We start from the raw sequence: 72,089 nt of genomic DNA on the forward strand, positions 1-72,089 counted from the left end.
GTAGAGTAGAGTGGAGTGGCATAGAGTGGAGTAGAGTGTCAAAGTGGAATAAAGTGTTATAGAGTGGAGTGGCATAGAGTGTTGTGGAGTGGTTTAGAGCAGAGTAGCTTGGATTAGAGGGTGTTGTACACAGTGGAGTAGAGTGTTGTAGAGTGGCACAGAGCGCAGTGTTGTAGAGTGGAGTAGTGTAGGAGAATGAAAGGGCATAGAGTAGAGTAGAGTGATGTAGAGTAGAGTGGAGTGGCATAGAGTGGAGTAGAGTATCAAAGTGGAATAAAGTGTTATAGAGTGGAGTGGCATAGAGTGTTGTGGAGTGGTTTAGAGCAGAGTAGCTTGGATTAGAGGGTGTTGTACACAGTGGAGTAGAGTGTTGTAGAGTGGCACAGAGCGCAGTGTTGTAGAGTGGAGTAGTGTAGGAGAATGAAAGGGCATAGAGTGGAGTAGAGTGATATAGAGTAGAGTGGAGTGGCATAGAGTGGAGTAGTGAAGTGGAGCAGACTATAGTAATGTGTCACAGAAAGAGTGGAGTAAAGTAGCATGGAGTGGCATGGAGGAGTTGCACAGAGTGTTAGAGTTGAGTAGTGTTGTAGAGAGGCATAGAGTGGCGTAGAGTGTTGTAGAGTGCAGTCGCCAAGAGTGGAGTGTTGCAGAGTAGAGTATAGTGGCGTACAGGGCATTGGTGCAGATTAGATGTGACATAGAGTGCAGTGGAGTAGAGTGAAACTGGCTTTAAGTAAAGTGGATATAGCGCATTGGTGATGAGAGCAATGGCATAGAGTACAGGGTCATAGAATAGAGTTACGTGGATTGCAGTGGCACAGGGTAGATTGCAGTGGTGTACAGTGGACTGATATAGAGTGGAATGGCGTAGAGTGGAAAAGAGTGTTGTGGAGTGCAGTTGTGGCATAGAGTAGATTGTTTCAGAGTACAGTGCAGTGCCATAGAGTAGGATAGAGTGGCTTAGAGTGAATTGGCAAAGATTGTAGTGGTGTACAGTGTATTGGCATAGAGTGCAGTAGGGTGAGGTAGAGTAGAATGGTGCAGAGTAGAGTGCAGTGGCATAGAATGCAACAGTGCAGGGAAGAGGGACATAGAGTCAGTGGCAAAGTGTGCAGTGTTGCAGAGTGAAGTGGCATAGAGTGGAGTGGCATAGAGTGAAGTGGTGTAGAGTGGAGTGATGAAGAGTAGAGTGGTGTGGAGCTGTGTTGAGTTCAGTCGTGTAGAGTGTAGTGGCATAGAGTGCATTGACGTAGAGTGGCATAGAGTAGAGTTGTGCAGAGTAGAGTGCAGTGGCATAGCGTGCAGTGACTTTGAGTAGAGTGGTGTAGAGTTCAGTGGCAAAAAGTGCAGTATTTCAGAGTAGACTGTCATTAAGTGCAGTGGTGTACAGTAGAGTGATGCAGATTTCATTGGCGTGGAGTGCAGTGAAATATGGTGGTGCAGAGTAGAGTGGCATAGAGAGCAGTGGCATAGAGTACAGTTGTGCAGAGTAGAATGGAGTGGCTTAGAGTGTAGTAATATAGAGCAAAATAGTGCAGAGTGTATAGGATTATACTGCAGTGATGTGAAGTGTTACAGAGTAGTATATGGAGCATATAATACTAGAGTGGCGTAGAGTGCAGTCTCACAGAGTAGATTGGCGTTGAGTGCAATGGCATACAGTGCATTGATTTTAAGTAAAGTGGTGGAGAGTGTATTAGTGTAGAGTGCAGTGATGCAGAGTATAGTGTAATGGTACAGAGTGGAGTGCAGTGGCACAGAGTAGAGTGGAGTGGCACAGAGAGTAGTGACACTGAGTACAGTGGCATAGAGTAGATTGGATCAGTGTAGAGTGGACTGGTGCAAGGTAGAGTACGGTGACATAAAGTAGAGTGCCGTAGAATACAGAGTAGATTAGAGTGGCATAGAGTGCACTGGAGTAGAGTGGAGTCGTACAGAGTAGAATGCATTGACGTAGACTGCAGTGGCATAAAATTCAGTGTTGAAGAGTAAAGTCTAAGACAGTGGAGTGGCACAGAGCGGAGTGGTGTAGAGTGCCGTGGGTAAAAAGTGAAGTGGCTTATAGTAGTGTAGTGTAGTGTAGAGTGCATTGGCATAGAGTAGAGAGGCGTAGAGTGAAGTAGCACAGAGTAAAGGGGTGCAGAGTAGAGTGCAGTTATGCAGAGTGGAGTGGACTGGCGTAGTATGAAGTGTTGCAGAGTAGACTGCAGTGATGTGGAATGTTGCAGAGTAGAGAGGAGCGGGGTAAAGTGAAGTATGCATGGTGTGGTAGCGTACTGCCATTTCAGACAACAGATTTGCAGCTTAAATTACCATTATATTTGCACAGGGGATTTTACAGACCAATATCCCCTCTCCCGCTTTACAGTTTTACTAATGAAAGTATACAGCACACAAACGATAATGTGAGGAAATGTCATCACCTATTAAATTGATTTGTTTTGATCAGATTAAATATTTGTTTCCACCACACTTCAGAATTACCAAACAAATGAGCTTCATTTATGTTTTTCTAATTCTGTTATATTCTGAAATACCTGCCCAGTTTATTTACAGACATTTAAATTGTGTTGTGTTCTATGAGAAAAAGAATAACATCATACAGCCATCCTCAAGCACATCCCCAGTAGCCAGAATTATTGTCACATAAATCCACTCACTTTGAAGTCAGAGAAAGAAAAGTAAACACCAATATCGCTGGAAGACCTCTGTTTTTGAATACACATCAAATGGAACAAGATAAGAACAAGATTTAAAGGCTTCTTTATATAAATCCAGTACTGGTTGAAGAATACAGTAAATAGGTTTTGGGCTACGGAAGGGACAAACTCAAGCTGGACAGCCTAAAACAAATAGAGCCAGCAGGCAGAAAGCAAGCAAATGTGAGTTACACGCCACAAGGCCAGTGGTAAGCAATGGGTAGAATATAATCCCAGGGGAAGCTTTCCATATGTTCCCAAGATGTTGTTAGCATGCCAGGCAGCTGCACTGCCTGGCAGACTTCAACCTAAAAATTCAAAGACCACCTTAAGAAATGATGTCACTCCTTTGTCCGCTCCTCTCTGTCCAAGGACTGAATTTGATTACCAGTGTTTTAACAATTGTCTGTGGATCCTTTTGATTCTTCAAGGGGTCTTTGAGAATGTTTATATTACACTAAGTTTAGCCTTGCTAAGGGGTTATGCTACCAGTTAAGCAATATTTAATTTAGAAAGGAATGGGCAAAATTTGACTTTAAGCAGATGCTAAAGTTTACGTAACAAGTTCAAAGATGTAGTTAAAAAATGCCTTCCACACTTCCAGCTAAGATCATTCAGAAAGCACTCTTTTGTTTATGTGCCGACTTATGAATAGTGCAAGGTGCTAGACTGGTAAGCAACTCCAACGTTTAAAAGGATTGGCAAAGGATTGGCAAAGCCCATAGGTGTCTGCCCTATAATGTGAACTCTGAGCTGTTGGCTTTGCTAATGTTTGTTTGTAAAGTATTGTATTTTTGGGATATGGTGGTACTGCACCTGCTGCATATGATGATGATCTTACAGCCCAGTAGGTGTAATAGTTTTGGGTAGGGACCCGACTGAAAAACATATCTCAGCAGTTGGTTTTGTATGAAGAGGACACTGTGTATGTATGAGCAAAGGAACGGGGCGGGGGCAGGGCTGGGCAGGGGGGTTGAAAGAGAAAAATAACATTTACCTCCTCTCTACATCTGCCATCTCTCCTCCGTCATCTCTCCTCCCAGAAAAGGAAGCACATAGGCTCCCTTAAGCCAATCACAACGCTGCTGTGCCCAGCATCGCAGCAGCCTCGTGATTGGTCTGAGTGCTGTAGTTCAATGCTCAGACCGGGACTAGGAGCCTGTGCATGTTCTGCACCCAGGCTGCACAATACAAAGTGTGCATGACTGTTCGGCCATCATGCACACTTAAGTGAATCAACAAATCCCCCTTGGTGGCTGTGACGATAGCCAAGCCCCACCCCAAAACTGGCTTCAGCACGTTAAAATAAAATGATAATAGCAACATGTTATCATTTGCTTTTTCCTCTTTTACACTGCTGAAAAGCAGTGGAGCGATGCTCTTCCGCCTTAGCGGAGGAGCTGCTGCTGCTGCTGGAAGGGCATGAAGGATGGAGTACAATCAGTGTAGACCAGAATCCAACAAGGAGCATAAGCAGCATGTGAATATTGTTAAAAAGTGATTGAATGTGCTGGCAGCTAATGGGAAAAAAGAACGTGAAGGGAGGTTGTGAAGGTTTGTAAATGAATGTATGATGGAGATGGAAGATGGAAGATGGAGATGAATGTATGATAATACAACGCATGCTTTTACAACGCATGCCATAACAACGCATTTATCACAAAGCAAATACCATTACAACGAATATCTTTACTACGAATACCATTACTACACAAAATAAATAGAATTCATTAAAAGTGCCATCACAACGCAAAACAATACTACGCATACCATTACAACACCCAAAAAAATATATATATAAGTGTTGGATAGTGTAGGGGTAATAATTACTATTCTAACTCCAGGGGGTGTAATAGTAGGGTAAGTTTTGGATAGTGTAGGGGTAATAATTACTATCCTAACTCCAGGGGGGGTGTAATAGTAGGATAAGTGTTGGATAGTGTAGGAGTTAAAATTACTATTCTAACTCCAGGGGGGTGTAATAGTAGGGTAAGTGTTGGATAGTGTAGGAGGTAAAATTACTATTCTAACTCCAGGGGGGTGTAATAGTAGGGTAAGTGTTGGATAGTGTAGGGGTAATAATTACTATTCCTACTCCAGGGGGGGGGAGTAATAGTATGGTAATTTGGGGATAGTGTAGGGGTAATAATTACTGTTCTAACTCCAGGGGGGTGTAATAGTATTCAAATTCAAAGTACTTTATTGGGTTTACTTGTGTAAGACCATAAAAGTTCCTTATACAAAATACAGTTCTAACGTAAAGTTAAAATACACATTATATGTTACCCAAGTAAAAACAGTAAGGTGGTTTATACTTCTACAGTTAGAAGGGCAGCAAAAAAGATAACAAAAAAAGAGAAAAGTTAAAACTCTTTAAAAGTCCAAACTTTTTCTGTACTTCATTGAATATTTCAAGAAACTGGCCACTAGTGGTATACTATCAGCGTTTAGCAATTGCAAGCAATATAAAGCGGGACAAGCTTGCACAAAATTTAACCTTTTTAAAATGGATTTTAGATAAAAAGCCCTTGGGAATTCATAATATTTACAAAAAAACATGAAGTGCAGAAAATCCTGTGGAGACAAGTTGTCACAGCCACAGGGTGCTAACACTGTCCCTTTATGACTACCCCTTGGTACTGCTAATAAAAGATGAAAAAGATTAAGCTTAAACCTGGTTAGTAAAAATCGCTCGTATGATGGTAGCGGCCAGAGTAAATATGGTTCCGCTTAGAGTGATGTTTTAAGCATCAGGTGTAAGCGCACACTGGGCTTCATCAGCTCTTTCTCCTCCCTTTCCGCTATCTTACGTAGGGTGAAGGAGTGTTTTATGAGAGCCACATCCTTTCTAGTGATACCTTCTGGTTTTAAAAACAAGTCCAAGCGACCCTCCTTGCTAAAGCTGGATTTTAGGTATTTTATCCAGGGGATTTTGGTCATGCAATCTAATCCCAAAGTCTCTCTTAGGAGGCTATGTGTAAGGCCAAGATGTTTGTTAAGCCAATATTGCAGCCAAAAGGTGAGGGGGCGCAATCACAAGGTGTCACTGATAAAGGGCATGCCGGTTTCTTCATGCACGGACAGGTTTGAGGTCCCCTTTGGGAGACTCAATAGCTGCTTTAAAAAAACTATTTTCAATCACCTGGAGACCCTCAAGGCCTCAGTATCCCCATAAATCGCTCCCGTAGCTGGCTAGCGATATGCTCTTTGCTTGATAGATCTTTAACATGGCCGCCACAGGTCGATTTCCCATTTTGGAGGCAAAACCGAAGAGCGCTGCATTGGCCCTAATGACCTCTCCCCTTTTCTTGTTTAAAAGTGTGGCCCAATTTAACCAATGATCTAAAAGAACTCCCAGATACGAAAAGGATGTACATGTAGGCACCCTAGCTCAGTTGACCTTAAAGGGATACCGTCTTTTAACGCACTGCCCTAATAGGTGTAATAGTAGAGAAAGTGCTGGATAGTGCAGGGTTAATAATTACTATTCTAAGTCCAGGAGGGTGTAGTAGTAGGGTAAGTTTAATATAGTGTAGGGGTAATAATTCCTATTCTAACTCAGGGGAATTATTATATTAAAATATATTAAAATTAAATATAATAATTTAAAAAAATATATAAATTAAATAATTAAATTAAAATTAAATAAATAATATTACCCCTACTTACATGTTAATGGCATGCGTTGTAATAGCATCTACGTTGTAAAGGCATGCGTTGTAATAGCTTGCGTTGTAATGGATCTTGCGTTGTAAAAGATTTGTTGTAATGGTAGTGCGTTGTGAAAGTTGCGTTGTGATGGATGTTTCCCATGGAGACGGGATGGTCTTCCAGAAGGATAACAGTTGTGGTTTGTGGTTGTTTTCAAGCATCACAGGTGAAAAAAGCACAACATGTGTAGTTCGAGATGAAAAGCACATGCGAGAGAGAAATGTGTTGTGGCATCACTGCACCTGCTGCACCAATGCAGGCTACACCCTTGGGATTGAGGAGGAAACTCTAGGGAATGGAGAGAATATGTAGATGGGTGAAATGAAGTAGAAGTGTGTGGATAATAGGTTTGTCTGGGGCACAGTGTCACTGCAATTGTAGCTACGCTGCTACGGGCGGGAAAGAACGGAGAGGTGTGTTGTGGGAGGGGTGCCGTAAAGAAGGGTGACAGATGCTTGTGGTGTGTTATTATAGCACAGGCATGAAAGAGGACGCTTTGCAGTTAACAACGGAGCCAAGTATAAAATGTATGGAATTGAGCAGGTTGGTTAACAATCTAAACTGAAGCATTAACGTGTGGTCAATTGGCACCTGAAGCCACCTTGTGCTGTTGCAACTGCACCTGGTTCATGAATGTAAAGTACTCCGGTGGAAGTGTAGATGCAATGGGCAAGGATGGGAGAGGCGCCATTGAAGATCAGTAAAGGGGTTACTTGTTGTTTCTGAAGGATATGTCCCCCTAGTTTCCAGGTGAGCATGCCAGCAGCTACTACATAGTTAATAGAAAAGTGCAGCGTCATAGCCGGCATGTCATTGGCTGCAGTGTAAGTCAGGAAATGGGCAGCTGTTCTTATGAGAGAGAAGTGAAATAATGCATTCATCCCTGACGGTTTTATTTTTTGGGTACGGTGGCACTGCACCTGCTGCACATCATAATGTTATGGCCCGGTATGTGTAGTTGTGTAGGGCTGGGTCAGGAAAAGAAGACTTGGAGGCATGGTTGGGAGGAGGCAAGAACATACCTCGCTTTGGTGGGTTTGTACGAAAGGGCAAGGCTTAAACAAACATGGGGACATATTACCAAGAAAGGCGTTAAAAATTATCGCCGGTTTAGCGGCAGAAAACTGCTGCTAAAGCGGCGATAATGGGCTTGATAATATGCCCTTGAGAATTCCAATAGAAGTCCATGTTCTGGTGTGAACCTGGGCTTCTATTGGAATTCTCAAGGGCATATTATCAAGCCCATTACCACCGCTTTAGCTGCAGTGTTCTGCCGCTAAACCGGCGATCATTTTAACGCCGTTCTTGATAATATGCCCCATAGTTTGTATCTTTAGAAGAGGCTGAAGGGCCTGAAGTATGGAGTGTAATTGCTACAGAGCAGAATTCCACAAATGCAGAAAGAAAGCTACATGAAGACAGGCAGCCTCTGAGTGACGAAACAACATAAGCACAATCAGTGGTGGCAGAAGGGGTAAAGGGGCATGAAGGAGAGCTGTGGTGCTTTAAAGTGGAACAGGAAGAGGTAGAGGAGCAATCAGGGATGGCATCGCCGAAGCAACATCGTGTGATTCTGGGCAAGTCACTTTTCTCTCCATATCTTAAATTCTACATCTGTCATCCACGTGTTACATGATATGCTATTTAAGGGTCATGTTACAGCCTCGTAATCGGAACATAAGAGGGGCACCAGTGGCTCTTTGTGGAGCTTGAAATCAACTGAAAGCAAAGTAAACACCGAGCTCTGTGGAACACCTCTGTCTTTGAATGCACAGCAAATGTGTTGAGATAAGAACAAGATTTACAGGACTGTTTACAGAAAGGGAGCGCTTGGAAGGATACAGGCATGTAAGGTTTTGGCATCGGACAGATGAAGTGAACCTGAAGAGCCTACGCCAGCAAATGGAAAGCAAGAACATGTAGATTTTCCTATTAAACTATAAATAAAGGTCTTCATTTTAATAAAGACATGATGAGTAGTATGCTTTCAAGTCTTGCTTTAATTTGCATAGCAGCAGTCAAGAACACTGAAAACTACAGATTCCAGAGGCTGAAGGGCCTGAAGTATGGAGTGTAATTGGTACAGAGCAGAATTCCACAAATGCAGAAAGAAAGCTACATGAAGACAGGCAGCCTCTGAGTGATGAAACAATGTAAGCAGAGTCAGTGGTGGCAGAAGGGGTGAAGGGACATGAAGGAGAGCTGTGGTGCTTTAAAGTGGAACAGGAAGAGGCAGAAGAGCAAGGGGTGGCTTAGAGGGCAATAAATGGGCTTCTGGTTGATTACAAGTAGGAGGGCATTAAATATCACAACTTGTGCAGATCATGATGAAATGCACTTGAGAGAGAGACTACTGTCCCGGGCCACTGTACCTGCTGCACTAACAGAAGCTACAACCCAAGACATGCAGGAGTAAAGGTTAAGAATGGGAGTGGGTTATGTAGAAATGTTGTATTCTGGGTTGCATGGGTTTGAGTAGGTGGGGCACTGTGCACTGCACCTGCTTGTCAAATGGAAGCTACGGTCTAGTAAGTGCAGTGTTGGTCAGGGGATGATGGGGCATGGATGTGTTAGTGATGAATGGTGACAGGTAGTGGAGATATCGCTAAAGCTCTAGCTGTATACTTTACAGTTAGCAACGCAGCAAAGTACAAAATGTGTGGAAGTGTGCAGTGAGGTGCACAGTATACGATGCCTCCAGTGCCATCAAGGAAACAGTCTCCTCGGCTCCTGTTTAAAATATAAAATGAATAGTCTGTGTTTAATAGGTCCCTGATTCCTTCAACAGTGTCCTGGTGCCACTGCACCTGCTGCATGAATAGAAGGTACTCTCTGGGAAGTGTGGGTGCAAAGGCCATGGACAGGAGTTGGAGAGCATGTCGGGGGGGCTGTTACATGAGTAATGATGGGGAGTAGTTTTTGTAGGTTAAAACCGAATTACGCATAACATATTTTAACAATCAGGGATGGCATCGCCGATGCAACATCGTGTGATTCTGGGCAAGTCACTTTTCTCTCCATATCTTAAATTCTACATCTGTCATCCACGTGTTACATGATATGCTATTTAAGGGTCATGTTACAGCCTCGTAATCGGAACATAAGAGGGGCACCAGTGGCTCTTTGTGGAGCTTGAAATCAACTGAAAGCAAAGTAAACACCGAGCTCTGTGGAACACCTCTGTCTTTGAATGCACAGCAAATGTGTTGAGATAAGAACAAGATTTACAGGACTGTTTACAGAAAGGGAGCGCTTGGAAGGATACAGGCATGTAAGGTTTTGGCATCGGACAGATGAAGTGAACCTGAAGAGCCTACGCCAGCAAATGGAAAGCAAGAACATGTAGATTTTCCTATTAAACTATAAATAAGAGTCTTAATTTTAATAAAGACATGGTGAGTAATATGCTTTCAAATCTTGCTTTAATTTTCATAGCAGCAGTCAAGAACACTGAAAACTACAGAGTCCAAGAAGATTAGCAACAGGCTCGCGAATGGGAATGAAACACGTAATGCACACCATATCCAATAGCATTATAATACCATGTATAATGTCCCGCTTGACTGCAAACAACCCTTGTGCAAGAAGTTTGATAGAGCCAGAAAACAAAGGAAAAATAGAGAACAAAATAGAAAACGCCAAAGTAAATGAAAAGAGATCCTGGCAAAAGTTCAACATGGCAAAGCTTCTGGAAGTCGCTGGCAAATCAGGAAAAGATGAGGCTGAAGATCCTTCTTTGCTCATGATGTCCTTAAGAGGAAGCCAATGGCAAAGTTGGAGTTGAAGTCAGGGAGGGAAACACACATACATTACTGAGTGTTGAGGTGGCATAATACTTGCCTCTATCTCTTTAATAAAATTAAGACTTTCCTTCATTATTTACTAGGAAAATCTACATGTTATGTCAAGACAGGAGGCTCCTATTATGCTTGTTTAAAGCATGTTAACCATCAAAGAAGTTACAGAATAAACAGGTTTACAGTAGAAAGTTCTAAAGACATTATCGTAAGACCAGCCAGCTGATCCAAACAATGTCCACTCGGAAGCTTTTGAAGCCATGGCACCCCGGTAAGAATGAGCTCCAAATACAGAGGTATCAATACCAAGTAGCTGCTCCCCCGCTATGGCAGAGGAGCGTCACCCTAATGCTATTGAGCAGTGTAAAAGAAAGGAAATATAAAAGGACAATAACTTTGAGTTATTTTCATTTTATGTTTCCCTTGCGGGTGGGCGGGCTGCTCTGCTGACGGCGCAGGGCGGGGGTGAATGATTTTCTCACTCCTAAGTGCACAATCACTGTTCGGTCAGCGCTCTCAGGACACCCAAACCAGTCATGCGCAATTTCCCCGTTCTCCATGCAGGCTGAATTACAGCCTGCATGGAGAACAAGCCCCATTCTCTGGTTGAGCGTCAAGCCAGGATGCTCAAATCCAATCATAACGCCGCATTGCAGCATTGTAATTAGTCAGGGGAGCCTGGCTGTTTTTTCCAGCTTCCTGTACCATCAGGAGAGCAGGAACAAGGAGCAGAGATGCGGCGGTAGGACCCGGCGGCAAGTTAAGTGTAAATTTTAAAAAACTGTTTTTGCTTTATATTGCGCTACCTCGCACCCCCCGTACCTCCGTCACCTCTCCCCACCACCCACAAGTCATGCCGCCTGCCACTGTCAATACCTGTCAAAGACATAATCCATCTGATCCAGCAAGCCAGAGTGGCAGCCGAAACAGGCTTGTGGGGTTTCCGTAAGGAAATGAGGAGATGGGAATAAGATGAAGTTCTGAACTCAAGAGTCCGGTGTTCATATACCTTAAGACACTGAGCCACACAAAGCTTGGGTTGATTTGGTAAAAAAGGATAAAATACTGTATTTAAATTTGTTTTAGTGTGTTTGTTAAGAGTGAACATTACTCCAATAAGAGTATATTGGCGAGAAGAAACATCCAATTACTTCATGTCTGACAAACATTTGATAGATATAAAATATAACAACATAGTAAGCTTCACAAAAAGCATTTAAAGAGAGCAATTTGCATTGTTAGGCCAAGAAATAAACATATTCATTAACATCCCACAATTTGTTAAACTTTGGTAAAGAAGGAACAGAACATTTTACTCCTTTCAATAGGCAACAAATGAGCAGATGCTCTTCTAGTTTGCCATCAATACGGGGATGATTCATGGAGATTACTGATCTGTATAAGTTCAAGTTCAAGTTCAAGTTCGGGCATTTATATAGCGCACTGCTCACCCAGAGGGTCTCAAGGCGCTTGGGGAAGGGGTTCATTATTTGTCGAATAGCCAGGTTTTAAGTTCTTTTCTGAAGGAGATGTGGTTTTTAGTAAGGCGGAGGTGAGTGGGGAGTGAGTTCCAGGTCTTGGCAGCCGGGAAGGAGAAGGATCTGCCACCCATGGTGGATTTTCGGATGCGCGGGACTGCGGCGAGGGCTTGATTGGACGATCTTAGATGGCGGGTGGGTTTGTAGAAGGACAGTCGAGTGTTGAGGCATTCAGGTCCTAGATTGTAGAGGGCCTTGTGTGCGTGGGTGAGAAGGCAGAACATAATTCTTTTGTTGACGGGAAGCCAGTGGAGGTCTTTTAGGTGTCCGGTGATGTGATCTTGGCGAGGAAAGTCCAATATGAGTCTCGCTGATGCGTTTTGGATGCGTTGGAGTTTTTTCTGTAATTTTGCTGTAATTCCGGCATAAAGTGTGTTACCATAATCCAGTCGACTCGTGACCAGTGCGTGGGTGACAGTCTTTCTTGTCTCGAGGGGGATCCAGCGGAAGATCTTTTTGAGAATGCGAAGTACGTTGAAGCAGGAGGATGAGACTGCGTTGACTTGTCTGGACATCGAGAGAGAGGAGTCTAGGATGAAGCCAAGGTTACGTGTGTGGTCTGTGGGAGTGGGTGCTGTGCCCAGAGCGGAAGGCCACCAAGAGTCGTCCCAGGCAGAGGGGGAGGATCCTAGGATGAGCACCTCCGTTTTGTCTGATGATGGTTCTATCAGACTTACCTCTGCAAGCTTCAGCTGCCAAGAAATTCACAATGTAGATTATATTGGCTGAAAAGGGATTGACATATTTTCCCAAACACAACCCTGACCATAGAGCCTATGCGGACTTGTAAGCTTTGGTGGTGCCTGGAGTCCAGGTGTTATAATTGAATTTTGCAGCTTCTGGAGAAATGAAATGGAAAGATTGATCAAACCTATTATCTGCCAGGCCGAGAGAATGAGGGAGTTGTTGAGCACCAAGTTGTCAAAATTGCCTAAAGGGTCCAGAAGCAGATAGGGAAAGAACAGGAGAAGAAGAGGAAAGTCTGTTGCTAGGCCGAGAAGGGGATGGAACCGTACTTGAGATTGCCACAACGGAGCTACAATGATTAAGGTGGCTTGCTGACGCCTGGCCTAGGCCAGAACCCTGTTCATTATAAGGAACAGAGGCAACACATAATTGACTGAGAGGGACCAGTCCTGTAGAAAGTCATCTGTAGCTAAGGCTAGGGGATAGGACGCCAACTGAAGAAATTAGGTAACTGAGTGTTGAGTCAAGAGGCAAACAGTTCGATACTCACTGTTTGTAAGACTGAGACTGGAACACTGAATGGTGAAGTCTCCAATCAATGTAATCCCGAAGATGGCAGGAAGGCCAGTCAGCGATGGACTTGAGAGTGCTTGATAAATATTTTGCTTGAACCGATATCTTGTTGAGCAGGCAGAATTCCCAAAAGCTCTTTGCAAACTCTGCTAAAGGTTTGATTTTGAATGATTGACATAATGGACCTCGAAGAGGTTCCTTTTTGGAAATGGGGCCCTCACATGCCCTTGCAGGTGTCATGCTCCATCACGGCCTTGCTCCTCGTCGAGCCGGTGCTGCAATGCCTGATGGGCACCCTAAAGGGGGCTTTTTGTCGGAGATCTTTTGTCAAAGCCTCTTGGGGAGAGGATGTTGCCTAATGGGTAGGGCGGTCGACCTCGAAACTGGGGAATCAGGTTCGAGTCTTGGCAATGACAAACCCTTAAAGAAGAAGTTCTCTTCCTATAGCCACAGCACAATGAGCAAAACCTTTCTCTCTTTCAAACAGCTTCCTCACTACCTCCAAGACATAATCCCAATCCAAGATGTCTGCTGCTTTCACAACCACCCCATAACCCAATCTAAAGAGTAAGATGTCCTGCTTTCCTCCAATTAGAATCAAGTTTTTATTCAAGGTTTCCTACTCATGTGCAATGTATACAGTCGAAAGAAATCAAGAGCTGCAAACCCTGAACGAAATGGTAGTGAGTCTAGAAGACACCGCTGTTGACCAGAAAAGAACTTTCAGCTGTCCATAGGTAAGAGACGTGGGCAGTAGTGGGGGCTGCTACACAAATGCGTCGACGAACGATCGCTCGTACTGATCCTTGTTTAAGCCACAGCGTGAGGCTAAGGCACAGGCAAGTGTGCAAGAACTAAGCTCTTTCTTAGTCAAGCAGAGCAAGTCAGGTATGCAAGCGTGCCAGTGTATGGCCAGTGCACAAGCGTTTTTAATGATAAAGATCCCCCCGCATGTAGCATGCTGAATCTCTTAGGGACTACAATATAGTGTTTGAGCTGAGTACAGGCAATACCTGTATTTAAAGTCCATTCACCCAACTTGTATTCATGGACAAAACACCCACTAGTGTCTGACCAACCTCACGCAACATTTCAGAAGCCCCTATCCGCTAATATATCAGCTGTAGGCTGTTGGCACTGCTCTGGCATAGGCTTTGATTCAGCTGGCTTGATCCTGCTCGCCGACTTGATCCTGTCACTGCCTTCACCACTGCTAACCGTCACACCAGGAGTTCACTGCTTGTTGGTTCTGCCATGCTCAAGGTGTTGAGGCATTATGTAATCCCTCCAGATCGTCTTCAATATAAATAAGTCATAAGTTTGCTTTATTTAGTTAAACAAGTTTATTTCAGTCTATAATCACAACCCCTCATCCGCCATTGAGCCTTCAATCAATCAATCAATCAATCAATCAGGGGTTTATAAAGCACACTACTCACCCGTGAGGGTCTGAAGGCACTGGGGGGCGGGGTATAGGCAGCTCCGGCTCAGACAAAGAGTAAGGTCTTGATGGCCTTCCTGGAGATGTGCAGGTTAGGGGAGTGTATGATGCTGACCGGGAGCTCGTTCTAGGTTTTGGCTGCAATGTAGAAGGCCCTTCCTCCTGTTTTGCTTCTGCGGATGTGGGGTGTCTCCGTTAGGGCGAGGTCGGCGGATCGGAGAGTTCTTTTGGGAGCGTGGAAACAGACTCTAATGTTGAGGTATTTGGGACGGATGTTGTGGAGGGATTTGTAAGCGTGGGTGAGAAGCTTGTAGGTTATTCTCTTCTCGACCGGGAGCCAATGTAGGTCTCAAAGGTGTTGCGTCATGTGTTCGTGCCATGGGGTCCAGAGGACGAGTCTGGCTGCAGCATTCTGGATGGTTTGGAGCTTGTGTAGAAGGGTCCATTTGATGCCGGCTTAGAGTGTGTTTCCGTAGTCAAGTCTGCTGGTTATGAGTGCGTGGGTGATGGTTTTTCTGTGTTCGGGGGGGTCCATTTGAAGGACTTTTGGAGGATGTAGAGGCAGTTGAAACTGGTGGAAGCGACGGCGTTGATCTGGCGTGTCATGGTGAGAGAGGAGTCAAGGATGATGCTGAGGCTCCGAGCATGGTCTGCCGGAGTGGGAGGACTCCCGAGGGTGGAGGGCTACCACATGTCGTCCCAGGTGGAGGTCGAGGGGCCCAGGATGAGGACCTCAGTTTTCTCAGTGTTGAGCTTCAGGTAGCTGTCCTTCATCCATGCTGTGACGTTCCTCAATCCTTCCTGGAAGCTAATCCTAGTGTCTTCGGGGTCCTTCGTGAGGGTAAGGATGTGTTGGGTGTCATCGGCATAAGATACTATGTTGAGCCCATGCTGTCTGACAATGGCGGCGAGGAGAGCCATGTAGATTTTGAAGAGTGTGGGGCTGAGCGATGATCCCTGTGGTACACCACAGGTGATCTCTGTCGTTTCGGAGATGGAAGGGAGAGCCTGATCCTCTGGGTACTGCCGGAGAGGAATGATCGGATCTAGTTAAGGGCTGTTCCCTGGATCCCGGTGTCTTACAGTGTGGCTGCAAGGGTGTGGTGTGAGACAGTGTCGAAGGCCATGGTGAGGTCTAGTAGGATGAGGGCTGGAGTGTGTCCCTGGTCGAATAGCATGCGGATGTCGTCGGTTGCAGCGAGGAGGGCGGTTTAGGTACTGTGGTTGCTGCGGAATCCGGACTGGGAGGCGTCTAGGATGGAGTGCTCTATGATGATGTGGTCAGCTGGGCGTTTACGACTCTTTTGGTGATTTTGGTGGTGAACAGGGGCAGAGAGCCGGTAGTTCTCCAGGTCGGTAGGGTTGGCCATGAACATCTTAAGGAGGGGCTTGACTTCTGCCTGCTTCCAGTTGTCAGGGAAGGTGGATTAGATGGAGGTGTTGATGGGCCATCCTAGTTCGGGGGTGATGGTGGCCTTCTGGTAGATGTGAGGTGGGCGGGGGACCATGGGGGCTCCAGACCGGGTTATCATCATGGTCCTGGTGATGAGTTCCACTGTGGTGGGGGTCCAGGTGGTGATGGTCGACTGGTGGTCAGCGGAGGGGGGAGGGGTGGTGAACGGCATCTAGTTGCTTAAGTGGTCGTAGAGGGTCTTGATCTTCTGATGGAAGTAGGTGCTGAGCTTGTTGCAGAGTTTCTGGGATGGTGTGACGTCCGTGGCTTCGCTGGGGAGTTTGGTGAATTGCTGTATGACGTTGTTGTGTTGGTGTCGAGTTTGTTCTTGATGAAGGTCTGTTTGGTGTCCCTTATGAGCTGGTGGTACTCTTTCAGGGTGCTCCTATGGTTGTTGAGGTCTTCCGTGGTTTTCCCACTTCGCCATATTTTCTCGAGGCGTCTGTGGGTGCGCCTGGCAACTTGGAGGTTGGTGATTAACCTGGTGGCCTCCAGGGGCCGTTGTTTGGCAGGGTTGCGGAGGGGGGAAATCTTGTCGGCACAAATGGAGATCCATCGATGGAGTTCTTTGGCTGCAGAGTTGGCATCTGTAGTAGTGGGGGGTTCTAGGAGGAGGGTGGAGTTGAGGTACTCCTCTTTGATTTTGCTCCAGTTCCTTCGTGGTGGGCGTGGTGGTGCTTTGGGTGCGTTGGTGGTGTTGAAGGTGAAAGTATGCAGTGGTGGTCAGTCCAGAGGGGCTGCGTGGTGTGGCTGAAGTGGACGTTTGACCCTTCTGTGAAGATGGGGTCGAGGGTGTGTCCTGCTCTGTGCGTCGAGGTGTTGAAGAGCTGCTTCAGTCCAAGGTTGGAGAGGTTTTTGAGGAGGCCGGTGGAGTCGGGGTCGCTGTGATTGTCGAGGTGGAAACTAAGGTCTTGGAGTAGGATGTAGTCCATGGAGGGTTCAATGAGGTCCGTGATGGCTGTTGTCGCGGGGGAGTGGGGTCCCGGGGTTGTAGGCGAGGGTGCCGCGGAGGAAGTCTGGATCTGGAAGTGGAGGTGTTCTGTGTTGGCGTGGGAATCACTTGTGCTGGAGGTGGAGAGTCGGAGGGAGGTCTTGTGTGCGATGACGAGTCCTCCTCCTGGGCGGTGTGGGCGGTCCTTCCTCTGGATCTTGTAACCATTGGGGATAGCGGTGGTGATGTCAGGACCTGAGGTGGCTTTGGTCCAGGTTTCCGTGAAGAAGGCGACATCGGGTGTGAGGCTGTCAATCAGGTCCCAGATCTCTACGGCGTGTCTGTGGAGGGAGGGATTATTGAGGAGGATGCACGTCAGGCCGGACGTATCCCGGACGTCCCATGTGCCTGCGGAGGATGTGGGAGTGTTGTAGATGGTGAAGGAGCGATGGCAGTGTCTGCAGGAGAAAGGTTCGTGGGTGGTGGTCGGTGAGGAGTCCTGGCAGTCTGGGTGTCTTCAGGTGTTGAGAGCGAGGAGGGTGGCGGCATCATATTGGTGGGGCTCTGGGGAGCCAGGGTTCCTGGCGCTGCCCACGGTTGGGATGCGGATGGGTGCAAACAGGCTTGCCTCAGGTGTGCCTTTGGCGCGCCAGCTTCGGGCCTGCTGGGCGCATCAGCTACATCGGCATTTTATAGGGAAGGGGAGGGATGCTCATCTGCGAGGGCTGGGGGGAGTGGCTGTGGGTCAGCATCAGCGGTAATCAGGGAGAAGGGAATGGTGAGGGGAGAGAGAGGGGCAGTGGGTACAGTGGATGTTTAGGTAGAAGAAAAACACAAAAGAGGACGGGGCAACAAATGCACAATAGTAAGCAAAGAGCAAAGCAATAATGGGCAAGAGATAAACAATAACGCAGAGCACAACAATAAGCAAAAGAGCAAAACAGAGATGGGCAAGAGATAAACAATAACGCAGAGCATAATAATAAGCAAAAGAGCAGAACAAAGATGGGCAAGAGAAAGCAGTAGCGCAGAAACAACAGTTACCACGATGCGGCAGGCGGGCAAGGCCAGCCTCGAACATCCAGGCTGGGGGATCAGCGGCGGTGACGGAGCTAATGGAGCTGCGGGGGAGAGCCTAGTTCTCAAACATATTCCAACCACCATTTGTGTAACCTTTCCCTTCCACATTCTACTCACCCATATTCCAGCTATTCTTAGAAACCTGAATACCAATGTTACTACAACATGTCAATTTACTTCCACATTTGGGTACCTCATCACTCCCTAAGTATGAGAGTGTCAATTGTATGGGGCTGGCTTAGTTTATGGTGCACACTTAGTTAAGTGAAGCACCTTGCACTAATCCAGACAACCCTAATGGTGATTTAGTGGTCTTAGATGACTATAGAAAGCTCTCTATGTGGCAGCTGTGGAGAGCAGCTTTTAGGTTTAGTCCAGAAGGAGTGTAAAGCAGCTTGTTTTTACCAGAACTAATCATATAGTGTAGATTAAACAAAAAAAAAACCACAGAGTGTAGTTATATAAATAGATAGTTACATTTATTATACCTACTCACTAACAGATTGGTATATCTCCTACCCGGAAATATCAACACAATACAATCAATATTTCAAAGGTAAACAGGTAAGTAAGCACAAATACACAGTGGTCTCCAGGGGGAGACCAACCCATATACTAAAAAAAAGGAATGCGAGCTGCAACCAACATCGGCACTTGGACCAGAAGACTAATAAGAGCTGGGGACACAAGGAAACACCCAAGGTAAGTACCCAGGAACCCCACGTAGGCTGTGTGCAGAGTCGAAACACAGTAACGTAATCAATGCAAGCCAATGGGAAAGTTGCGGTTGCAGTTTTTAAGAAGAAGGACCCTTCCCAGTGGACCCTGAAGAAACCCCGTGGAAGATAGAAGGTTGGAGAGTCACCCCTTGCACGTATACTCCAGGAACCAGGATACATAGGTGCGAAGTGACGTCGGTACACACCTGGGCCCATAATTTTCACAAACTACACACCTTAATCATTTACTTAGGTAACTCACGCACTACTATCAGTATAATTTGTGATTCTCCACTACTAATTCCTATATCTATAACCTAGCAATGTAGAGACCAGGAACCTAAACACATAGGATTAGGAAGTTGAGTTATAAGCTAGGTACTCAAAACATTTATAACATTTGTAAATATGAAATAACCACAGACTCTGGGTAGGTTTAAAGTTTTATCTAATCATGTTCATCATCATATGTCATGAGCATAAGGTTAAAGCAGATCAAACTATCTATAATCAAAATCAAAAACAGCGTATAGCTATGCAAGAGATAGAGTATGCTAAGCATTTAAGAACTTAGAATAAAGGGAAGGTAAAATAAGGAACATGCTATTAAATTCAGCTTATCTCCTGAAAGGGAGGGTGAGAAAAGGAACATATACTAAATAGAAACGATTTAGCATTGATTAAAGGTGGGTTGAAAAGTGGAACACTCCAATAGTCAGCAATACATGAATCTCTCATTTACCAAGGGACGGGGAAAAAAATGGAACATATGCAATCAAAGCTTTGCAATTTCAGGGAAGGTAAAGAGAAAGGGGCAGATGTATCATCCGTTTTTTTTGTCGCAAACGCTGCGATTCGGAAAATAGCAGCGTTTGCGACAAAAAAAACGGGATTTGGAATGTATCATGCAAAAAGCCTCGCAATATTAAGGAATCGCTAATTTAGCGATTCCTTAATATTGCAAGGCTTTTAAGAAATAGCAAATTGCGATTTAAGATTTGAAATGTATCAAGCATTTCAGTGTTGCGATTTTTGACTAAGAATTCGCAAATTACCATCAACTTGTAGTTGGTGGTAACTTGCGAATTCTTTTCAAAAGGCACTTTTTTAAAATTCTAAAGGTGCCATATGACGCTCATACATGCCCTTAGGGCATGTATGTGCGCCATATGCGTACACATATCAAATTCAGGGGTGCAGCAGGGTGTCCTTAAGACACCCTTGCACCCTTGAAATTATTCTCAATTTGCGATTAGCTAATTACTAATCGCAAATTGAGTATAATTTTACATTAATTCCTATGGGCCTCCTGGCCCATAGAAATGAATGGGAAATTATTCCTTAATTGCGATTAGCAATTTGCTAATTGCAATTAAGGAATTCTAAGGATTCGCTAATAAATAGCGAAATTCTACATACATACCATTTTGCACTTCTCAAATAGCGATTCCTTAACAATTGCTATTTGAGAAGTGCAAAATGGTATCTTGATACATCTGCCCCAAAGATGCAATTAGGAAGACAATTACCCACAAAGACTTTATATTTACCTAAGATAGAGTGAAGACCAACCCTGGCCACGGATCAGTTGAAAAAGACGGGAAGAACCCCAAGGACTTAGGTGCCAGTTGGCGAGCAGGTGCAGCTCATGGACAGTCAGGACAGGATAACCCCAGAATTTGGATCAGGACCGGTTCACCAAAGGTTAAGACCAACACCTGCAGCTTTGGTTGCAACGCCTGCGCTACTCCCTCTCTGCAAGGAATCTGCCAATAACCCCGATTGGGTTCTCGAACCTCCCAGCAAAGTGCTTCGCCAGCACTTTCAATTGCCAAAAAATCCCAATTGGGTTTCTCAAACCTGCCAACAGAGTGCTCCGCAGCTCTCTGTTTTCAGTCACCTACAGAGTGCGTTGGGTCAGTGACAGGTCAGCCATTCGGACAAGTCGGACAAATTCTCTAGCTAAACCTATGCTGGTTATACTGTTTTTCGGGTCAGTGTACCACCCCCCAATGTTGCAAGTGTAAGGATCCCCAATTTTGATTGGACAAAGGAGGAGGACAGGTCATCACACCACCTAATTTCCAGACTTTCTCAGGCTCAATATTCAATTTCTGTACCCGCCCCTTAAATTCCAGGTTCTCATGACATGCTTTTAGCTAACAATGGTAAATACAACATCGTATACATTTGTTACAACTGTAGTACAGTTCATCTTCGTTTACTTGGGTCACAGTTCAGGTTCCCAGGAGCATCTTCTCAGTCAGTCAGCTTTTTGGCTGCAATTCAATGGTCACTGCTCTGGAGATTCGTGGATCTCGTGCAGACGCAGTTTCATTCAAGATGGAGTACAGTGGGTTATAATAGGCCAAGGTTTCGAAGTGTACATGAAATGGAAAAAAAGCAGTTTTAGAACATAGAATAAATGATTTCACTGTATACCATGAATCACTATACTACTCCCATTACTTTATAATAACTAAAGCATTAAGTTTTAAGCAGAACGAACAACTTAGCGAAAGCAGCAAGCAAGCTTTAAGCATGAGAGAACACAGAGCAGCCATCTTAGCTTCATTGCGCATGTGCAACTATTTTCCCTCCAAGACATTGAATACATCACATCACATGGGTATGACCGACGCATGCGCAGTCTAAATTCCCGCGTAGCAGCGGCCATTTTAGTTTGCAAGCGTATTAATGTTAATAGACACATAAGCAAGCGTCTCTCGGACACCCAAATGTCGGACAAGGGGCAGTTTAATAAGACAATACAGGTTGATTAGTTAATTAACATTATTTCGAGGTTCATGATTTCAAGCAAGTCGCTTTACGTGCCAATCATTGCTCCATCAATCTAAGGATGGATTCTTGAAGAGAAGTACACGCAAGCAGAGGGGACAAAGTCTATGCCCCTCAGGAGTGACCAGGATGCACATAAGACCAATGTCCACCGATGAAGAAAGATGCAGGAGAGTTAACAGTGACTTTCTCACTGCAGCTGTGAGGACCAGTTGATGCTGTGGAATACCAGGTGCCATTCACGAACTGTCCCACATCGGAAGCCGAGAACCAGGGGGTAGGTTTCTGGCAGGAGTACCAAAAAACCTTGGCAGCAGCAACAAAAAAGGCACAACGTTGGGACCAGCAAGGTCAAGGGGCTCACCCAAGCAGGAGAGTCATAGCAGGCCCTGAGCAAGCAGGGGATCCCACTGAAGCCAAAAAAGACCCTCAGGAGGACCCACAGGCGTCGCAAGAGGACCTTGAGCAGCTCCCAAAGATGCAGGCCCACGGTGCAGAGCATGCTGTGAGGATGAAGAGCTTGGTAGGAAGAGATGCTGGTGGCTAGAGCTTCTTGTAGCCCGTAAATCTCTGGAGGACAGAGTCAACAAGCCTTGGCAACAGCAAGTCAACGCGGTGAACACAGGTTCTGTTCCAGTGATTCCGACGAGGGATACTGACCTCAAACTTGCTGAAAAGGCAGTGCAGGCCTCAAGGGAGTTGCAGAACCACCACCTGTGTTGCTGAGCCTTTTGAAGTCTGTGGCACGTCAGGAGCAGCAGACCGGTCACCTTAGTTGTAGTGCCTGCAGATGCAGGGGAGTGACTCCTTCACTCTAAGGGAGAGTCATTTGGGTATCTTTGACGCCCACAAGCCTGGAGAAGAACTTGGATGAAGCACAGGTACAGACAATGCAGAAGACTAGCAGGACGACGAGACAAGGAGCAGCAAGAGTCTTCCTTGGTGCTGTCTTGGTTCCTAGGCAAAGTCAACAAAGTCCAAAGTGATCAGACCATAGAAGTTGAAGTGGTTTCGCATCTGAATCTTGTCCCACAATGAATCTGCGGAGTCACCCAAAGGAATGCCCTTAAGTACCCTAGGCAAAGGGTTGGGATGATTCAGGGATCCCTCCCAGAGGAGGGGCTGGACAGAGGGGAGGATAATCCCATGACCTTTGTCCAGTTTTGTACCAGAGTGGGAGCCTACGGCTCCCTGAACTGGTTATAACTGGTGTTTGCAAGGAGGGGACCAAATGTGCCCTTCAAAGTAGTCTGGTGGTGCTGGAAAGCACCCCCACGCCAGCCCGATACGCTAAGTCCTCTCTGGGCACTGGTTACACCTCTCCGTGACAGGAAACCTATTGTTTCATCTTCCCCTGCTCGAGCTCAGCTCAGCAGAAGGAGGGTAGAATTGTGTCTGTGGTCGGCAGCAGCACTTGCTTGCCCTGATAGGCTGCTACCAGGAATAGGATCCTACATCCAACACTGGAATCAGTTTTGATGCCAAACATGACCAATTTCGGTACAGCTAATATATTCTTAGACATCTCGTAATTGACTTGATGTCCACTATATGTATTAAATGGCTGACCGCACTTTACAAATCCTGGAGAATTGACTCTGGGGTTTATAAGGGTTGTCCGGCTCATGCAGGTGTTACCGTGGGATTTTTGATCTCTTATCTGATTGCTATAGATCTAGATCCCAATTCAGGTCGACTGAACCTTTGTTACCTGTCATAGAGTAAAAAGCAATCCACTACTAGGTTAATCAGCTCAAAACTTTACACGACTCTGAAGAACCACTTACCACAAATAAGTTTTAAAGTTTTATTATAAAGCCAAATATAACTGGAGATACAAACATCTCAATATAAGGTTCAAAAGATATACTGGCATCAATACAAACATGAATTCTCTAAATGCTCTTAGGCAACAGAAGAATATCACCAAGACTAATTCAAAGATCAGCAAGTTTGCAAGAATAGACACAAGTTGTAACTTGAGTGTCATTTACAAAAGGAAGAAAAATCCAGATTAGACTGTCCCTACACTAGACTAAGTGACATCCCTACTTAGCAGGATCTTAACCTAAAAAGGTGTCAGCCGTGGTGACTTCCAAAGAAGTTCACTCACTTTCCCTTAGTCTCTGTTGTAAATCTGTGCATCGCAGTCATGCCCTCTCTGCCTACCCATCCGCTCTCTAAGGTTCCTCAGGCCATCTGCTCTAACTCCACCCAAGGGTGCTGTCCCTAATACAAAATCACAATTACAGTTGAAACGCCCCTCAGAGACGCCCCTCACGTACACCTCTGATGTGGTGTCGGTTCTGGCTTTTTCCATGCTGATACTCCTCTGGGCTCCTTGTTAGCGTTGACCTTGCTTCTCAGGCTCTTCTCCGGCAAGACGGTACCCCCCAGGAAATTCCTGAAGCCTCCTCCAGGCCTGTGCCTGTCTCCCAGAACAGAGCTCTATTCATCACTCTCTTGATTGGAACCCCCTCACACCTGCAAACAGACACCCATGAAGTGGGCCCCAAATTCCGGCCTCCAGCTTATCTCACAAGTCGTAAACCTTCGAGCATGGTCCACAATTTATGCTTAACACGACCTGATTTTAACTAGCACATGCAGATCAAAAGAAAAGACTTATCTCTCCAGGCCCACTGGAATTACATGAAACAGGCCTGTGCACTCTATGAACCTTTATTTCTCACCCTAAAACAGTATTCTAACTTATTACACACTGATTATAGGAAAACACTTCTATAAAACATATATATTCAGTCTATGATCGATAATACTTTGAATTATAACAACAGTAATCCATCTTATGTGAAAATGTAAAAGCACTTTTCTTTCTTAATGCACTGCCATGAGGCCTACACGTTTCTACCTTTGGCAGCATTACATTCTCTTCTGTAACAGCTACATAACATGGAATCTAATAACATTCTAACATCTCTAAACATTACTACATTAGTTTTTCACACTGATATATGCATTCTATATTACTTAAACACTCTTATATGTATGCACTCTATAAATTCGACACTCTTAGATGTTCTTTTAACTAAACTCGTGCAACGTGCTTGTAAATATGGTGCACTTCTATATTTTACTCAAATTGCGCTCTCTCAGTTCCCCCCTTTCATGACCTTTAGAGGTCATCACCATCACAACACCATCCCTGAAAGAATGAATTGAATCAAACAGAACTCGTTGCAACGCTCCATCGCTTTATCTTTTCTAGAGCCCTCAGACTCCTGTTCTGGTTATCCTGCATCGCAGCTAACCTCTGCTCCTGTTTTCTCCTGGATCTTTGCAACCTATTTGATCTATACCATTGATATTTTTGTCCACCCTAAGCGTGGAAGGGTATACTCAGATGTGAGTCCCTTGCTCATTGCACCATCAGGATTCAAGCAAGCCGGGCCGAAGACGGCTGAAATGCCAGAAACCGGTCCCCAGTAGCTTGTTTCCTTCCCAGTGTAAGAATTGGCTTTTGTAGTTTGGTTTGCCCTGTTCCCATCATGCACTGGGACAGGAACAGACTAATTTGCATACAGCCAGGTTCTGAAACTGGGATGGTGCAGTGAGCTAAAAAACGGTGTTGGATCTAGCCCTGATCTCTTGACTGGGTGAGAGAATTCTGTTTAATTCAGAGACTCTGTCCCTCACCACCCCTTGTTGTAAATATTTTTGTCCACCCTAAGCGTGGAAGGGTATACTCAGATGTGAGTCCCTTGCTCATTGCACCATCAGGATTCAAGCAAGCCGGGCCGAAGACGGCTGAAATGCCAGAAACCGGTCCCCGGTAGCTTGTTTCCTTCCCAGTGTAAGAATTGGCTTTTGTAGTTTGGTTTGCCCTGTTCCCATCATGCACTGGGACAGGAACAGACTAATTTGCATACAGCCAGGTTCTGAAACTGGGATGGTGCAGTGAGCTAAAAAACGGTGTTGGATCTAGCCCTGATCTCTTGACTGGGTGAGAGAATTCTGTTTAATTCAGAGACTCTGTCCCTCACCACCCCTTGTTGTAACTATACCATTGATACAGCCTCACTAATCCCCACAATGTGATTACGCAAATCACTATTATGATGATAGGTTTCAGTATGTACCAAATGAAACTCTTCCCTAGATTGGCAAACCAACCTCCAACTTTACCCATTCCATGACCCACTTTTTCCCACACATTCACCTTTGTCAGATCCTCAATCTCATCATGAATTTCAGTGATATTCTGTATATACTTCTCAAGAGGTTTTGAATTGTCTGGAATATAAGTGCAACATTCCTGGACCTTCAAAGACTTACAGACTCCGCCCTCTTTGGCTAACAGAACGTCTAAAGCAAGTCGGTTCTGAAGAACCATTGCCCTTATCGATTGCATTTCTCCCTCTACCAGCATTAATGATCTAGCAGTACTGGCAGATAATCTATCTACAACTGTTGCCAATCTCCTGATCTTGACATCATTCAGAATTAACCCTAGAAGAGGGAACATGGCACCAAATACGTCTCCAACTACCTCATCATTGCTTATATCCCTTCTCCCCCTTGCTTGAGTTCTTCCCTCTATGATTTCTAGATCCTTAGCATGATATATTTTGGGGAAGACAATGGCTAAATAACATGATCCGTACCAATTATCCGGTAGTTTCACGTATGCATTTCTTCCACATACAAAATATACATTCGGGATCACCTGCATTCCTTTCAAGAAATCCTTATTATAGTACTCTATTTGGAAAGCATGTTCACAACTTACTTCTCCCACAAACACATTCTCATAGTAGGTTTTACCCCTGTATATACATTGTTTCCCTCTTTGCACTCGATCTAAAGCTATTGGACCGTTACTACCCTTCCACTTGTGTGACTTTTCCTCCTCTGTCCAATCTGTTTTCCATTGGCCCGAAGCCTTTAGGATCTTCTGCCTCCTGTATCGATCATCCACCTGCCCTGTAAACTTTTTCTCAATTTCTGACACTTTGCAAGTCAAATTATTTCTCCGGGCATAAGAAGTATCTAGCGTTTTCCAAGGAATGAAAAATTTCCTTAATCGATCCTCACTAATAGTCCCATTTATTCATATGCTTGTAGGCTGGGACCTCTGGTAAAACAGCGTCAAAGTTTGAAAAATAATACTCAAAGCTATCACGGTCATAAAATATACTAAGCAACAAACTACATGTAATTCCATAAGTCAATGGAAGATGATGATACCTAATACCTTCGTCTACAGAGGCTGGCAACTGCATGCAGACGTAACAGTCTTTTGCATCCATGGCATCAATGTATTCATACAGCAGTTTAGCATATGCATTTGACTTGAAATTTCCCTGTGATTCATCTACGTGCAACCTACGAGCTTCTGCTGCCAGCAAAGCTTTATCTTTCTCTGTATTGTCCCCCTTTTTACCAGCAGTAGTAGGTTTCAATCTTACTACAACCTTTGCTTCATTTGTTGCCTTTTCTTCATTTTCATGTCCCACTATATATGATGCGGTAACTACTAGAACTATAAGAAGAATTACTCCCGCTAAAAGTGTGCCTACTATGCATTTTGCTTTGCGGTTCGGGTTGCCGGCCTCCATGATCTCAAGACAGTGTAGTTCTAAATTTTCGGCCACAACACAAAGTCTCTTTCCTTTGCTCCTTCAACAATGTTTTCTTTGCTTATCCGGTCCTTTCGAACCACACCTGGAAGCTGACAATCCTTTTTGCGAAATCAGTCCTTTGAATTATAGCAACAGACAACCCTAGCCCTTCTCCATCCACTAAATGAAAGAGTCCCTAAATTTCTTCTTTTTCCCCTTGGTGCTAGGTTATCTTCTCAATCTTGTTTATTTACAAAGTCTTTAGGTGTCTACAATCATACGTGTTCCAGCAGCTCTAATCACGTATTCCAAAAGTTCTAAGCGAAGAATGATCTCCTCGAGTGCTGGTACCGTTGAACCAAAAGTTGGAAATTCTACTCTGTTTAAAACCAGTTCTCTTATTCTGCACAGGTAAGGAGGATTGGGGACAGTGAGTGTCAGCAACCCTTCAGCCTCAACTCCGGGTACCAACAGCGCCACTTCCAACGTTATGATTGGGTCAGTACTGGTCACTGTCACTTCTCTCACCCTCCCGGATCTCCGTGCACAAGACATCTGCTGCCAGGTAGGTCCACTCAGGAGTGGCGTATCTTTTGCAGGGCACGCGCACCCTCCTTGATCTTCTAGGACTCTCCTGCTCTTGATTCTGTGCACCTTCGTCCAGATCTGAGTCTTCGGATATAAGAGCAAGGGTTCTTCCTGGAGTTGGCTTCAAGCTCGGCCTCTTCTTCCCTTCAGGCCAACTAGCTTCTCCCCACCTTGTTCTCCTATTTCTTGTCCTCACACTCGATTCTTGATCACTTGTGGTTTGATCAGTGTCTGAGCCGTATTCACAGCAACTTTCTCCTTCTGTGGCAACGTCAGTTTCACTGTCGTCCTGTCTTTCTTCCGCTTGATCTGACGTGCTCCCAGCTTCCTCCGACACCCCCACAGCTTGACTGGTCCCCTCTATTGATTCTTCATCCACAGCTGGATTTTCATCCGCGAGAGGAGCTGTTTCTTCCAGGGGTGCTGGAACTCTTCGAGTATGGGAGGCGTGTATCCAGTTTGGCAGCCCTCCGCATTTGACAGCAGTATTCGTTGTCAGGATTATTTGGTAGGGTCCTCTCCAGCGCACATCTAGGCAGTTCTTCCGGATGTGTTTCTTCATCACCACCCAATCACCAGGGCACAGGTCGTGGCATAGGTCTCTGGAAGATGGAATTTCAGCAGCCCGTACCTGAAGAGACACAGAATGAATGACATCAGAAAGTCCCTTGCAATAATCCAGGATCAGATCATCTGTGATATTCAACAAAGCTGCAGTTGGAACAGATGGAAGTCTCATTGCCCTCCCCATTAGAACCTCGTGTGGGGAGAGACCTGTTCTCCTGTCTGGTGTGCTACGTATACTCATTAGTACCAATGGCAGGGCATCAGGCCAGCTTAAGGATGTCGATGAACACACTTTGGCAATTCGGGACTTTATCGTCCCATTAATCTGCTCCACAATTCCCGAAGCCTCTGGTCGATAGCTACAGTGCAACTTCTGATCAATATTTAATGCAGAGCAAAGCATCTTCACAACTTCACTGTTGAAATGTGTTCCTCTATCTGATTCCAAAGAGGCTGGCACCCCGAAGCGCGGTATCAACTCTCTAAGCAACAACTTTGCTACTGTGAGTGTGTCGCACCTACGTGTAGGGTATGCCTCGACCCACCTGGAAAATATACATACAACCACCAGAACATACCTAAGACGGTTGCATTTTGGCATCTCAATAAAGTCTAATTGCATCCTGTTGAAAGGCCCACCAGACCTCCCAATGTGACTCAATGTAACTGGTGTCCTTTTCCCTACGTTCAATTGTTGACATGTTACACACCTCTGACACACTGCTTCTGCGGCTACTCTAAACTTGGAGTTGTACCAAGTCTGCCTAAATACCCGCAGAATGGCATCTCTTCCTAAGTGTACTGGACCATGAATCTGTCTAGCCATTGGACTCACTAACTCATTTGGTAATACTGCCCTTCCATCTGCTGAAATCCACAAATCCATTTCACTTTTTACACAACCTGCAGTTTCCCATGTCTTTTTCTCAAAATCTGATGCGTTCTCTTGCATGCCTTTTAAATCATCCCAAGTATCAACTGTTTCTAGCATCATGTTTAACTCTGTCTTTTCCTGTGTCCCACCCACTTCCACTTCCGTGAAAGAGTATCCTTGCTCTGCGCAGTAGCGAGCAACCTCATCGGCGTACCTGTTTCCTTGGGACACAAAATCTGTATTTTTGGTATGGGCTACGCATTTGACAACGGCAATTGCTGCCGGACCTTGTAATGCTTCTAACAATAGTCGCACAAACTCCCCATTTCGAATAGGCGAACCTGAGGAGGTCATGTAACCCCTCTGAGACCACAATTGCCCGAAGTCATGAACTACACCGAAACCATATTGGCTATCTGTGTAAATGGTGACTCGAATTTTGCTACCTGCTAAACAGGCACGTGTCAATGCAATGATTTCAGCTACCTGAGCGGAGTGTACTCCTTCCAGGCAAGCGGCTTCCACAACTCCAGTAATGGTGCAAACAGCATAAGCTGCTCTCAACTGACCAGTATTGTCTCTTACACATGAGCCATCAACGAAGAAAATTTCATCAGGGTCAGTCAACGGCTCATCCACAATATCTGGTCTTGGCTTGGTGCATAGTTCAGTCACATCAAGGCAATCGTGATCTTCACATTCTTCGTCTTCTATATCATTAGGGAGTGGCATCAAAGTGGCAGGATTCAAAACAGAGCACCTCTTAAGGGTCATGTTCTCCGCAGCAAGAATAACTTGCTCGTAGCGCGTGAGCCTATTATTGGTCAAGTGCTGTGTCTTGGTCCTGGTCATCAACAATTCTACAGAATGAGGTACATACACCACTAATTGGTGTCCCATTACAATACTTTCACACCTCTCAATGCTGACACCCGTTGCAGCAACGGATTTGAGACATCCGGGCAACGCTGCGGCTACAGGGTCTAAAGTAGCCGAGAAATATGCAACTGGTCTACGGGCATTTCCATGAATTTGTGCTAAGACTGCCAAAGCACAACCTTCTCTTTCGCAACAGTAAAGTAAAAAATGGTTTTTCGTAATCTGGCATTCCCAAAGCTGGAGCACGACACAAGTCCTCTCTCAGCTGTAGGAATGACATCAAACATTCCTTGTCCCATGGTACCGGATCACTCACCTCCTTGTGCGTCAGTTTTTGTAAGGGTTTTGCCTTCAGGGAAAAGTTAGCTATCCACTGTCAGCAATAACCAACCATTCCTAGGAACATCCTGACCTCTCTTTGTGTGGTAGGCGAATTCATCTTCATGATCGCCTCTATCCTGTCTGGTGACACCTTCCGTTTTCCTTTTTCAATTCGGTGACCCAAGTACTGTACTTCTGTCAGACAGTACTGTAATTTGCTCGGAGACACCTTATGTCCATTTTCAGCTAAATGGTTCAACAAGGTGATGGTGTCTATTTTGCAAGCTTCCTCTGTTTCTGACGCCACAAGTAGGTCGTCTATGTACTGAACTAGAACCGAGTTCTGTGGCAGTACTAGACTTTCAAGATTTTTCTTCAACAGCTGGTTGAAAATCGATGGGCTTTCTGTATACCCCTGTGGGATACGACACCATGTTAAGACGCGATTTTCCAGCTTAAATGCGAAAAGAAACTGGCTCTCCTCATCTAATGGAATTGAAAAGAAAGCCTGGCAAAGGTCTATCACTGTGAACCACTCGGCTTGGAATGGTATCTGAAACAATATCACTGATGGATTCGGTACCACTGGACAACATGAGACAACTATGTTGTTAACCTTTCGGAGATCCTGAACTATTCTGAATTTCCCACTAGGTTTCTGCAAACCCATAATCGGGGAATTACATGGACTACCCACGATTTCCTTCAGTATTCCCTGCTTAATCATGGAGTCGATCACGGGCTTTATTCCTGCAATCATTTCCGGGGTCAATTTATATTGAGGCGTTCTTGGATATTCAACATTTGGTTTTATCATGATTTTTACTGGTTCTACTCCTTTAATCAATCCTATCTCTTCTCCAGTGAAATCCCAAACTTCAGATGACACAGTATCCCTTAAGTCCCAAGGGAGCTCTTCCACCGTCAGGGTAGGATACAGCTCTACGCATACCTTTGAATTTGCAACCTTAAAGGTGGCATCATCGTCGTTGGTCTGTACCTCTACTCCCTGAGGCGTGCAATATATTGTACAATTTAGTTTGCACAATAAGTCTCTTCCTAACAGACACACAGGACTAGAATCGCATACTACAAACTGATGTTCATCGCTGTATTTCCCTATTCTCACTAGCACTGGTTCCGTCAAAGGGTTAGTCATTCTCCTATTTGCGACTCCTACCACTTGAATGGTTTCCCCCGACATTGGCAGGTCCGGGACCACTGCTGATCTCAAAGTTGATCGAGTAGCTCCGGTATCTACTAAGAATGTCGTAGGACACCCTGCCACCTCAGCCTCAACAAACGGTCCCCTTTGGTACACCTCTAGAACTGCCCCGAGGGTACAGTCCTCCTCTCTACTCACTCGCCGTCCAGTTAGTGGATCAACGTAGTAACACTCTTCTCCTCCTACTAAAAGAGGCATTTGTCTATAGATATTGCCCCCAGTCATAATCCTTGGTGGTTGCGGGAACTGGGCTCGAGGAGCCGAAGTCCCCCCTTTGACCACCTTACCCTTTGGTACTGTCACCCCTTGTACTGGAATGGTCTGAACTTCTTCTTCCTCTACTTCCAGTTCTCCGTTTTCAGGGTTATAGGGACACTCGCGTTTCCAATGTCCCACCTGGTGACACTGGTGACACTTTGTCGTCCTTTTCAAGGTAGCAAGGTCTACTCTAGGTCTCGGATTTTCCTCGTTGTCCCTATTCTGATTATTTGATCTCCTTCCCATCGTCCCTGTTCCCTGTTTCTGCTGTCCACCCTTTCCAGCCGACTGCATCTGAACCATCATCAACTTCTCCTTAAGTTTCTTTGCTTTGGAATCTATTTCATCGCTGCAATACCTTGCGTATCTCAAAATTTCATCCAATGGTTTGTTTTACCAGCAAATTAAATGTTGCTGAATCATCAAACAAATGTCAGGTCTCAATCACAAAACGAATTTCGATACAAACTGTCCTATGTCTTTGGGATCCATTACATCTAATCCACTGTATTGTTTGAACGTTTTCAGCAATCGCTCATAAAATTCATGGACTGTCTCTTTGGGTTCCTGTCTAGTTCGGTCTATTTTTACCCAATCTATATCCTGCGGTGGCACCTTCTCTTTCAGCCATGTCATTACCCTTTCATATTTTTCCATTACTCTTTCTGACGGTCCATTAGTATGAGTATTTCTTTCTGGTTCTGCTGTGGGCCATTCGACACTAACCTTGCATGCTGTCCACAAGTCTCCTGGGACCACAATATCAAATAAGGTGTTCAAATCAATCCACAGTACTTTAGAGATTTTCACAAATCTCTCTACCTGCTTGTACCACTCTACAGGATTCTCTCTTAACTTTGGAAAAGAATTTGTAAATGCAGCCAAATCTCCTCTACTCCATGGCACATGTACATAACTCCCATTCGCTATTTCTCGCAAAGGGTATGCCTCCATCCGCAGTGGCCCTCCCTCCGGGGACATCACAATCGTGCTCCGCCTGACAGTCCCTTTCTTGGACCACCTTTCTTCCCATTTATCCAGATCTCTCCATGTCCTTATTCCTGTGATCAGTTCCCTAATGTGTGTTTTTGATCCAATTGTCCTCCTCTCATCGAGGTCCTGATCTGAGTAATGCAACCTATGGTTACCCTGTAATGCCTTTGTTCTCGACAAGTCTACCATATACTTGTCTGCCAGTTCAGATAATTTCTCGTGAATTGCTCTTGCCTTCCGAGTAATATCCTTTGCTATAAACAGCACCTCATCTTGCTCATACATGTCAATCCTTTCTAAAGGCAACGTACCATCTATTATCTCGTCCAGGTCAGATTTTAAACTGGTCACATCGAGCCTTTTTGCCTTTATCACAGCTTTCAGTGTGTTGTCTCTAGAGAGCCCATCTACGTCTCTCCCATCGCAGCTCTGAGTCCTACGTCTGGTCTCAGGCGTGTTATGGGGAGTCCTCCCATGCTCCCATCTCTCCAGGTCCCATGCAGTTCCATCCCCTCTTGGTGTATGGTGAAACACTGCTCGATTCCCCATAATCCCACATCTTCCATTCTGCCTGGTGTCTCTAGGTGTATGATGAGACACTCCATTATTCCCCATGCTTTCGCAACTCCCCTGCTGTTCGTGATCGCTCGATGCAGGGCAAGGCCCTTCACGGCTCCCCATGTTCCCGCGATCCCGCTCCTGTCCATGATCGCTTGACGCATGGTGAGACACCTCGCGGCTCCCCATGTTCCCGCGATTCCAATGCTGTCTGATATCGCCAGGTGCATGGTGAGTGCACTTAAAGCTATCTTGCGTCTTTCGGTCTCCCTCACTATGAATGAGACGAGACATCCCTCCACACTCTGTACTTCTACCTTCTTGCTCCTGCCTACTTCCACTGTGGATATGACGGGTAACTCCTCTACTCTCCTGACTCTTACCGTCCCACTCCTGACCGCTTTCACTAGCCCCACCGTGAGACAATGTCCCATTGTCTTGACTTCCCCATTCAGCTTCCGCTCTTGACCTGTTACTCTGTGTCCCTGTGTCAGCATCCCATTCTCTCAAGTCAGCTCTCAACTCCTTAAAGGATTTCGGCCGTGGTCCTCTCAGATCCATCGGTCCTCTCTGACCCCCCTGATCTGTTATGGGATCCACTGCTGAATTCAATGGGGTGCTCCATTCTCTTGGTCCTGGCAATTGCCTTCGGGCATTTGTCATGTTGTTCCTTCTTTCCATTTCTGCTCTTTCTCTGGCTAACCGTACCTGTTCCTCCTCTCGCACCTTCTCTGGGTTATAAATCGATACTATAGGACCTATGGTAACGGGTACTTGAAGAGCATCTGGCAATTGGTAGGACTCAGCACACTCCGTTTCTGGCACCCTCTGCACCACAAACCTTCCGACTACTCTCTGTGCTGGACTAGGGTGAGGTGTTTCCTCACCTTTGGTGGGTTCCCAATCCGTTATAGGGAGTGGTCTATTCTCCCCTATGCCAACCCTATCTTCCCTTGAGAGCTCTATACCTTCCATCTCTCTATTGTACGCATTAAGGGCTTCAAACTGTGTTGGTCTAGGCAAAGGTCTCAATGAAGACATAACTGCTTTTAGCTGGTGCAACACTTCTAATCTAAACGTTCCGTATTTCGGAAACATCAGTTCCTCGTTCCCTTCTGTAATCTTACTCCAAGTGCTAAGCCACAGTATAGTATGTAACCCAACATTCGTAGCCATATAATGAGCTGGTGTACCCTCTGGCGGGGCCTCTTCCCCGTAATACGATTCTCTCCTTTTTCTTTTAAAGATCGCTCTAAAACATTTAAAACACTTCATGTTCGAAATCTACAAGATTTTCCTATTTCCCTGCGTTCGTTTACTTCCTGATGACAATCCACCAATCCCAGCACGGTTCTTGCTAACCGGCCTATACCAGCGCGGTTTCACACCAACCGGCCTATCACAGCGCGGTTCGCGTTAACCGGCCTATCACAGCGCGGCTTCACACCAACCGGCCTATCACAGCGCGACTCTCTCTCTGACGTCACTCGTCCCCCTTCGCAGCAGTTTCCCTCCTTTCTCAGCTCGTCTCCCGGTCATGCATGCGTCCAATTCATACCCTGAAAAATGATTACTTCCGACCAAGCGATCACTTTCCTTGACTGTACGCCCACAGTCTAACTGTAATTGTCACCTTAACTGACGAAATGTCTTTCCGCGAACGTCCAGACAGTCACCTTAACTGATAGGTTACTTACACACGGTAACTTCCGACCAGCGTCCGTTACCCATACAATCACTCTTGCATTCCCCCTATCACGGTCCTGCGGGCGATCAATGGTACCTCATGACCCCCTTTACAATGGTCGACAATTACTCTGGATGTCCGATACACCCGAACCACTTAAGCTCCTCTCTGAACTTAAGATTTTTACCAGGTTGCGCGCGCTCACAACCCTGCCTCAATCACACTACAGGCATTCAACTCCGCATGACATTACGACACAAATACAACACAAAACACCGCAATCTGACAACGCATGACCCTTGTTATACTCACTCTCGACCGACTCTGCTGCTTTTCTCTCGCACCGTCAGCACCTTCTTCGGCAGGCGATTCTTCTGCTGCTCGTCTCTCGATCTTTAGGGGCCTCGGGGTAATCTTAACCTAGTCTAGATCACCTTTCTCTAGAAGGCAACCATCCTAATCTGCTACCAACTGTTACCGTGGGATTTTGGATCTCCTATCTGATTGCTATAGATCTAGATCCCAATTCAGGTCGACTGAACCTTTGTTACCTGTCATAGAGTAAAAAGCAATCCACTACTAGGTTAATCAGCTCAAAACTTTACACGACTCTGAAGAACCACTTACCACAAATAAGTTTTAAAGTTTTATTATGAAGCCAAAGATAACTGGAGATACAAACATCTCAATATAAGGTTCAAAAGATATACTGGCATCAATACAAACATGAATTCTCTAAATGCTCTTAGGCGACAGAAGAATATCACCAAGACTAATTCAAAGATCAGCAAGTTTGAAAGAATAGACACAAGTTGTAACTTGAGTGTCATTTACAAAAGGAAGAAAAATCCAGAGTAGACTGTCCCTACACTAGACTAAGTGACATCCCTACTTAGCAGGATCTTAACCTAAAAAGGTGTCAGCCGTGGTGACTTCCAAAGAAGTTCACTCACTTTCCCTTAGTCTCGGTTGTAAATCTGTGCATCGCAGTCATGCCCTCTCTGCCTACCCATCCGCTCTCTAAGGTTCCTCAGGCCATCTGCTCTAACTCCACCCAAGGGTGCTGCCCCTAATACAAAATCACAATTACAGTTGAAACGCCCCTCAGAGACGCCCCTCACGTACACCTCTCACGTGGTGTCGGTTCAGGCTTTTTCCATGCTGATGCTCCCCTGGGCTCCTTGTTAGCGTTGACCTTGCTTCTCAGGCTCTTCTCCAGCAAGACGGTACCCCCCAGGAAATTCCTGAAGCCTCCTCCAGGCCTGTGCCTGTCTCCCAGAACAGAGCTCTATTCATCACTCCCTTGATTGGAACCCCCTCACACCTGCAAACAGACACCCATGAAGTGGGCCCCAAATTCCGGCCTCCAGCTTATCTCACAAGTCGTAAACCTTCGAGCATGGTCCACAATTTATGCTTAACACGACCTGATTTTAACTAGCACATGCAGATCAAAAGAAACGACTTATCTCTCCAGGCCCACTGGAATTACATGAAACAAGGCCTGTGCACTCTATGAACCTTTATCTCTCAGCCTAAAACAGTATTCTAACTTATTACACACTGATTATAGGAAAACACTTCTATAAAACATATATATTCAGTCTATGATCGATAATACTTTGAATTATAACGACAGTAATCCATCTTATGTGAAAATGTAAAAGCACTTTTCTTTCTTAATGCACTGCCATGAGGCCTACACGTTTCTACGTTTGGCAGCATTACATTCTCTTCTGTAACAGCTACATAACATGGAATCTAATAACATTCTAACATCTCTAAACATTACTACATTAGTTTTTCACACTGATATATGCATTCTATATTACTTTAACACTCTTATATGTATGCACTCTATAAATTCGACACTCTTATATGTTCCTTTAACTAAACTCGTACAACGTGCTTGTAAATATGGTGCACTTCTATATTTTACTCAAATTGCGCTCTCTCGCAGGGCACCCTCACACTTATAACCTAGCACCCTGCCTTCAGGATTGAAAGGCCTGCCTTAGGGGTGACTTATCGGTTTTAAGTGCAATGACCTCAGATATAAGGAAACTTTTATCTGTTGTAAGTGGTGCTAGCACCAACACACACAGGATGCAATGTCAGGCCTGTAGCCACAGTTTGAGTGGTCTCTCGTGAGTGGCATAATACATGCTGCAGCCCAAGGGAAACCCCTGGTGTACATATGCCCTGGGTACCCTAGTACCATATACTATGAACTTAGAAGGGCACACCAGGAGCAAATTGGGAAGGTACCAAAGTACTTACCATAGTTAAATTTAGGGAGAGAGCACAGTGACTGGGGTCCTGATTATGAGGATCCTATTCAGACTAGTTAGAAAACATCATATCATCAGCAAAAAGTGGAGGAGGGGGTACCCATGAATGCAGATCCTACTTTCCTACCCTGATCAATTGTAAGTCTGAGCAGTTCCGATGCCAGTTTTATTTTGCCTGGAGGACCAAAATGCTCCTCAAGGGGTGTTGTGGTCAGCCATGGTTTTTGATATATTTAAGCGAGCTGTGACATAAATGGCAGCTGTGAAGAGGAGCAGCTGATAAATGTAGATATCAGGTACAAATTCCACACAGAAAAGTCAAAATTAGAATTCCCATTGGGATTATAAGTACAAATGCAATCACACTCTACTTTTTACCTGATTTCCTTAAATACTTCACATTCACCCCCAATAGTATTAAGGTCAATACCACACCTCTGTGTCATTATAAAAATTATTTTTCCTTTTATTATTCTATTCATATATATCCAATTTCATTTCACAACAAATGTTTTTTTTTTTTCAAAAAATCAAACACATATATCCGATCTTATAATGAGACCCGTAGTCTAAAGCAAAACACACAATACAATATCTCAATCTTATCCTATATTAAAACATTAAAATTCTTTCACTGGGAAGACAGGATGAAACACGTTCCACATACAAAGTGCAAAAATATATGCCAAAGACCTAATTTCCTCCTTCCTAGCCAAAAGAACGCAGGCTGTTATCTTAGGACCCTTTCAATCGGCCCAACTTTCATCTCCTTGTGGAGTACCTCAAGGCTCATCCCTGAGTCCGACACTATTTAACATTTATGTGTCGAACCTTGCTAAAACCATCAAAGCACACAGGATGAGCCTAACCTCCTACGCCGATGACACCCAACTGGTTTTGGCTATCAAGGGGGACGGAGATCTAGTGGCAGAAAAATTCAAGAAAGGACTTGTAGACATAGGAGAATGGATGGCCACCAACTGCCTTAAATTAAACTCAGAAAAAAACGAGGTGCTCATTTTCGGACCCCTTCTCCCAGCCTGGCCATCAAGCTGGTGGCCAGACGCCTTCGGTACCCCTCCCACTCCAACCGCCAAAGTCAGGAACCTCTGAATAATCTTCGATGAAGGCCTAAATTTCATGGATCATGCCAACAAAACAGTGTCCACAGCACACCTAAAACTGAAGATGATAAGAAAAATACGTCCTTTTCTTCCGGATTCAGCCATTAAAACTCTGGTCACCTCTCTTGTCCTTTCTGCTCTGGATTATTGTAACGGCCTCTTCCTTAATGCCCAATCCAGAGTAATAACCAAATTGCAAACTATCCAGAATGCAGCAGCACGTCTGCTCTCTGGCAAAACAAAATACGAATCAATATCCAAAAGTATAAAGGATTACCACTGGCTCACCATTCGAAATAGAATCCATTTCAAGTCCCTCTGTATTGTGTTTAAGGAGCTTAACAACCAAGGACCCCACTTTCTGAAAGAACAGCTACAACGATACAAACCTAGTAGAGCTCTACGCTCAGCTACTCTTGGCCAACTGGTCATTCCTCGCACAAAAACGGTATCTTGGGGCGATCGACGCTTCTTGGTGGCTACCCCGAAGCTTTGGAACACTCTACCCCTAAACATCAGGGAGAGCTCCTCACTCCTTCAATTCCGCAAGCTTCTAAAAACTTGGCTCTTCGATCAATGATTGCTCCTTCTTCCTGTTAACCATCACAGATAACTGGTTTTACTAGCGCCAAGACGCCTCAGGGTATATGATGCGCTTTAAAAATATCAAAAATAAATAAAATAAATAAATAAATAAAAATATAGACAGGGAAAAACACAAAAGACAATTTCATATGTCATTTAGGTTTACCAATCTTTTTTAGATCATTATCTGAGTCACAGAGTATCCTGAACCATTGATATCTACTATGTTGGCCAATGTCTTGTAGATTTGGTTTTTATTATGCATCAACGCGTTTCGGTGAGCACCCCAGATTACAGGCCACCTTCTTCAGGACAAAATATCTTGTCCCATAAGTCTTATTAAAAACAAAGTAACCTTTTAGGAGCCACAGATTTGGGACCAAGAGGATGTTTTTTCTTGCACGCTATCATTCTCTTGGAGGGTATTTAATTAAATCCAGTTGTTCATTAATTCTCAACGTTGGCTGAAGATCACGTAATTATTCAAAGTTAAAAGCCTTCAATGTGCATGTTTTTTTTACAGATTCTGGAACACATTGGCTCATTTTAATTGATTTCGATCTAGGCTTAGTTTTCAATTTTCGAATGCAGATGGGCTTTTGGTTTTTGTCTATGTTCAAAGCCTTGCATTCAGTATTGGCCCCCTTCTCGCATTCGTGGTTAGTGCCGATCTTCAAGTTCATCTTGAATCTTACGTCGTCTTCCTTCAATTTAGTTCCGCACGGCGAGTGAGAGGACCAAGGGAGCAGTAATTTCTCTGCAATCTTTCCCATTACAATTGTTTTAAACAATGGGGTCAATTAGTGCATTCCAGAGCCCTGTGGGCACCTGAATTGGCTAAAAACCCATAGGTTCTGAAGCTGCAATCGAGAAATAATCAATACTTTAATTGTGTGTTAGGCGAGTCTGTCATTCAATGATGGTGTTTGGGGGTTCACACACTCAAATAAACATTTGAAAAACGTTTACTATGCTGCATTTATTAACATAATTTCAATAAAAATTGGATAAAAAGAGACAGGTATTAGAGGCAATTAAAAATATCGATATACAATTTCAAAGAGCCTTTTGGTTTTAATAATGTACATAGCAACTTCTTTCACTTCTAAATTCCATTCCCTTCCACATTTCAATTCTGTCCTTCCAAGCAGGTTGGGTCAACCGACTTTGTTAGACTTTGTGACTAACTATCCACTGATATGGACATGGTGGAAAAATAAAAACGTACAGCTGTTAATCTTAGGCCATAGACAGCGGAGGTGGACACATCTTAAAGGGTCATGTAGCAGAGCTTCATACAAGGCTTACAAGATCTGGCCTAAAACATCATCAGCTATAACATCATGCCTAACCAATATAGATGATAAAATGCATTCATCAGTCATGAAATAAAAGCCATGGCCATCAAGTAAACATTAGTAATGTCTCCCAAAAACAAATATCATTTGCAATTATTGTGCCCTGAAACATCATCTTGCCAGATTCTGTAAATATACATGTGTTGCTCTCCTTTGTAATAAATAAACTTAAACGAAAGTGGTGCTAACGTAACGCGCTCTGATACCTGATATCTTTGTGTCTAGTTCACGCACAATAACTCTTGAAAAAAATAAAAAAATTCCTTAAAAGCATCCCATTTTCATGAAAACCCCCTTTCTTTTCCTGAAAAAAGTAGTGTTTTAGTAAATACAAGTGCAATCCTCCAATATCAGTGAGTAATGAGCGGAAAGATTCTGCCTTACATCCACATGCATCACCAGGAATCTCACGTATATGTCAAATGCTCTAAGACACCGTCATGTCAGGGGTGGGCACCGCCTTTCTATGGGTGCCAACCGTATGGCAATAATTCCCATTCCTGGGCTAGTGCAAGCATTATGCTATGGAGAGCACCTTCGTATAGCCCACAGTATGCCAGGAATTACCACTGTTATGAAAAGGTGAGCATTAGACTGGGGTGGACAGCATCATGCAATGAAATCTGCAATATGTCAAGAATCGCCACCAATGTGCCCCACCCTTATGTCAGGGGTAGCATTCTGCCAGCGGTGGGCACCTGTCAAAAATGTCCATGATATGCCAAAAATGACCACCAATTTGCCTAGTGTGGGTATCAGTGGGGCATAGATCATTCAATATGTCAAGAATTAACACCATTATGCAATGACCATTAGTATATCGTGGCAGGCACAAAGAGCTCTGAATGCACACAATGTGCCGCTAGTTTCTAGTAGTTGTGCTGTTTCTGGAGTGCTGCCACTGGTCGCAGTCTCTTGGTCGCTGTTCACTGTTGCCCATCATTGTACTGAGGGGATGCGGAAGTCATCTTTTTTCCACCCTCCTCCAATGGGCTTGGTGCTTCTAGTCTGACAACACCCATGATGGTGGGATGCTCCCAGATGACTGACGCCTTATGCAGTTAGGGAGCAGGTCCAGTGTCCAGCGACCTCTGCACCAAAGGGAATCCCACTCCAGTGTGGTTTGTGGCGATTACTGGGGCAGATAGGTTGGGCAAAGTGCAGTAGCGGTATCACAGTTTTTGCATTTAGTGTTGTAAGCAGTGCACTATGGCATCCAGCAACGACCCAACAACAATGTAGACAGCTCTCCCTCTCTAAATCCTAGCAACATCTAGAGCTGGTTAGATGTTACATTTTCCTGCTTCATTAGGAATAATTGCTGGAAGTATTTTTGTTTAAATCACACTTGAGAAAGCATCAATTGATTAATGTAATACATGCTTGTTAGGGGTTGTGAGGGCAGTGTCAGGAATACCTGAGGGTAAACCAGTGGCAACAGTTGCTACTCCCTAATTAACACAATCAAAAGGTGTGGCAGTCTGGTGAAGCCAACTGAAGTCTGCCCCAGCATCCAATGGCATCAAGTGGAAGGTGAATAAAAAAGGCCGTCTACCCCACCATCAAATTTCAAGGCAGATTCTTGGTGCCACTTATAGATATCATTTAGGGGTCGCCAGAGGTCGCAGCTGCGACCCCTGTCTTGCCATTTGCGACCACTGGCACTGCCTTTGTGAGCCCTGGACACATAGGTGACAAAATCAGTGTCAGGAACATAGTGTGAGCTCTTCCTATGGACATTAGTCCACTCTCTTAATAATATTACATTATTCACCGTTAGTATAATAAATCATGGAGTGAATTTAGCTGAATATGATCTTCCCTGGCAGCTGAGGTAAGAAAAGAGTGATCTAAAATCTATATTGTGTGTGTGCTTGTGGGTGAGGGTGTGTTTACATGAGAGTGTGTGTAAGTGTAAATGTGAGAGTGAAAGTGAAGGCCAAAGGGCGTGTAATGTGACTTTGGCTACCGCTGGCATTTGGGTGAATTTGACTTCCATGGTGCCATCTTTCTGTAATAACCCGCAGTAGCGCATCTTATTTTTGGGCAACCAAAGTGTGGGGGGCAAAATCACCAGAAGTGGTCTGTTAGTGCCCAGGAGGGCAATGCCTCTAAAGGAAGCATGTTAGTATTTATTGCTGTGTAAAAACATTTTAGTTAGGGGATATGTTCAAAGTGCATAATTATGTTGTCTACTTTCTTAAGTGGTTTGCAGCGCTCTTGTCTGTGCGTGGGAGGTATTTTAAAGGGTGTTTAATAAATAATGCACGAGATTACAATAATGGGTTCTGAGTCAGGCTTCCCCTTTTAATGCCGAAGCGCTTGCCTGTCACGGATGCTAAGTGGGGACGCGACAGTGCCGCGCGCACATGGGGTGAGCACTGCAATATATAATGAAAAACCTCAGGCGCGCATCCGACATTTCCTTGGGGGGACCCGGAGCGTGGATATGAATGTCTTCCGTGTTTATATCCAGCGTCGCTGTGTCAAGAGGGGACGAGGAAATTACAGTAATGGCTTCTCTCGGTTTCAGAGAATGTATTTCGAATATTTCGTAAATAACACTGTTCCTTTGGAAATGGCTTCAGCGTGGCGACCTTTTCATCCACTTGAATTTCTTCAATGTAATCAGCTAAGAGTAAACTCATTTTATGATAAAAATACGAACTGAAATTAGAAAACAGTCATCCAATTTTTAAGTTTTCTAGTGCTGTGCTGAAACAGTCGCACGCAAGCCCCTTTTGTTCCCTGCAGCTTAACCTATCACTCCTGTGCTACAAAGGTCTCACCTCGTATGCCTATTATATCTCTGTCTCTATTATGTAAAGTGCATATATACATAACATATATATACATAATATATATATATATATATATATGTATATATATATATATATATATATACACACACACACACATCTGTGTACAAATGTGCGTGTGTGTGCATACATATATATGATGTATATATACTATACATAATAGAGACAGATATTATAGCTATGGTGAGGTGATAGATAGATAGATAGATAGATAGATAGATAGATAGATAGATAGATAGATAGATAGATAGATAGATAGATAGATAGATAGAGTCTCACCTAACTATAACTATATCTCTGCCTACATTATGTAAACTATATATACATATTATATATTTATATATACACACATATATACATATACATCTGTGTGTATACATGTACATATTATATTATGTATATATACTATAAATAATACAAACAGAAATATAATCGATATAGTGAGGTGAGACCATATCTATCTATCTATCTATCTATCAATCTATCTATCTATCTATCTATCTATCTATCTATCTATCTATCTATCTATCTATCTATCTATCTATCTATCTATCTATCTATCTATCGGTCTATATTTAATTGAAGGAGATTCTTTGCGTCCTAAGTGGTGAGTGCTTGTAGTATATCCACCTTAAAGGAAGGACTGATAACATTGTGAACATATATATCTATTTGTAGGGTGCTCACTACGAAAACAATTGTGTCTAGATGACAGAATCAATGACAAAAATAAAATCTCATACCAAGTATCAGTAAAAGTAATTCTGAAAGCAACACACAAATATCACTAGAGAATGGGTTTTCCTATTGAAAATGAATTTTGAGTGCTTTTGATACTGTTATGATGTTCATCAGTGAATTTTTATTTCTATGGTCTGTGGCCAAGAAGTTCCAAATCCCTAGCCTATGACATCAAATGTTGGTCTCCTTTCCATTGGAGATTGGTACTATAGATATATAGGTGGTCTAGATTGCTTATTCAAATATTGAATGTAGGAAATTACCTACAGGTTTGTGGTAGAGTTAACCTAGGGCAATTCCCTTGATGTATTTAAAAATCTTATGCCTGAAAGGATTTTTTGTAGCAAATTTGCCTCTTTTGCTTGGTCACTACAGACGTTGTGCCTATTTCTGAATCCTATTTTTTGCTGGTATACGGTCTGTAAGTCTGCTAGTCAGTGCTACTGTACATGTGCTCTGACCCTACTTGTACTGGTACTGGTAACATTGTTTTCCCCTTGGTGATCTGTTTAACAGTCCTGAAAGATCATTGTAGATGGTGCAGGAAATGCAACTATGGCACGGAAATTCAATGTTATATTTGGGGTGCAATATATATTCACTCCATCCACTTATAGGACACAAATAGTTGTTTGCAGAAGCATCACTGGGCTCTGGCTGGGTGCAAGTTAAATGTACTGCAGTGACACATGGGAGAGAAAAGTGCCTTTGCCATTTAAGAAAAACCTATTTTGAATTATAAGTCACCACTAAAGAGTGCCTTGTAAGACCACAAGGGAGAATGTTAATATAAAATATAGGGCACACTATATATTGGATTTTGCGTGCTCTCACAGTGAAATAATACACAAAAGCTATTTCTCTGTGTAGGCCTTTCTAGACTTTTAGCTGAACAGACCTAAATGGGATTAAAATCTTTATTTCCTATCCCTGCCTGGGAACATGCTAGAAAAATGCTTCAAAGTTATTTCCTATTTAATTTTGAAAACTTAATTTCATAGTCAGATTTTTGGTAACTTTCGGGCAAAAAGTTACTTTCTAAAAAGAAACCTTTCATGATTAAGCTAAAACTGGCCTATAACCAGGATTGTCACTCATCACACCTCTAGAGCTGGTATATTCAACCAGGACTGTCACTCATCACACCTCCAGAGCGGGAATATTCATCCTTGGCTGATAGAGTAAAAAACTCATGCCCAGAGACAATAGCCCTGGAATCATAGGCATATGGGCATTAACTGCTGACGAGGAGTGAGTGATATAATACGATCCACCAGCAGAATTGGCTGAGTTTTGGCCACTCCGTGTTACGTTTGTGACACACAATTCCGGCCAAATTCAACCAACTGCCGTGTGGTTGACTTTTTTCCATGTGCCGGTAAGTTGGCAAGCATGAGCAGGATTTGGCATCCCCTAGCATGATTTTTGGAGGTCACCCAGTGAGATTTTGCCAACACAGGCAGTCAAGGAAGGCCACAACTATTCGCATTGAGAAAGCTGCCGCTTCAGGAGAAAATCTACTAGAGCGGCAATAACATCAACTTGAGGAGCTGCGCCCTCTGGCATGCTGCGTGGTGGCATTTTCACTAATGTTTCAGAGAGGAATGAGCTCCCTGTTCTAAAACACAACACAAGCAGTGCGACTGTTCGTTTGCGGAACCTTGCTGAGTTTTTTTGTAACTCAGTGAAATTCCGTGACGTGAAACTCTGCAAGTTCCACTGAAGCCTTCTGCTGACCACTTAGCAAGAATTAACTATCTATGAATGGACAGAGCAGCTTTAACACTACCTCTTTTGTCTTGGCGACTCCAGACAGGACCCTCTTCTATTCCTTACAAGGACTATCCCAGGTGGTCAGGCCCCAGTCGCAGTAGGGCAGAGAACCAGTTTGAGCCTGTCCCTTGAGAGGGAAGGCTCATGCCTGCTGGTGGCTGAATTATTCTGCTATATTGAAACAGGGGATCCTGGACAATTTTACATTAAAGCTAAGAGGAAGAACACAAAACAAAGTGGTGGGGCTGCTAGAAAATAGTTAGGTTTGGGTGGCAGAATTTTTCCAATCACTGGCCAGTGTGTACGATAAATCTGGCACCTGGCACCACCTCCATAGACCATTCCTGGACCTGGGAAGACTCCATCTGAAGAAGGGGGCCCTGCTTGAAGAAAAAATAATTCTGATTCCTGCCTGGAAGATGATGATTTAAGTACTCCTGACTTCTGCTGGCAACAAAGTGGTTAGGCTCCTGTTTATTTGCTTCAGGAACAAAAGTAGCAGAAGGGCTCCTGACCTAAAGAGAGCCCAAATGACCACAGAGGTCTAGGATACCTGACTGAAGAGAGATGTGGTGTCCGGAAGCCAATCTTAAGTTTTTGGGGTTACAGGATTGATCAGAAGGAAGTTTCACGCAGTTGGTGACTATTTCCGAAAGTAGAATGTTTCACTGGGAGGATGGACTGATTGGAGTATCCAACCTCTGCTTCATTGTAGTCAGTCTGAAATTGTACCTAGGTCCTGGTCAACCATGAACTGTAGTTTTTCAGTGGTTGTTTATTTTTTCAAGGTGCTTTTTGCTTTAACGTCTAAATAATTCATATATCCGGATCCCCTTAACCTATTTTAATGATCTTGGTGTCTTTATACTCATTACATTTTTATTCTATTTTATAAAATTAGTTTGCAAACTTTATTTTGTTGTTTCCCTGCTTTAAGATTGTTGCTATGCTTGTACTAACAAGAACTTTTCTGTGGATTCTCTGCTGTTTGTGCCATAGCTGCTGAAAGGTAAGCAGAGATTCTCACAGAATTGTGCATTGACTTTACCATATTGTGTGTTTTAAGTTGGAAGGGATCGCCTCCCTTACAAATTAATAACCAAGGGGCATATTACCAACAACTAGCGATAATTTTTGTCTCTAACTTGTTTAGAGACAAAAATTATCGCCGCACATCGGCGATTTTTATCGCAGATAAACCTTGCTATTAACAAGGTTTATCGCAAATGCGATAAAAAACGGCCGAAATGCATGAATATCGCTGAAAAGTCAGCGATATTCATGCATTATCGAGCAAATGCTCTTAGCCATGTTATCCACCTCCCATTGGATAACATGGCTAAGAACTGCTCAGGGCAGGTGTTAGCTTTTGGAGATATTCCCGCTTAGCGCGAATATCTCCAAAAGTTGGTAATAGGAGATAGCGATGTTAGCGACTGTTTTCAGTCTCTAACATCTTGGCACGCCCACTTTGCATCTCATTAGTGATAAATATCACTGACATGCAAAGTGGGGCCCAAGATGGTCGCTATCTCCTACTAGCTGTTGCTAACTGGTGTTAGCGACAGCTTGGTAATAGGGAGATAATTTTATCTCCGCTTTCTTGGCTTTTAAAGCTAAAAAAGCGGAGATAAACCCCCCTGATAATATGCCCCCCAGTTTCTGGCATCTCATGTTTGCCTTCATGCTCTTTGAGTCACAAAAACAGAGGCATCATATGTAGGTATCTTACCGTCAAAAGGTGGATTTGTTATAAATTATATTTAAAGACAAAAAGAAGGAATGAAATGTATAAATCTATACGTTCATGATTAACTTTTTTTTGCACAGTTTGTTTTGCATTTTAATCACACATAACAAATCACAGTAGGGCAATGTAGGTGAGCAGTACGTTAAGCAATAACAGTTCACATCACAGTTAGGGGACCAGTGATATAGTGACCAACAGATCCAAGATACGAAAGGGAACCCGCAGGTGGGCCTCAGCAGCCAGGTCGCTGTTACGGTGGCAGCAAATGAAATCATCACTATCTTAGCGATCCAGAGCCTCACACGCCCCTTCTCGCTTCCATACGCAGTCGAGAGTCCGAGGCCAGATACATCCTCAGACTCAAAACAATTCATGGAGTCTCCCCTGGGGTTGCGGCCATTCCGTGCATCATGAAGGCCGAGGAGGAAACTCCCAAGAGGGGTTCATCCTCCATTAATGCGCCTGCCAGGATCCAACCTGGGGCAAGCCATCAGTACAGCATCCCAATGGGGCAGAATCAGTACTTTACATACAACGCTGGTCTATTCCCTCCGGATCACCTCCATCTCGCAGTCTGCCCATTTCACCAACTCTAATCCCAACTAAACACATCAGGGCCGTGGGCCCATTTCCAGCTCATCGCCCAATAAACACACTTCACGCTGTTTTTGAAGCGTAAAAGGTCATTTATTAGGACAAGGCTGTATAAACACAATCGTTAACCCCAACATAAATTAATCATAACAATCCCCAACATCAACTTTTCATTCACTCAAACCATTTCACCTTGCTCCAAATTTCTCTCCCCATGACCCCTTTTAATTCTCCATCCACTTCTTCACTTATGTTCGAACATCCTCTCCTGTATCTCCTTCCATTGCAGTCATGCAGCCTGCACCCCCATCATTCACCCTTCTCCCCCCACCGAGGGGTTAGCTTGCCCATCAGTGACTCCCCCACACCTCCAAAGTACTGCTCCACCAAACCTACAACCTGTCCTAAACCGGCATGCTCCAACCGACCTGTCACTTCTACACCTAAAACTTGCAGAGGGTCCAATGAATTCCTAACAACCCTCCCTGACGGTACTGGATGCAGGAAAAGGAAGAGCCTTCCTCCCCTGCACCCTTATACCCCTCCCCAACTCCACCCCCTTCCTGCACGAAAAGCCCGGGGGAAGACTGGTCTGCGACCCTACTTCCCCCGGGGGCCATCATTGTCAGTTGTCTGCAGGCAAGAATAAGTGCCGAGTTGGTACATCTATCTGTCACCTTCCGAGCCACACCACATGACTCAACTTTCATCAGCAAACAGATAATAAACATTTGGAAATTCAGTTTGAGATCTTGAAATGTATTTCATGTATTTTTATCTATGTAACATATCGTTCACACTAGTAATTGAATCAGTTCAGATGAAATGATGTGGATTGCATTGCCTTTATCCAACTCTAGCCTAGCCAAATGGGTGTTTCTTCAGTAGGCTGCAGTCTGTGAGATTTCTTTAAGGGTTAGGTGAGATACAAATGTTAGCTGTGAAAGCACCCATGAACCATGGAATTTGTGATCCCTGTCAACCGTAAGCACACTGCTGAGCTGCTTAACACGCGTGCATATATGCTCTCTGTAGAACTCATACAAGGGTCACAATTGGGACTGCAGTTGCAACTATTAGCTACAGCTGCTGTTAGCAGAATGACAACCACAATGAGGATTCAGACTGAGAGTGGCAAAGAAGGCTATGCTATTCATCAACAAAGAGCTGCTGCAGTAGTATGGTAGAATATGTGCTCTCTGCCCTTCAGGGCAGAAGCAACAGGGCAGGGCAGAGAGCAACAGTGCTTAAGGCAGCTGCATGATGCTTTTACCACTCTTGTCAGTACTTGGTCCCCACAACAAATCTTATAACCACAGGAGTGACACTAGAGCTTTCTTTTGTAGACGGAAAACAAGTCCCAAGGCAGGTAGGCTGCCAGGTCTGCAGGAGAGGCAAGCACCTGACCCTAGTAAATTCACTGAAAATTGGAATACATTAGCACAAGTAGGCATACAGTCTTATCAAACCAAACATGTCATTTGTATGCAGCAACCAAAGCACATCAGCATTAATCACTGGTGAATGTATGCAACTCTACATATTCGTATTACTGTGCAGTAAGGGACATTCATCCTAGGTCCTAAAGGAAACTTGAAGTTGCAAAAGGCAAATGCTGCCCATACGCTCCAAATGCCTCCATTGTTCCCTAGAAAGCTTCTAATAAACACATTCGTAAATTGCAAAAAAGAACTAATGTTATTGAGTAGTGGATCAGAATATAAAACACTGTAAAATACTGGAAAATAAGCTTTGGTCTCCTTGTGATTTGCTTGTATAACCCACAGCATTTCAACTAGAAAACCTGGGAGATTCCTGTGAAGTACAGTCTTGCACCAAATAAACTGGTTGTTCAAAGTAGTAAAAACAACAACTGATGGACAGAATGCAGAACAATGTCATACATTCACCCACGTACAGAGATCTGGGCCTAAATCCATCGTTTTTTGTTCAAAGTAGTAGGCAGGGGCAGCTCCTCCTCTAAGGTGGAGGAGTGCTGCCCCACTGCCTTGCAGCAATAAAAAAGGAAAAAATAAAGTTATAATAACGTAATGTTATTATCATTTTATTTTGTCCTCCTGCTGCTGCAGTTTTGCATGAGGAGGCGGGTCTGCAGAGCAGGGGAGGAGTGGTAGAACTCTCCTAAGTGCTCAGTGACTGTTTGGTCGGCCCTCTCAGGCTGCCAAAAACAGTCATGCACACTTTCCCTCTTCCCCATGCAGGCGGCATTACAGTCTGCATGGAGAACATGCCCAGGCCCCCAGTCCCTAGCTGAACGCCTGAACCATGGTGCTCAGACCAATCACAATGCTGCATTGGAGCGTTGTGATTGGTCAGTGGAGCCTGGGTGTTTCCTGGAGTCCAAGACAGAGGGGAGCAGAGACACGAGTCACGGCGGCAAGGTAAGCGTATTTATTTTTAATTTAACAATGTGCCCTGCGTGCCCCATCCACCCACCTTGCCCCGTCACCCGCAAGCCGTGCCAGCCACCACTGGTTGTAGGGAAGTGAAGCATGTGCGTATCCCATAAGAAAAGGATCAGTCTGCCAGCTAGCATCAGGTATTTCATAAACTGAATGAATTAAGGTCCAAAGTCAATCCTTGCTTATTCACAATTTTTTTGTGGAACACAGCTGAAGGTTCCAAGGCACTGCTAGGCCCAAGATACCACACACATCACTTCTAACAAAGAAAATAACAATATAAGTAGATAGGCAAATGCAAATTTAATGCGAAACCAAACAGACATATACAAAGAGAATGTAATAAAAATAGGGGTGTTAACAGAAACGTGTTTCTAAATTTTGCTTAATCAATAGCAGCAATATGTACTTTTTTTACCTACAAAGAATGCAAGAAAACAGTATGACATTAATAGGTATTTCTTTTCACACCACAGATTCAGCTCAAATTTCAAAACCAATAATTCTCCTACTTTTCGTCTCGCTTGAACAGTTTGATCATTTTAATGGGCTCACCAAACATAGAGCAACCACCTCTGCCTTTCTGGAAATCATATCACCCACATTTACCCATATGTTACATATATTATAGATAAGTTTGAGTTCATGTTCTTTGGACAACTCTCTTTCCAGAGTACAATCAATGTCACAGACATTCTTTAGCCTATTCTGATTGGCCACCCAAGGTGGACACATTTTAGGGCAAGGTTTTTTCTAGAATAACTTGGTGGCTCACTACCCATTCTGGTCAATTCAGCAAATATCTTGGTGTTATCTTTGATAGCGCTCTTATTTGTGACACACCGGTCAGTCATACCACCAGCACATTTTTCTTTATCATTAGGACTCTGAGAAAAATCTTCCCTTTCATTCTCCTGGAATTGCGCCAATCAGTTATCATCACTCTTGTCACTTCGCGCTTGGATTATTGCAATGCATTATATCTCAACATCAACAGCTCTTCCTTGAAAAAACTTCAAGTTGTTTTGAATTTGGATGCCAGCATCATTCTTAACATCCACAAATGTCTCTTAGTCAGAGACGGGATTCACTGCCTTCCCTGGCTCACAGTCAGAAAGCGGATCACTTTCAAGGCTCTCCTCATGGTCTTTCTATTATAATAGCATGCCACTCCGGAACCCAAAATGGATTAGTGGTGAATTAGTATAGGGAAATATGAAATTAGTTTGAGTGGTGGACATGTTAGTTGGATTGAAAGAGATAGAATAGGGAAGGGTTTGTATTTATAGCGCTTGCTACCCCTGATGAGGTGTTGATGCGCTTTTCAGCGAGTAGCATGCTACTCTGGAACCCAAAACCCCAAAAAGATTAGTGGTGAATTATTTTCTGGCTCGGAGCCAAAGATTTGGGACTCCCTCCCACCGGAAATACGCAGAATCTCCTCCAAGACTGCCTTCAAATTGGAAGTAAAAATATTCCTCATGAGCAAGTTCCTACCTTAAAAGGGTTTTAGATTGTCTGCTCTAATGCTTTGGACCTACACCCTAAGGCCTGCGTTTGATCTTATTCTGCTCTACTAATCAGTTGCTTCCCTCCGTGCTCGCTATGTTCCAATTATTATCTTACCCTTTGTTGTCCCTTCTATTGTAACCTTCTTGTTTGATGTGCATATTTGATTTGTTTGGTTGGTATCCCTTTGATGATTGTACTGCAAATTTTACCTTCCTCTCCCTCAAATTGTAAAGCACTCTGATATCCTTCGGGATCATGTTCGCGCTATATAAAACTTTATAAATAAATAAATAAATAAGGCCACAAAGTTCTCGGTCAACCTGAACTCTCTTTCATTGGTACACTCCTTGCAGACCTCTTCAATCCTCTTGCTGTAAGAAGATCACAAAATACTGAAAAGCTAGATGGGGAGGGCGTGCCATCTCGGCTGCCGCTGCCAACTCTGGAACACCCTGCCAGTTCGCATCTCAGTAGTAGAATCCTTTACGGCATTTTAAGAACCATCTGAAAACATGGCTCGTTTCTGTATAGATTCTTTCACTGACTGCGGCTCTGCTTCAGTTTAAATCCAGATTGCTCCGGCGCAGCGCTTTGACACCTGCGGGTTTAGTGAGCTGTATGAATTCTATTTTCATTTAATTTCAAAGAAGAACACGATTTGTAGTGTGAGGTGTGTATCTAAATGCTTCAATCCTTAACTTGATTTTTTCTTTCCAATCTCTCCCTACACCCCAGGCCAATTATATACTCTCTTTTACAGTTCTATTAAACCTTTTGCTCATGAATATGAAGAGCACTTCTTGTGCACAATTTCCCTATCACTCAAAAACAACCCCATCTCCTTCAAAGGCAATTGAACTCTATTACCTGATAATATTACATTAGGATTACTTCTCTTCAAAATGAATAATTTACTAATCTTATGACTATCCTAGTTGTTACATCATTAACAACCATTACTGAAGGCCACCAGGAGTCCATTATCACTAATAATTATACCACAAGAGAACCTCCTGTTACTGACTTCACTATGTCAACAAATAATTCTTCCCAGGGATTTGCAGGCATTTGCAGGCAACTCTCTACATTCAAAGCATCTATGGATATACGCTACCGGAATAAGGTACACATTTCTTGGTTCATTTCACCCACAGTATGGATGACAGGTAAAGCACTCCTTTCAGCCTATCATGTTACGTCCAATCTTAATTGCCGAGCAGTTTTGCTTTCTTTACTTTTAATTTTTCAGACAACCTGTTTTTTCATTATGTCTGTTAATTGAGTTCAGTGTGTGTGGAAGTGAGTGTCTTGCACAGCTTACACCATCTTTATTTCCATGGGCGTCCGCTGAAATATTTCCGGGGGGCGGGGGGGGGGGGGCAAAATGTTAACCAGATGCCAGGTGGGGCTCAATACTGGGGCGCAGGAGGAGCCATAGGGGGCAGGGAGCAGGCTTCATATGATCTCATACACCATAGGGTTATTGTGCTGCAGCCATCTCCTTCTTTTGTGGTTTTTGGTAGATATCATTCACACCTTCTAGCAGTTGGCATCAGAAAATGTACCGCATTACGCTGCAGCCCTATTTTTGCTGCATACTTTAGTTAACACTGCGACATAATTTTATCCTCCAGTACTGCATAATTCTGTGGCCCCAAAGCAGACAGCACATGTTAAAAGTGCTTGTGCATGAAGCATAGACCCTAAAGCTTTCAAACGTAGTTTGGTGTGTGTGCAAATCCTGCATTGCCGATCCCTGGTGAGTTGTACAACTTCTGCAGAAACAAGGCCAATGAAGGTACCAAGGGGTGAGGCGGACTGGCCTCAGGGACCTGTGACCTCAGTGACAGAGTCACTGTCGCTCAGGGGTGTGCTGCTTCCTAGGCCTGCCCACAAGACTGAAGGTGAACTTCAGTATGGATTATGGTGGACAGGCCTTCAATTTTAACCCACTCTTGCCACAGCTAGGGACATGCTGATGCTAAGACACCAGGGATTTTAAGGTCTAGTGAACCTGGGAATGTGCTCCCTTAGGAGAGAAGGCTGAACCTGGTTCCCCAGTTTCAAATTCGGCAGCTCTGGCCATAGTGCCACATCTTCTCCCCACTGAACACCATACTCTTCCACTTACAGAAACTCGCACTGCCTTTAGATGCAATCAAATTGTGTTCCGCTAAAAATGCCTGGAAACAACTCAATTCAAATGATGCCCTAGATAAGAGTAATATTCTGCCTGAAAAATCAGTAACAATATCCTGGAAAAAGCAAACACTCACAGGTAATGCAGGACTGAGTAAAGTATGTGAAATGTAAGCAAGAACATGCTTACCGTAATCCTTGTGTACTCATTATTCAGAAATCAATGTTACATCATTAACAACCATTACTGAAGGCCATCGGGAGTCCATTATCACTAATAATTATACTACAAGAGAACCTCTGTTAATGACTTCACTATGTCAACAAATAATTCTTCCCAGGGATTTGCAGGCATTTGCAGTCAACTCTCTACATTCAAAGTATCTATGGATACACCCTACCGGAATAAGTTACACATTTCTTGGTTCATTTTACCCACAGTATGGATGACAGGTAAAGCAAGTGGTGAGGCGGACTGGCCTCAGGGACCTGTGACCTCAGTGACAGAGTCACTGTCGCTCAGGGGTGTGCTGCTTCCTAGGCCTGCCCACAAGACTGAAGGTGAACTTCAGTATGGATTATGGTGGACAGGCCTTCAAGGTTAACCCACTCTTGCCACAGCTAGGGACTTGTTGGTGCTAAGACACCAGGGCCTTTAAGGTCTAGTGGGACCTTCTAAGGTCTAGCATGGGAATGTACTCCCATTGGAGAGAAGGCTGAACCTGGCTCCCCAGTTTCAAATTCGGCAGATCAGGCCATAGTGCCACATCTTCTCCCCACTGAACACCATACTCTTCCACTTACAGAAACTTGCACTGCCTTTAGATGCAATCAAATTGTGTGCTCTGAAAACGCCTGGAAACAACTCAGTTCAAATTATGCACTAGATAAGAGTAATATTCTGTCTGAAAAAACAATAACAACCTCCTGGAAAAAGCAAACACTCACAGGTAATGCAGGACTGAGTAAAATATGTGAAATATAAGCAAGAACATGCTTACCTTAATGCTTGTGTACTCATTATTCAGAAATCAATGAGTGTTTTTGCCTGAAAAGCTAAGGACATGACTAAAGGGCCCAGAAGGGACCCGTTTCAATGTCCATTGCTTAAATCCTAACAAAACACAAGGAGTATGCTTTTATAAGACCACATTCATGAACATAAAGCTGCAGTACACTACACATTTCATAAACTAATAAAAGAAAAACAGCTGATAAGGATCACATGAAACATTTTCTACACCACGCATCAACCAGATATCGCAGTACCTCCAGGAATGGTGAACTTCCTCACCTGAGAAATAAAATGCTACTCAAAGACGAGAAAAAATGAAAGTAGTACTTCACTGGGAAAGTCTGTAAAGTGGCACTAATGTTTTTGGGTGTGAATAAAACCAATCTGGCAACTTTGTGACCACTCTGTCTTGCTTTAAATTATTTAGTTTAAGCTACTACATCTGTGGGTTGAGGTTCAGCCTATAAATAATAATTTTGGTGTTTTGTGTGCCATCTGGAGGTATGCTCCCACAGTGATGAGGCAGGGGTATGGCAGCACATTGTTGCATAAGGTGATCTGTGAAGGAGTATGAGAGGCAGGGTCTCAATTTGCTTAAACAAACCAGTACACTTTGGAGCAGAAATCACTTGAAATCATAATGTAGAGAATAGCCAGGTGTTTATTATTTTTAGCAGGAAAGGTGATGAAATATTAGTCAATTGAGGTATACCCATTTGAACCTAGCAGCACCTCGAACACTGAAAGAGCTCTACAACATCTGCAACGCTTGCTTTTTGTTTCTTGCAGTTTTATATAGCTCGGACTCGACCTAATGGTATTAGAGCGCTTTACATAAGCACCAGTTGCATTACAGACGGACACATACATTTTTTTTTCATCAATAATATATAGTATTGTTTTTAGAGAAAAATAAACTTCACAATGTATGCCAGTTAATACAAGCATCATTGTTGTTGAAAACTTCATTTCGATATCGCTTTAGTTAATCACGGGCAGTGTTTTTAGTTCTTTTTGCTGGAAGTCTAGTTTATGACTTTGGCATCGACCACAAATGGGGTAAAGTGTGTTGAGATTTTACTAAACCGTGTGAATACCAATACTGAGAGTGAGTGAGTGAGTTATTTAATTGGTGAGGTAAATGCTTTCAATTATGAGTTTTCTTCACATAAATGAGGAATTACTTGTGGAATTTGGTGCTTTCCACTGAGTGACATTTGAAAGTGGTGAGGCGAATCACGGCAGCAGGTCTCGAGGCTCACGGCTAACGGGAACAACCCTGTAGCCCTGTACCCCATGTCTCTGCATTTTACTGCCACGCAGATCTTAATTTAAGCAGCACGGGTTGTTACAAGAAATGGATCGAGGGCAAATGAGACACAAGCCAATTCCTTCTCAACCTTCCTACCAGACGTGTGAGACTCAAGGTCCTTGCTATGTGGCATCAAGAGCTGCAAATTTGAACACAAACGTTGGTGCAACATGAACCACAACTGAAATCTAATACTCAAAAGGGAAGTTTATGAAAAACATTCCATCAGTTTCAGCACAGACATAATCGTGAAAGGTAGCTGGTCCAAATTATTTCTCTCAATGGCTCCGTTGCCTTGTGTACACAGTACTGCCTGCCCCTCCCCCAGATGAAGTGAGTTTCACAAGGTCACACAAAGCTAAGAGGTATAAATGAGGCTACAGTAATGGTGTCTTGATCTGTAGGCAGCAACCTGACCTATAGACCAGCTGCCCAGCTTTATGTGGCTTCAATACATAAATAAAAAGAAAATGTGTACATTTCAAACTTACTTTCAAATGGACCCAATGTGTCGTTGATGCTCGTGCAGTATGCAACAAACGAGCTTTCCATCTTGCAGTGCAATGGAGGATCTAACAAGCAGTTAATTTCTTTTCTTATTGCAGATAATACACCTTGCTCAAAATGACCTGCATTCTTTTTGGGCGAGAGGCTGTTAAACAAAAGTGTGAAGTTTTAAAGAAATAATTATTAAAATAGTCGATTTGCATACCATACAGTGGCAGTAGCCTGTACGAATACAGGTAACTATTAATGCGCTGAGGTGAAGGTCCCAGTTTACAATGCCACTGCCCAGACAATTACATTTTAAAACACACCACAGCAGCACAAGTACGGCGGGCAGGGTGAGCCAGGGGGGGCAAGCACCCCTCCTTCCCCCCCCCCCCTGCGGACGCCCATGTTTATTTCTAGAGACATTGTCCACTATTAGGGATGCTTCTCAAGGGGCGTGGCTTAGCGCCTGACGCGGACGGCGGCTCTGATGTGAGCGCTCCGAGTCAGCTGAGGATTCACCCCCTTTTACCTGTGCCGGCCACTGCTTCGGAGAAGATTTCCCAGTCGGAGCATGTGTGGAAAATTAATACAAACTTGGTGAACATTATCGGCGCCATCTTGCCCCCTTTTCAAGCCCATTCGTGCGCGTAAGCGGCAGCCATTTTGAGCACCATGGCCTCCCTGCCCCTCGCTGATAGCCAGCGCGTCTCTCTCTCTCTTAACCTCGCAAGCATCCCCCCCGCACATTGGCAACCCCCGCTCTCTCATGCCTTGGGTCATAAACCCCCCTTCAGCGCAGCTTCACCACAGAATCCCATCCTGTTCCCAGCGCGACACCTCCCCTCATTCCTTTCATGGCCTCAAAATCCTTTTGATGCAAACCCCCTTTTCCTGTGTCCCCGTTTGTCTTCCTTGTTCCCAGGCCGCCACCCGGCCCTGCGGATACTGTTTATTACCCCGTACAGTAGGAAGCTTCCCCTCCCCATCAAAAGACCCTCGAGCCGATCAAAGCCCCCACCCTATGAGATCCGATCAACCCCATGCATTCCGTGAATCGGCGGAATGCCCTGCTGTGCGGCAACCATCACCTGTTGTGACCGGGGTGGGGAATCCAACTGTAAATGTATGTGGGAACGGGCCTGAAGGGGAGATTCCGAGGATGTTCTTTCAACTATCAACGTGTTGCGAGAATGTGTTATGTGCAATAAAGGTCATAAACCCTAGTATAAGAGGCCAGGCCTCAGAGATGTGGTTAGAGCACCTCGTGACGATACTTGCTGTCTGAATTGATGTGTTCTCCTCCGGAGAGAATAAAATCCTCGTTTCCTGCCTTCCAGTCTCCAGCGCCTGCTTCTTCATTGATTAACATTGGTGGGTCATAGAGGCGATACCGCCGGGCAACAAAAAAGGGTCTTTGGTTACTGGTTGTCTTTGGAACCCCTTTTTAACAATTGGCGTCCCAAACGTGGGGCCCATCAGCGACTCGTGGATCCAGTGGGAGAGGTCCTGACGACAGAGTGAACGACTGCAACGATCGGAAGGTACCCTGTCCGATAGACCCTCGTCTGACAGCCGATCATCCGAACTTCACTGGTTCCGAACAGACCTCTCTCGAGTGATCTGCGGTCCTGACTGGGAACCATCAGGAGTGCCACGAGAAGTACGAAGAGAAGAGGACGATCGGGCGCTGGATTCGGAAGACAAGAAACTGTCCATGCGGTCCGGGTAAGGTCGTGTAAACACGACGAATTGCGAAAGTGATTGATAATTGAAAGTGATTGATAATTGATGAGAAAATACTAGTATTACTTTTTGTTAATTTATTTGGAGATTCGCTGTCTTCAAACGGAGAAACAACAGGCTCTCTCTTTATAAACAGCGAAGGATAGGTACGCACCCGTCGGACCTATCTTTCTCCCCCACTGAACAATTGCCCCCCACCCCCCATTGATTAACTGTTATAGATTGTTTTCTGGAGATTCTCTGTCTGCAAACAGGGAAGAATAGGTCCCCTCTTTGCAGATAGTGAAAGGGTAGGTGACGCGAACCTTTGCGAGCCTACTTATTCTCCCCATTGACCATATTGATTTTTTATTTTTGACCTAACATTGATTGCTCAAGATTGGTTCATGAGGTATTCACTACGTGCAAACAACGTAGAATAGAAATATTCTGTCTAGTCTTTGCACGCAGCGATAAGATAGGTAGTGCTGACTATTATCCCATTGTGATCCGTCATGCCTGTCTTCTCCCCACTGGTTAGTAGCCTGTTTAGCCCGGACCGCTTATTAGAGATGAACCATCCGGCTCCACTGGAAGGCACCCCTAATAAGGACATGTTCATGAAGCATGGATTGATCGCTATAGCCTATAGTGAGCTGTGGCATAAATATACGAAAAAGGATCGAGAAAGTCAGTGGCCACTGAGAGGATCCTTTGATCTTGACAAAATAGAAACGGTAGAAATAGCCCTTCGTAGGAATGAAGCAACACCTATTATGCTCGATAGTCTCGGTATGTGGCGCAAAGAAGCCACACGACGAAGGGAAGGCGACGAATTCAGAAAAGGTGAAGGGACACGACGGACAACCCTCCAAACGTCTAGTAGGCAAAGGGAAGGGCCAGCGATGGCACAGTCCCGAGGAGTAGACATGAAAAGAGAACGGTGTAAAGGGATGTGCCGACAAGTCAACCCCGGGACACAACGACCCGAAGGTAATCCCCCGACACTGCGCACAGGACGAATAGATTTAAAACAGAACCAATGTGCTTTCTGTAAATGCCTCGGGCACTGGAAAGCCCAATGCCCGACTCTGCAGAGCATAGGTAAGAACGGAGGGTCGACAGAAAGGACAGGCCGACAGAAAGGGAAAAGGCGCGAAATAAAAACCAATCAGACTAGTGCAGACAGGACAGACAGAACCACCCCGTTTGATTATGCTCGATGGCACAGATTTCGTCAGACCAATTTTAACGACATGTTAGAGTTCTGGGACTGATTGCTCTCTGTTGCTCCCCCACTCTGAAAACCAAACACAATTACAGACCGGTGTAAACAACCCCCGTTAGAGAAAGGACTCAAGGAAGCCAAGCGTCTATTATATAACTTAGGATTTAATTACGGTAAAGAAAACACACAACCAACGGTAAATAGAATAACTAGTAGAACACTCTCTAAAACAAACTGTACTAATAGGAGAAATATAAAACGTATTATGCTCACTCCGGAAGTCCTCGAAATGTAACAGTTCGATGGTCCCGCCCATCCGAAACACATAGCACGTGTGGGGCGGGGCCTGCCAGCAGCCATGGGCCAAAAGAGATCGCTGGCGAGAAGGTACTGGAGGCTCCACAAAGCAGGCAATGAAATGGTCTTCCCATACTACCCTTCCCGAGATGGCGCCCCCCGGGCCACGAGTAGGGAGGGGGCGGATGCAAATGACCCCCTCCCTCGTATCTCCTGGTCCGGCCATCACGAATTCCTCCATCGAACGGATGCAGGGTGGGCAGGGAGGGAGAGGCGACGCGGACGAGCCTCTCCCGCCTCCACAGGTAGGAGGCTCCCCTGCCCTGGTCCGGCGCCGATGTCCTCCAGCCGGGCGACGGCCATATACCTACGCTGCACAGGAAATATAATGCCCGACTGGTATATTTCCGCAACACAGGACATACAATGATCGACTGGTATACTTGCATAACACAGGACATACAATGTCCGACGGGCATATTTACGGAGCACCGGATGTACAATGGTCCCCCAAGAGTCGGAATCAGGGGTGTAGGGTGGTCATCATGTGCACCCCTGATTCAAAAGGGACGGCGTGGGATGCGCCGGGAGAGGGAGACGGCACGGGCGAGCCTCCCTCACCTCCCCAGATGAAGGCTCCACTGCTGCACCCTGGCGCCCCGAACCAAAATGTCCTGCTCCAACAGCATGATGTTCTGTCTTTCATCACCACAAGAAGTTTCTTCCACTCCTGATAGATACGACGACGGGCGGCTACCACAGGGTCTCAAAATGGCGTCTGGGCCCTCGGAAGGCGGGTCTAGGCCGCTGGAGTAACTTTGTCCGAAATTGCAACTCGGGCACTTGCCCACCTGGGCGCAAGCCCCCACCATCGACAAACATCCCCTCGACTTTGAAGATTCTACCAAAGTCCTAAGAGCCCTCAGCCCCTTCAGGCTTCCGGTGAGGAACAGCTGCATTGATCTCAAATGAAATAACCACGGCACAGCAACAAGATGGCGGTGCTCTCGTGTCTGCATCAGCTTCCGTCTGAACCACCCAGGAACATTATGGGCTAACGAACTCGAGTAAGTTCCGGCTGAACATCAACATGACCCGGTAAGAAAGACTCTACCCCCTCCCTCTCTTGATTGACGGTCCACGCCACCAGCCCCTCTGTTAGCACAGTTTCTTTTTGAACTGCCGAAAGGGACCCTGGTCCAACCGCCAATCGTCGGGGACATTTTTTGCCCCTGATGCTACTTCCGGACTAAACCGGCCTCGCCCAAAATGGCGCCGGTACCAATGGAAACTAACGGATGCCTCGTGGTATTCCTTAGCTAATGAAACTTGATGTACTAAGATATATATACGAACCATTGTGCACTCGATGAGAAAGGGAGGAGGGTTCACTTGGCGAACATTTGAGAGGGGTTCCGTAAAAATGTTGATTTCAATGAACGATTTATTTTTGATATTTATTGTAACTGGTACATAACGTCGCTTATGATGCACACCCACGGTTTACATCTAGGAAATGTGATTCCGATGAGCTTGACTGTGTTTCCATTTATGAACTGAAATGCCCCTGATTCCCTCGTCACGCAATGAAATGTTTTTAGTTACTTGCAAATAATAAATTAGGCCTTTTCTTCTTTTTTTACATGTTCTTGTGCTACAAAATAACCCCCTACTGTATGTGCTTCCATCGACGACATGTCAGGCCAAATTATGATTGTGCTCTCACATTTTACGTACTGAATGATTATACAAATAAAGGTCTTAAAAACTATGAATAGGCATCGCATACTTTTGTAAATGCGGGTATCGGTGGGAGGGTTTTTCTGTGCGCAACCGTTCTGCTCTTTTTTTAAGGTTATCCGAGAAATGGTTGTTCGGCCCCGGATTGATGATCGGATCACAGGTATGATACGTTGCCTCCAAAATATGCGACTAAGCTCAGGAACTAACGTATGAAGAAGGACCTCGACTTCTGAGAATGGGTAAAGTAAAGCGGGGTGATTGATAAAATGTTATTAAGATATGGTGGTCGAAGGTACTAAGGTACAGGGTTGACCCAAGAACTGATATGCCTTAGAACATCACAGCTTTGGGAATGATTTAAGGATCCCGATGGCCGGATACATCTACAAAACCGGGTACCGCACGCTAGGCACCTCTGATTCCTTTTTAGCGTTTCCCTACACACGATCCTTCAGGCCATCCTCGAACCCCCCCCATGAACCATCTATCACATTGTCCGCCCCCCCTTGACTTCAGAGACCAAGACCCTAAGGATTATATCCCGAAGAGATAAGTACGAGTATGCGGTAAGTAAAGGACTTTCGTGCCCGTACATTTGATGTGTTCGAATGTTGTCCCCCCACCTCCCCCTTTCCCTCCTTTTTCCCTCTGCAGGTTACATTAGAATCCCGATTAGAGTATCGTAAGGGATCTGGAGCCACATCACGCCCGATGCATGAAAACGGATTAACGCTGCAAGACGACACAAAAAGACGCCCTACCCAATGCACGATCTTTCTGTACCTGACCTAATGCTCTTCCGTCCCAAAACTGCATGCTTTCTACATCCTAACCTAGACCCAAAACGTCTAACGTTGGGTAACGCACTGAATAGCCCAAACAATACACGGTCATTCTCCATGTCACACGTGTACTGTTTGGCCTATTGTCTCTCTCTCTCTCTCTCTCTCTCTCTCTCTCTCTCTCTCTCTCTCTCTCTCTCTCTCTCTCTCTCTTTCTCTCTCTCTCTCTCTCACTCTTTCACCCCTCCACACTTTCCCTCTTCCTAGCGACTGGCACCTAATTGACGAACCTGGTGCACCTCCTGATTGGCCCCAAATACCACAAGTATTTGCACAAATTTGTCCTAAATAAAATTGTATCGGTACCACGTTACTACCTCTCCTTTTCTACTAAAATATGGATGAAATTTAAATTGACCGAAAGGAAAAGGACAGGTAAGACAACTAAGGTTCTCCAAATTTGACCCACAACCAGGGAACTATTTGTCAGTGGCTTCTATGATAAAATATGTCTGTGGTAAGGCGACCATCCCCATTCCAAATTGTCCCCATACCCCAAACAGTAAGAAATGATCGAGACACCCCCGTCTTCCCAAAATGCCCCCAGTTTGGTATCAGCTGCCCTGAACGAGAGCCTGAAAAACGCCCCCTGCTCCAATTCACTGTGTTCCTAATTGTTTTCCATAAGATCCCACCTTCCCCGAGGATAAGTTTACTAATTATCGCAAACCACCCCCCCGAGTTTTTGTAGTAACCAGGTTGCGAGGATTTATATAGAAAGTTAGAAAGATGTGTGCAAAGTTAAAATTAGATCGAAAATCGAAAGAACTTGTTGCAATAAGCCTTGTTGAAAATAAGATGTTTTGATGTAATGAAGACTTGTTTAGCCTATGTTCACCCCTCAGAAGGATGCCTATCAGACTGTGGTGAATAGCACGTTGCACTTTTTTGTAAAATACAAGGCCCTGAAGACCAGCCTAGCCTTGCAAGACTCGTACTAGGGAAATGGGTCTCTACCAGAAGAACTGACATCTACTATAATAGACGTATGCAATAAATGAGTACCAGACCTCGTACCTATTACAAATGAACGTAATAATCATCAAAGCGCCAAAGAATTAGCCAACAAAAGGAAGTTGTAAGGAATCCAGCAAACCCATCATCAATTGTTTATACGTTAGCCGCAAAAATCTCAAATGTAGCGAGTGCTTACCCCAGTTGCTTGGTGTTGGGAGAGAAATAGATTTATGTAATTACCTTCTTCTGCAAAATCTCTAAAGACTGTCTTTTCAAAACTCATTTAAGGGTATCACTGTCGGAGGAGAAAGAGACCGGATGTGGGAGCACGCGGCCTGACTGCGGATTGTGGAACATCAGCGACGGAGGCCGAGGCGAGACCACAGCAGTAAGGAGTCGCAGGACGGGGCACTGTTTCAGACAAAGCTAAGGAAAGGGCTGACCTGAAGCCCCTGCTCTATGATCAACGTGTGCCAAAAAGTCCCCGCTCTCTGAACATGGTTACGGACCCGCCTGTCGCAAACTCTCCGCCCCCCCTGATCTGTTCCCGACTTGGCCCTGCTCCATCCCCTCCTCCTCCGACCTACCATAAAGACTGTTCACACCCACACCTTTCCACCTAAACTTCCAAGTTCCTCCAAATCCTACTGAGCTACCCAGAGAAGAGTACTCCCTGCGTCAGAAGGGAGGGAGCTCCGACTAAGTAGACCACGAACTATGTTAATCCTAGAACGGTGACCTAGAACTCCACCAAGGGTCGCCTCTAAAGAGAAGATGAACGAAGTATGTGGTTCTACCCGCTGCTGAACGCCTCGAAGATGATGGAAGCAACAGGAAATGCCCACCACAGAGACTCAAGAAACAAACAGATCTCACAATTCTGGAACAATTGCATTTTCCATTGCAAATCTATGCTCTGCATTACGGAAGAAGATGCACCTGCTCCAAAACCGTAACGCATTTCTCCTACGAGGTCTGACGAAAACCAAACAAAATGCACCCCTCCCCGCAGACCCCCAACGACTCAATCCACATGAACATTTCTGTTGATAGGTAATCCAGGTGCTCAACAGTGCCGACAGAAGACGACAAAAGACAACGAGAACTCTGATATTTTTACTGTATCTCCTTTCTCTCCCGATCACCATTGGACTGACTATGCTCCCGCCGAGTACAAAAAGGACTTACTTATATGATAACTTACCAGTTCTTATTCCAAATGACTATAAGTATCTATGATCTGTACCCAACGCCCTCGCTACGTAATTCTAGTCTGATATTGCATTACGATGACTTTTTCTGCAACCAACTTAACGATGAACCCGCCTACTAGATGATGAGATTTTTCAATATGATGTTTATAATGTGATGTTTATGTACAGTTCTTTTGCCTAAGTCCCCTCTCCCTTACTTATGATCGCTGCATATAGGTATAGATAGGAAATAGGCCAGCAAGATGTCTTGGAAATGTTAAAGGGAGGACTGTGGAAAATTAATACAAACTTGGTGAACATTATCGGCGCCATCTTGCCCCCTTTTCAAGCCCATTCGTGCGCGTAAGCGGCAGCCATTTTGAGCACCATGGCCTCCCTGCCCCTCGCTGATAGCCAGCGCGTCTCTCTCTCTCTTAACCTCGCAAGCATCCCCCCCGCACATTGGCAACCCCCGCTCTCTCATGCCTTGGGTCATAAACCCCCCTTCAGCGCAGCTTCACCACAGAATCCCATCCTGTTCCCAGCGCGACACCTCCCCTCATTCCTTTCATGGCCTCAAAATCCTTTTGATGCAAACCCCCTTTTCCTGTGTCCCCGTTTGTCTTCCTTGTTCCCAGGCCGCCACCCGGCCCTGCGGATACTGTTTATTACCCCGTACAGTAGGAAGCTTCCCCTCCCCATCAAAAGACCCTCGAGCCGATCAAAGCCCCCACCCTATGAGATCCGATCAACCCCATGCATTCCGTGAATCGGCGGAATGCCCTGCTGTGCGGCAACCATCACCTGTTGTGACCGGGGTGGGGAATCCAACTGTAAATGTATGTGGGAACGGGCCTGAAGGGGAGATTCCGAGGATGTTCTTTCAACTATCAACGTGTTGCGAGAATGTGTTATGTGCAATAAAGGTCATAAACCCTAGTATAAGAAGCCAGGCCTCAGAGATGTGGTTAGAGCACCTCGTGACGATACTTGCTGTCTGAATTGATGTGTTCTCCTCCGGAGAGAATAAAATCCTCGTTTCCTGCCTTCCAGTCTCCAGCGCCTGCTTCTTCATTGATTAACATTGGTGGGTCATAGAGGCGATACCGCCGGGCAACAAAAAAGGGTCTTTGGTTACTGGTTGTCTTTGGAACCCCTTTTTAACACATGCAGGGAACGTCTTGACTCCAGCGGCGGCATATTTCAGCCTGTCACCACCTTTATTTCAGGCAAATACGAGCGGCCGCGGCTCCCTGTCAGCCGCGACCGCCATTTTGTTTTTCCTTCGCGCATATGACACGCCAATTTCTGAGGACAATGCTGCCTTCATCTGCCGCTCCTGACCCCTATAAACACACCTGGTGAGCCTATTTTCTCATTTTTCAGCGTGCTACTGCTTTCATTTTGCCTGCCTTATCCTGCTTGAGCAATATTCGTAAATATTGCGATCTCGGTGGCCATTTTGTCTCTCCGGGGTGATTCCAATGCAATGCTCCTCTTTTTTCTTAATGCCAGCGCCTCTTTCTGACTGCGCACATTTTCCAGGCTACCCCTATACACCACGAAGCTGCAACTTTCCTGCTGGATTCCTTCTTTTTTCTTTGAATACATGCTAGCATTCTGCTTTTCCTGTTATGGACATTTTACACTCTACTTTCTAGCATGAAGGCTTCCTGACTTACGCAAGCGGACACTGCTAAATGTCCTCATGTGTACCTTTGCAGCTCCTACATGGTTGTGAAAAAGTCTCCTTCGGACTTCTTTGTTCTTACATGCTTTTGTTGATTAGCCCTCCTTCATTCTCCTATTGACTTTCGCAAACAGGCAACATTTCAAGGTCTAGGCTCCTTACTGCTTTCTTTCTGCTGGCAGCTTTCATCATATGGAGAGAGGTGCAATTGGTCGTGTTTCCAAAACTCCACGACGTGTTTTTATCAAAAATTCCAAAGTCTTTTCTGCACTGGCGCATCTGGAAGCGTCTCAAGCACTTGCTGACCAAATGTCGCAGTCCAACACAGAACGTCCTGTTCAGGCTCCAGGGAAAGCTACGTCGAAGCGTCTCAAAAAAGACCCTCCATCACCATCAGGCTCTACTTCAGCTGTATCTATGGAGCTACTGTTGGAGGAGATACGTGCTCTTCGACCTTTCATGGAGGAAACCAACTCTAAGTTGCAGGTCTTGACCGACAATTGGTCACAGATGGATGCGAGAGTGACGACTGTGGAACATTCCATATCCTCTCTTCAGGAATCATCCTCCAAGGTGACGCATATGCAGTCACAGATTTCTTCTCTCCAGAAGCAGGTCGAAGAACTTAAGAATCGCAATCGACGCAACAACCTCCGTATTTACGGCCTGGCGGAGAATTGTGAGGGGAATGACCCTGTTGCCTTTTTCAAATCTTTCCTGCCTAAGCTCCTCCATTTGCCTGAAGGAACCACGCTTAACATCCAACGAGCACATAGGCTTGGTCGAGTTTCTTCATCTTCCTCCGCCTCTTCTAGACCACGAGGTGTCATCATGTACTTTCTGGAATATACCAATCTTCTCAAAGTTTTATCGGCGGCCCGCGCTTCTCCTCGCCTCACATGGTCAGGATCCACCCTCTTCTTTGCACAGGATTACGCTAGAGCCACAGCCAATCGCCGTAAAGCTTTCCTGGATATGCGACCGGAGCTTCGATCCATTGGCGCCAGATATGGCCTTTTCCACCCTTGCCTTTTTCGAGTCACTCATAACAACAAAACAACGACCTACGAGGATCCTGTTCGCCTTCGAAGTTTCCTTAATTCCTGCCAAATATCTGAAATGGACCTCTCCAGCTCCTCGTCAGCTTTCCCTCCATAACTTTCATAATCTGCTATTGTGCATTATTCACTAGTTCGCATAGTTTGTGCTAATCTTATATATGTTTGTTCTTATCATGTTGTCTCTATCCTTCTCCTATTTGGATCCTCTCCCTTTATATTTGTTTCCTCGTAGTTCCATAATATGTTCACTTCTTTCCCACTTATTCTGGTATTTCGTGTCTGCCAGTAAACCTCTTGATGTTTTCTTCTCCTCAATTCTTTTGTTTTCTTTTTTCTTCCACAGGTTTCACAGTTTACAGTATGTCCTTCCCTTGGTTTGACGGTTCGTTTGCATCGGTTGTGCCGCCTTTCCCAGTGGGCGTTCCCCCCTCAGTTTTCTCTTCTCGTCTCCCCTTCCCTGTGATCGCCCTTCCTCAGTTTCACCCTTCGTAAGTATGTTTTCCTTCCTTCCCGTGTTCTTCGTTATTCTTTTTTTGTCTTTGATTTTGCTGTTATCTCTAGTTTTTCTCTGTTCAAAGGTGTCTTCTCGTCCTATCTCTCATCCACTTCTATGTTTTTACCTTTTTCATGTTTCTCTTCTTCGCGTCTTTAATCCTCTACCTTATTTCTTCATTTCTCTGAATCTCACTATCACTTTTTCAGTTTACATATTTGCTCTTTATTCACATTCTTTTGTTTCCTTTTTTTCTTTCTTTCCTTTTTCTGATCCTTTTCTTGTTGTTTATCACTTGCTCTCGACCTTACTCCTTTTTCTACTGAATTTTCTCTCCTCTTCCTTTCTTATTTCCTCTCTGCATTTTCATCCTTTGCTTTCTTTCACTCCTTTGGCATTTTTCCTGATTATTCATCTGTACTTCCTCATTACTATTTTTCAACTTCACATTACCTTACCTCTTTATGACTTTCATATCTTTTTTATTCATTTTATCATTCTGGGCATTTATTACTCTCCTTTTTTTAGTGCTTTTTTCTTTTTCTTTTTCATGATATGTCGTTAAAAATAGTCACATGGAATGTTAAGGGTGTTAATTCTCCCATCAAACGACAGAGAATTTTGGCACACCTTGCACGCTTAAATGTTGATATTGCTTTTTTGCAAGAAACTCATTTATCTGCTGAAGAATCTGTTAAGTTGAAGAGAAGTTGGGTGGGTGATGTATATTACTCTCCAGGGGATGGCAAACGTAATGGAGTAGCCATTTTATGCCACAAAAATCTCTCTCACTCTTTGCTTATTCAAGAATCAGATGATGTTGGTCGCTGGACATTTGTTAAGCTTTCTATTAAGAATGTTCCAATTTCCCTTCTAAATGTATATGCCCCCACTGCTGGTGATCCTACTTTCTGGTATACCTTCTCCCATCATATTACCAGATTTATTGATAGTAACTTTATTTTAGCAGGAGACTGCAACCAGCCCCTTGACCCCTTTTTGGATAGACATTCCAAGGCTCACCTTGTTCCTAATAAGTCACATAAACTCTTCTCTCAAGCTATTTCTCAACATAAACTCACTGATGCCTGGCGTTTATGTAATCCAGAGCTGCAGGAATTCACTTTTTACTCTCCTTGTCACCATTCCCAATCCCGGATCGATTACATTTTTGTTACTCATGACATTGCCCAAACCCTTACTCATGCAGAGATAGGCCCGATACTACTTTCAGACCATGCCCTCACTTTAGTTCAACTTGATATTCTTCCCAAATCAGTTGGACCCAAGCGATGGCGCTTTAATAATTCCCTTCTTTTAGACCCCAAGTTCACTGCTTCCTTCACTGAATTTTCCGCTGAATTTTTTTTACTTAATGACACCCCCTCCATCCCTGAGCACACCATCTGGGATGCTTTCAAGTCTGCAGCAAGGGATTTTATAATCGGTTTTGTGGCAAAGAAACGAAGAGCTGCTCGTAGCTGCACAGCTACTCTCCTTCTTGACATAAAGAAATTGGAGCATTCTTATTTGACCTCACGTTCACAGGACAGTTTAACAGCCTTGATTAATGCCAAAGTGAAATTTAACAAAAAGTCCACAGATGATGCATCTCTATATTTGTTGAAATCAAGTGCAAAGTTTTACGGGGGTAAAAATAAGGCTGGGAAGATTCTTGCTAATTATTTGAAAGTAAAGCACAACAAATTAAATATTGAATCAATCTATGATGCACACTCTGTACTCAAACACAAAGACACAGATATTCTTGCTGCATTCTCTGCCTTTTACAAAACTTTATACTCTTCCGAAACCCAACCCTCCTCTCAATCATTAGATTGCTTTTTCTCCAACATCCAAAAACCAGCTCACTTTCCGCTCGACCTCTCTCACTTAGAGATTAATATCTCTCAACGAGAATTACATACAGCACTTCAGAGTCTCCAAAAAGATAAAGCTCCTGGGCCGGATGGCTTTACTGTTGAATTTTTCCTTCATTTCTCAAAACTTCTCATCCCTAAACTACACTCCCTCATTGATGCTTTCCTGACCTTGGGTTCTTCCTCAGGCTCTTTCTCGGATGCACATATCTGTCTCATACCCAAGGAGGGAAAAGACGCTCAACATTGTAAGAATTATAGACCAATCTCCTTGGTTAATATTGATTATAAAATATTTGCGAAGTCTCTTGCAGCGCGTCTTGATCTTCTTCTCCCGGATCTTCTGGGCGAGGAGCAATCACGCTTTGTCAAGGGACGCTTTATCACTGACAACACCAGACTGCTATTCAATGTTTTATCTAAGTCTCGTAATTTGCCCCATTCCCTTGCGGCCATTGCCCTTGATGCTGAAAAGGCTTTTGATAGAGTTGAATGGACCTACCTTTTTCACACCCTTCATTGGTTTGGTTTTGGTCCCAAATGTATTTCTCTGATCTCCTTACTATATTCCAATCCACGCGCAGCTGTTTGTGCTAATGGTCAAATATCCTCCTTTTTTGATTTGGGAAGAGGTGTTCGTCAAGGTTGCCCATTATCTCCTTTTCTTTTTAATTTGGCCTTAGAACCCTTTCTGTCTAAACTTCGTCAGAACCCTGCCATTCAAGGTTTCCAAATATCAGATTCCCAAGTTAAGCTGGCCGCATACGCAGATGACATCCTTCTTTTTTTTTCTAACCCCACTGATTCGATTCCCGCCTTCCTTGCTGAAGTGCATGAATACTCCAAAATATCTGGATATAAACTCAATAATGATAAATGTGAGATCCTACCCTTAACGAAATTCACATTTAAACCTGATTATGCTACCTCCAATTTCACATGGAAATCGTCCCATATTAAATACCTTGGCTTGCATATTACTCCTACCATTCCAAATACTGTTTCCCTCTGTTTATCCAAATGCATCCAAAAATTAATGACTTAACGTCCAAATGGCATCCTCTTTATTTGTCCTGGTGGGGTCACCTTGACACTATTAAAATGATGTTGTCTCCCATAGTCTTCTATACTATTTCCAATATTCCTGTATCCATTCCTTCCAAATTTTTAAAAAAAATTAACCCCATTCTAATGTCCTTTCTTTGGAATAAGAAAAAGCCTAGAATGTCTCTTGCCCGACTGACTCGTCCTAAGACGGAGGGTGGAGTTAATTTTCCAAATTTCCCTGCTTACCATAAAGCGTCCTTATTACGACAAGCTTCTTTCTGGCTGCAAGATCCCAGCGCTCCTTGTCCTCTATGGGCTAAATTTGAGCGCCTCCTCCTTTCTCCCTTTTCCTTCGCTGAATACCTTTCCTTCTCCCGTAAACCCTCTTCCATTTCCACTCCTATCCATAAATTTACTACTAAACTGCTCCTATCTTCTTCCCATTCCCCCCCCCACAACTATTGCTGATTTCCTCTCTTCCACCATTTGGCATAACGCCGCCTTACTTATTCGCAACAAACCCTTCTTTTGGAAAGCATGGCATCACAGGGGGCTGTTATGGATTTCTCAACTCTTTTCTCAATCCTCTTTCTTGTCTTTCACCACTCTCCGTTCCCTCTATGACTTACCTCCCTCCTTCACTCGCAACTATCATTTACTTAGGGAGGCGGCACTAACAACTTACAATCAGCTCTCTCAGCTACATTCATCTCCTGCTCCCCCTACTCCCGTCTCCCTACTTCACTCATTTTTGCGCAAGACTCCAAAAGCCTCCTCCATTTATAAATACCTTCACACCATTGACTCCCCTAGGCCTAAATCCAAAGTAGAGGAATGTTGGGAACATGACCGCTCCACGTCCTGGCCAATTTCACTATGGGACAAAGTTTGGATTAAGATCCGTAAATCCTCAAGAGCGACAACCTTGACACAGTCCCTGTTTTTTATTTATAACAGACTTCTCTATACACCTTTTGACCTTCACAAGTGCTTCCCAAACACATCTGATACATGCTGGTCCTGCTCATCCCCACAAGCAACTTTG

Source organism: Lissotriton vulgaris, chromosome 3_2, assembly GCF_964263255.1.
Source record: "Lissotriton vulgaris chromosome 3_2, aLisVul1.2, whole genome shotgun sequence".
In the NCBI taxonomy this organism is placed as follows: Eukaryota; Metazoa; Chordata; class Amphibia; order Caudata; family Salamandridae; genus Lissotriton; species Lissotriton vulgaris.